This window comes from Phascolarctos cinereus, unplaced genomic scaffold (assembly GCF_003287225.1).
Source record: "Phascolarctos cinereus isolate Bilbo 61053 unplaced genomic scaffold, phaCin_HiC Scaffold_726;HRSCAF=1367, whole genome shotgun sequence".
NCBI classification, from domain to species: Eukaryota; Metazoa; Chordata; class Mammalia; order Diprotodontia; family Phascolarctidae; genus Phascolarctos; species Phascolarctos cinereus.
In genome coordinates, this window is record NW_027556098.1 from 79,249,947 (window position 1) to 79,322,035 (window position 72,089).

At 38.6% G+C, this 72,089-nt stretch overlaps 1 non-coding gene across 1 annotated transcript; it reads left to right on the plus strand.

Moving 5' to 3' along the window:
- Nucleotides 1-28,400: 28,400 nt before the first annotated feature.
- LOC144454580 (U6 spliceosomal RNA) lies at nucleotides 28,401-28,507 on the plus strand. The gene has a single exon (XR_013483101.1). It is a non-coding gene; the product is annotated as a U6 spliceosomal RNA (small nuclear RNA).
- The last annotated feature ends 43,582 nt before the right edge of the window (nucleotides 28,508-72,089 follow it).

Sequence of the window (72,089 nt, forward strand, 5' to 3'; positions counted from 1 at the left end):
ACTCTGCTGCTCTGGAAATCCCCTTCTTTCTCTAGAAGGTTCAACTTCCGTACTCTTGAGTTTGGGAGTAATTAGGTGGGGCAATGGATAGAGCACTGGCCCTGGAGTCAGGAAGACCTGAGTTCAAATCTGGCCTAAGACACTTATTAATTCTGGGACCTAGAGCAAATCACTTAACTTCTCTTTGCCTTAATTTCTCATCTGTAAAATGAGGATAATAACAATGCCAACCTCTGAGAGTTGTTTTGAGGATCAAATGAGATCATTGTAAAATACTTAGCAGAGTGCCTGGCACATAGTAAGTGTTATATAAATGTTAGCTATTATTATTTGGGGTTATTCCTAAGGCAACCTCTAATGCTGATGCTGCCCAAATCACCTTCCTCTTTAGATAGGTAGATTCTAGGATCACTCTTCTTAGGAAATCAAAATTTCCCTTCCTATACATCTAGGAATATTCTCCATGAACTGCCTTCTCCTAGGCTGAAAAAATACTATCAGGCTTCTTACCTGTGTTTGGAAAGGAAATGTGTGCTCCAGTACACAAATTACTTTGTATTTATCTTGTATCTGCTTATACAACAACATACAACCACTGCTGGGCACACGAGACCATAGGTTCTTCCCTGTTCCCTCTCACATAAGTGGCCCCAGCTCTGGACACATGGATTGAGTTCAATCTTGCGGGAACCTGACCACTAAAGAAGAATCAGGCTGTTTCTTTTATACTTTCTGGCTTTTTATGCCCCTGCCCCAGAACCTGGGGAAAAGTCATTTAAAGTTTAGATTCAATTCATGTCTAAGGTCTCATCAAAGGAAAGGAGTAGAAAAGTACTCAATGTGTAATGTAAATCAAGTATAGGACACCTATTTATTTCTTTCACATAAAAATTTGTAAGTTCATAACTGACAAACTTAAATAAGAAGCAATAACTTAAAATTACTATTCTACTCTTCTAAGAGGTTCATACTTTAAAACATCAAACCATGAAGCATTTTGCAGGGCTGTTGATGATTGCTTCAGCCTCAGATGGACTCTCCATTGCATCCTTCCAGCTCTGTATAATCTGGCAATCCTGACCAGGGCTTGGGTTTATCGTCCTGTTCTTGCTCATCTCCATCCTCCTGTCAGTGTACATAGGGGGCACCTCCCAAGCACAGGCAGCACTCCTTGAGAGATGCAGAAGTTCCTGACTTCTAGAACTCACAAGATTGACTCCAAGGCTTGAAATGTTTATCTGAGGATTGCCTGTGCTCTGGGGAGCAAAAGAGGTAGCTGAAGTTTTGCAAAACAATCTCAAGCTCATGTAGGCCTACATATATGTTGGCTGTCCTATGTGAACACATTTTGAGGGAAGTTTAAAGAAAGAACTAAATAATGCAGGAAACAAGAGGGGAAGGAAGAGAAAGGGGAGAGGGAGGAGGAGAGAGGGGGAAGGGAAAGGAAAAAAAGACTAGAAAAGGAGCAACAATTTCTCTTTTCAACCTGATGTAGTTTTCTTCCTTGTGGGAGTAGACCAAGAGGCTGTCTAGGTTTTCATCATCATTCCAAAAAATCAAGCTCTTCAGCACTGAGTCGTACCTGTCCTTGGAAATGCCAAGGAAGCTCAGTTGATAGAATAGCCCCTGCAGGCTTATCCCTGCACATGCTCCATGAGGTGTGCACTCCAAACCAAGTCCTACTACACTTATATGATTACATGTCACCCCCTCAAAAAAAGGTAAGTTCCTTGATGATAGAGATTAGTTCATTTGATGTGTGTCCCTAGTGCCTACCACAGTGCCTAACACATGTTTGTTGATTGATTAATCTTTAGGCTAATTATGACAAAATGTCCATTATAGGAATTTAAATATATATTATGGCTTAGTTGTTTAAAGGACCAATTACAAGTTCAGAAAAGACTGTCTATGAGTTCAGCCACAAGTACGCTTGTCAATGAGTCCTCCCGAATCTCCACGGCCAGTTGTGAAGCAAGTCCTTGCTGATAAATGTCAGAACTAGAGCTTCTTTCTCGATGTAAGCAATAGCGGCGGTCTCAAATCACATGCTGCCAAAGATCTATTCTGTTGAAGGTGCCTGCTGCTGAAGAGCATTCTTTGGAAAGGGACTGATGCCAAGGAACTGCTCATTCTCCACAGAAATGACAGGTGATGATGAGACGTAATGACTGCTCCCTGACCCGGGATTCCTCCAGTCAGAAGCAGTAACATTTACAGAAAGTACCATTTTGGCCCCATATTGACTATGCTGCTTCTACCAACAAAACCCACTTGGATGTGTAAATTATGGGATGGGTTTTGCCTCCACTCTTCAGAGGCACAATGGCAATGTTGTTGTTCAGTCATTTTCAGTCGTGTCTGACTCTGTGAGCCCTTTTAGGGTTTTCTTGGCAAAGATTCTGGAGTGATTGGCCATTTTCTTCTCTAGCTCATTTTACAAATGAGGAAACTGAGGCAAACAGGGTTAAGTGACTTGCCCAGGGTCACACAGCTAATAAGGGTCTGAGGCCCAATTAGAATTCAGGTTTTCCTGACTCCAAGCCTGGCACTGAGGCACCTAGCTGCCCACAAAGGCAATGCTTGCCACAAAACCATCTATTAAGCAAATTTTGAGGAGGCGGCTAGGTGGTGCAGTGGATAGAGCACTGGCCCTGGATTCAGGAGGAGCTGATTTCATATCTGGCCTCAGACACATAACACTTACTAGCTGTGTGGCCCTGGGCAGGTCACTTAACCCCAACTGCCTAAAGGAAAAAAAAATCCTCTTTCAAAAATGTCGAAGAGCTGATATAGCTTCCTTTGATAAGCCCTAGTATTACCAGGAAATTATCCTTGAATTTCTTATCTTATTCACTTTAGTCGCTATTGTACATGATGCTTTCGTCAACTTCAATATATTTAGATAACCTTCAAATGTTGTCCAATCTATCGTTTCCCTTTTCACTCCAATTCCTTTACTTCCCAAATATCCATATGTGGCCTAGAAACCAAATAATAATATAATGATGATACCTAATATTTATATTGTGCTTACTATGTACCAGGCACTGTGAGAAATATTTTAGAGTTATTATGTTCTTTGGTTCTCACAAGAACCCTAAGAGGTAGGTGCAATTATTACGCCTATTTTACACATTAGGAATCTGAGGCAAACAGAGGTTAAGTGATTTGCCCAGGGTCACAGAGCTAGTAAATGTGTGAGGCTGGATTTAAACTTAGGCCTTCCTGATTCTAGCTGCAAATGAGGTCCTCCTCATCCCAAAATATGAGTTTTTAAGTAAACAATTTATTTTTACCAGATCATGTCATTTTTACGAGATAAAGGTTGGCATGAATATCAAATTTACAGGTGCCACAAAGCTGGGAAGGAGTGCCAACACACTGAATGATCAACTCAGGATCTAAAAAGACCTGAAAAAGCTAGAGCATTGGGCTGGATCTAATAGATAAAATTTAACAAAGATAAATATAATCACATCTTACACTGGAATTCAAAAATCAATTTCATAAGTACAAGATTAAGAAGGCATAATCAGACTGTAATGTTTTTGAACATGTGGATTTCAGTGGCCTGGAAGCTCAAAATGAGTCAGCAATGTGAAATGGGTAGATAAAAAAATTGATGCAATCTTGGGTTACATTGAGAGAGCCTTAGCTTCAGAGAATAGGGAGGGGTGGCAGCCTCTTTGTCCTCTGCTCTTATCAGACTTCTTCTGGCCTAAGGTGTTCTATTCTGGACAGCACAGTTTAAGGATAACATTGATAATTGTGGTTAGTGTCTAAAGGAGGGCAGACAGGATGGTGAAGGGCCTGAGAGTATCAGTTGGAGGAAATGGAGATGTTTAGCCTGGAGGAAAGAAGACTCAGGTTGGCAGGTGATAGCTGTCTTCAAATGTTTGGAGAACTGTCAAGTGTAGAAGGGATTAGACTTTTTCTGTTGGTCCCCATAAGGCAAAAACCAGAAGCAGTGGGTGGAAGTTAACACAGAGGCAAATTTAGGCTTGTCATAAAAAAACACCGAACAACCGGAGCTGCCTAAAGGTGGAATGAATGGACTACCGTGAGAAGTGGTGGGTTCTCCCACTTTAGAGGTCTTTAAATTGCGACCCGATGACCAATTGTCAGATATATTGCAGCATGGTTTCCTTTGTGGGGATGGGTTGAACTAGATTGTTGGTGAGGTCCCTTGCAGCTCTCAAAGGTCTGAAATTTAATAATTCTGTGAATAAGCATACATAAATTAGTAGGCCTGGAGGGGCCAACCAGCTGAAATCTTTGGCTGTGCGGCAATGTTTGCATCTAGTTGGTTCTGTATTCCTTGTTAAAACCTCTCAAATCCAAGCAGAAATAAACCCACTGATGCAAGAGATAAAACCAAGATGTGACCTGACTGAATACAGTCCATAGTTAATGTCATAAGATCATAGATCTATAACTGGAAGAGATCAAAAGATCAAAGTTTTAGAGTTAGAAGAAGCAGTAGAGTCCAACTGGCTCATTTTGCAGATGAGGAAACTGGGACCCAAAAAGTTAAGTGACTTGTCCAAGGTCACACAGCTAATAAGTATATCAAGCAAGATTTGAACTCTGGCTCGATTTTCTCATGCCTAAGTTCTTTTTACTGTGTTCTTGAAATTTGTTCAGTTTGTCAAAGGCTAGCATTCTCAATGACACAACTCATTTGAGTTAGAGATGCCTAAGGGATATCCAGGTGAAGAGGCCTAGCAGTTGTTAGCTGTTTGTTATACAAGACTGGAGCTCAGAAGAGAGCAGACTCTGTAATTAGAAATTTGGGAGTGGGGTTGGGGTGGACATGGGAAAACAACTCTACTATGTGTCAGCTTCTTAATTTAAGGGTTTTTTTACTAGATGTTAAGCTCTGTTGTTTTTATGTTGCTAGACTGCAGGTCCTATTAGTGTCCTCCAAATTCCCTAAATTCTAACTTTGCCCCTATTGGGAGAAAGCCCCACTTGAGGGCTAGATATATAGGTTTTACAGTCATCTGCATAGAGATGACCATTGAACCTATGGATGTTGACAGGTTCATTGAGAGAGGATTCAAGAAGAGAAGGGACCTGGGACAAGACTTTGGGGAATACCCACAGTTAAGGGACAGGGCCAAGATGATGATCTCACAAAAGAGGATGAGGAGGAGAAGTCAGACAAGTAGGATGATTATAGAAGGGACTTCAGAAGGGAGTGAGTCCAACTCCCTCATTTTGTAAATGAGTCCCTTGGAGGTTACGACCCTTGCCCAAGTTCGCACCAATCTTCAATAGCAGAGCCCTGCCTGGAACCCAAGTCCTTGGACTCCAAACCCTGTACTTTCCCATCCCGTTAGATTAGGAGAAGTCAAAGGCATTATCTTGTGTGGCCAATGCTGTCAAAAGAGGCACAAAGGCCAAAAAGAATTTGAACTAATAAAAGACCAAAAAAAAAAGCAATTAAGAGATTCCTGATAATCTTGGAGACAGGAGTTTCAACTGAACTGTGAGATAGAAGCTAAATTGTAAAGTATTTGAAAAGTGGAAGACAGGCAAGTGGAGGCAGGAAATAGCTAGTTTTTGTTTTGCTTTTTCTAGGAGGTTGGCCGTGAAGAGAAGGACCATAGCTTGAGGGTAATGTCCATTCTTTTTTCTAAATTTTTTTTTTAAAGGATGGTGGTGGTGATCAGGGCAAGTTACAAGGCAGCAGGGCTGGAACTAGTAAATAAGGAGAGATAAAAAAATGAGTCTCAGAATTAGAACACTACCAAAGGAAGGAAAGAAGAATTAATTAAGCGCCTAATATGTGACAAACACTGTGCTATTGTTGTTCAGTTGTTTTTCAGTCCTATCTGACTCTGTGACCCCATTTGGGGTTTTCCTGATAAAGATACTGGAATGGTTTGCATTTCCTTCTCCAGCTCATTTTACAGATGAGGAACTGAGGCAAACAGAATTAAATGACTTGCCCAGGGTCATACAGCAACTAAGGGTCTGAGGCCGGATTTGAACTTACAAAGATGAGTCTTCCTGACTCCAGGCAGAGCTCTATCCACTGTGCCACCCAGCCGCCCCTAAAACCCTGTGCTAAGCACTTTACAAGTATTATCTCATTTAAACCTCACCTTGGGAGGTAGGGTCTTATTATTCCCATTTTACAGTCAAGGAAACAGAGGTAGACAGAGTTTAAGTGACTTGCCTAAGGTAACACAGTAAGTATCTGAGTCCAAATTGAACTCAGGTCTTCCTGACTCCAGGCCCTAGGCCTCCAAAGGCAGGGAATAGCCCAGGATAAGGAGTATGAATTGAAAATAAATTCTACCATTTCCATAATGTTGCCTAGGAGCCAGTCCTAGCCTACGTAAAAGAGAAGATCTAAGCAGCTCTTGTAAAAAACCACCAAAATCCATAAACCTGCCTCTGGCCTCACTGCAACAGGAGCCTGGTTAAATCCAAAGGAGTAGCATGACTGAGAGCAGAACTGATTTGTTATTGTTTCCTTGTCATGTGTATCATGGCTTATATAGTACATACTGACACATTCTGTGCCTGCTTCCTGGAACTTTGAGGTCCTGCAAGACTCATTGCTGAAAATCTCCTATTTGGCTTCTGAGCTGGAAGAGCTAAAGACTCAGAGTAGCTTTTAAAAGATGACATAATTTCTGTCTAGCCATGTCTGGATTATAGCTCTCTAGGCAGGAAGACATAACTTCAGGGAGGGGTGAGGAAGGACAGGGTCCCTTCTCCATCTCTGCACAACAATGATACCACTCATATGGAGTCTAGTGCCCAGGGATTTAACCAGGAGAACTCGCATGTGAATCCCTAGCTGCCTTTGCTTTTCTGTTGTTTCTTTTCCTTTTAGTTAGGCGAGCATATGGGTCTTGAAAGGTCTGTGAATGATGGCAACGGTGTTTATGAGAAGGGTTGTTATGGCAGCAGCAGAGTCAGCGGCAGGAATTATCTGGCAAGAAGAGAAATATCTGCATGGAAGAGAGCAAGCGGCACCAGGAAGCTTCTACCTGGAGTTGATCAGAAAGTGCCCAGAGGAGATGAAATGTGAAATGCTTAATGAACAGCTTTTTAAAAACTGGTTCATGTCTCACTGAGGCTTAACTATTAGCCTCCCAGGAGATTGTACCAGTACCAGTATCATAAGACATTATTTAATTTTGCCCTATTCATTCAGTTCATGAGTCTTATGAATATTTTACTTTATCATGTAAGCTCTGATCTCACTCTCCCAGAGCAAGGACAGCTATACATACTCCCCCTCTGGGGATTACTGGGAGATGGTTATCTCTTCTCAGCTCAGCAACTAGGTGAATAGAGTATGAAACTTGAGTCTGGAAAAACCTGAGTTCAAACCTTGCCTCAGACACTAGCTGTGTGACTTCTGTGTGTCATGTGACCCATGTGGTCATATCATCTAACCTCTCACTCCCTCAGTTTTCTTATTGTAAAATGGGGATGATAATAACACCTACTTCTTTTACTTATATAAAGTGTTACATAAATGCCAGCTATTATTGTTATTAATATTATTCTCTAATGCCTTTAGCTTAGCTCCCACTCCCAGGTTCTCCCCCACTGTTAGGTGTCAATGACTGATTAGTTCCAGTTAATCACTTAACACCAATTAGCTTTTAAAAAGGGATATATATCCCTATATAGATATATATATATATACATATATATATATATATCTTGAGATGTGCGTGTGTGCTACAGCAAGAACAAAAGTACATTTTTTTATAATCTCTATACCATTTTGGTTTCTGATGAGAGTGGGCTCATATCTAACACAATTTTTAACATAGCATTAGTCCCACCAAGTTCACATCCAGATGTTGCATCTCCTACTTTTGGGGTAGGTCTCAAAGAAGCCTCAATCCTCCATTCTGGATTGACTGTAAAACTCAGACTGAATTCTTCTCCCTGACTCCCCAGAGCTCAATCTCTTGACCTTTCAAAACTCATAAGTTCATCGTTTCCAATCATTTCACCTAAAGCAAAACAAAACAAAAAACAGGAGGGAAAAAAAAAGGAGCTGAATCAAAGGACTTAGGCCCGTTTTGGTGGGGCTGCATGCTAGTCTTGGAGGAGAGGGCACAAGACCTCTCTTTTATGGCATTGTCTCTCACCAGACCCCTTCAGTGGAGGAAGTAAACCAATAATAGAGACCCAGGGAGGGAAAAGCTATGGCCCAGGTTCTTATTGTCTGGTACCTTTTGAAGACACGTCCAGGTCCCACTACACAGATAATCAAAGAGACTACCATTCACCAAGTGATTAGCAGACCAAGACCAGTTTTAAAATGGCTACAAATGCTCCCAAGTTTCTCAAGAGCTTTTCCATTACCTGTCACCAGACTCTCCTGAGAGCTTGCTTCCTAGCCTCTTGCTTATAGGAAGTACAATCAGAGGCACTCAATGCATGTGCTGTTTCTTTGTTACATTATGTTTATTGTTGTCAGTCAGTCAACAAGTATCTATTAGCACTCCTGTGTGCCAGGCCCTTTGCTAAGCAATGAGAATAAAAAAAAAAACAGTCCCTACTCTCTCGATGTACTCTCAGTCTAATGGAGAAGATCTCATGCAAGCAATTGTACAAACAAGACAGACAGACAGAGACAGAAAGACAGACAGAGAGAAACAGAGGGAGAGAGAGAGTAGGAGGGAACTTATCTGTCTTTATAGATATAACCTCTCTGTCTGTCTATCTATCTTTCTATCTATCAATCTCTCTAGAATAAATTGAAGATAATCAACAAAGAGAAGGCACTAGCATTAAGGAGGATCAAGACAGGCTTCTTGTGGAAGGTAGGGCTTGAAAGGAGGCAATAGTTCAAGTCCAGGAGAAGGAGATGAAGAGGGAGAGGATTCTAGGTGTAAAGATATCTAGTGAAAATACCCAGAGTCAGGAGATAGTGTCTTGTGTGAGGAACAGAAAAGAGGGCAACGTCATTAAATTTCAGAGTACATGGTAAGGAATAAGGTGTAAGAAGAGTGGGAAGGTACAGGTTTTGAAGGGCTTTAAAAATCAAACAGAGGATTTTATATTTTATCCTGGAGGTGATAGGGAGCCACTGGAATTTACTAAATGGGAGGGGGAAGGTGATATATGGTCAGAATTGTACTTTAGGAAGATCCATTTGGCAGCTGAATGGAGGATAGACTGGAGTAGGAAGAGACTTGAGGAAGGAAAGTCAACCAGCAGGCTACTGCACATGTCCAAGTGCAAGGTGATAAGTGCCTAGACAAGGGTGGTAGCAATATCGGAGAAGAGAAGGAGGTCTATATGAGAGATGTTCTGAAGGTAGACTTAACAAAACTTGGCAACTGATTGGATATGGGAGTGGTGAGAAAAAGGAAGTCACCTAGGATGACATCTAGGTTTCAAGCCAGGTGACTATGAGGATGGTAGGTACAGTAAAGTTAGAGAGGAAAAGTATTGGGGAGGGGGGAAGACTGTGAGTTTCATTTTGGATATAGCAAGTTTAAGACATATCTAGGACATCCAGTTCCAGATGTTCAATGGACAATTAGAGATGCAAGATGACAGGTTAGGAGACAGTTTAGGGCTACATAAATAGATATGAGAATCATCACCATAGAGATGATAATTGAATATAGGGGGGCTGATGAAATTGTAAGACAATCATATAGAGGGAGAAGAGATGAGAGCCCAGGACAGAGCCTTGGGGGACATTCCTGGTTTGCCAAGGAATAATATGGACAAAAAAAACCAGTAAAGAGACTGAGAAGACAGGTAGGACAAAAACCAGCAGAGAGTAGTGTACCAAAAACCTAGAGAGAAAAGCGTATCAAGAAGAGGATGAATGATAGTGTCTAAAGGCTTCAGAGAGGTCAAGAAGGATAAAGATTGATAAAAGGTCAATAGGTTTGGCCATTAAAAGACACTGAGCAGAGTCTCTATGCTCTAAGCTAGATATAGATGAGGTGGCTAGGGCAGAGATATTAGGTCATTTGATCAAGGGCACAGAGCTAGTAGAACAGCTAGATGGTACAGTGGATACAGCATTGGGCCTGAGAGTTCAATTCAAATCCAGCCTCGGCCACTAGCTGTGTGACCCTGGGCAAGTCACTTAACCCTGTTTGATGCGGTTTCCTTTCCTGCAAAATGAGTTGGAGTAGGAAATGACAAATCACTCCAGTATTTTTTCCAAGAAAATCCCAAATGGGGTCACGAAGAGTCAGACATGACTGAAACAACTGAACAACAACAACAATACAGAGCCAGCAAGTGGTGGTAGAGGAGGGACTAGATTTCTTGCACTTTGTGTATCACAACCTAAATGCACAAATTTACCACTAACTAATGGCACCAAGTATTATTGTCACACTGACCACATTTCAACCCAAAGCAAACTTCACATAATCATGGGAAGTGAGAAAAGACAAGACTCTTTTACTGGTCACTTCCAGCTTTTCCACTCATTCTGTGATCCTAACAATACACTCTACTACTCCAACAGGCCGACACAGAGGCGGCAGGATATAACCTTCACCGAGTTCTTTGGCATCTGCAATGTGCATCAGATTGTAATTGAAATGTACAGTGTAGAATTAGCTCCTTCTCTTTAGACGGGAGTTGTGAAGGCGTGAAGGGTTGGTAGCAAAGAGGCAGCTGCCTAATGTGTGAGCAATGTGACAGGGTATCTCAGTATGGGAAGGAAAAGGTACCCATTTTCTCCGAGTCTTTTTGGCTCACTCAAAGCCATTATTTCCCATTCACAGATCCACTCAGCTTCCTAATAATTAAGCAAACCCATGTCGAGACAGTTTAATACTTTATAACCAGTTAAAGCCACTTTCTCTGGGCAACCAAATCAAAAGAATGATGTACTTCTTTTCAAGTTGGGACACTGACTTGAAATGAAGGTGATTTCTTTTTGTGTCATATTTATTAAACATCACTGGAAAGTCAGTTTAACATCTGTAGGTACAAATCCAAATCCAATATTGCACAATAAGCAATGGAAAAAAAGCTATCTTTTTCAGGTTTTGGAGTTCTATGTAATTCATATTATCAACCTATAACAGTGACTGTCAGACTTTTCCAAAGTAGTAGGATCCTCCTCTACTTATCTAGCCCTGACCTTTCTATTCCAATCTAGCATTTCTAGCTGCCCACTGGACATCAAACTGGATATCCCATAGACATCTTAAACTCAACATGTCCCAGATAGAACCCATTATCTTTCCCCTCAATATTTGGGTTAAATATTCTCACATACACTCAAACATGTATGTCATCCTTTCTATAGGCCAGATGACCAGAGAAATTAAAGAAAATAGCTCTTAATTCATGGCTCCACAAATTGTAGAAGCCAGGCTGCCATAATGCTTGGCAATTTCTTTTTTAATGATACCTAGAACCACTAGGGAAAATAATACCCCAAACTTCAAAAGTGAACTTTGTCCCTCCCACTCAGGTTTAATGCCTCTTTTGCTCTCTTACCCTTCCTGGCTAGGGAGTGGGAAGGAAGAGGAAGAGGAAAAAGAGGAAAGGGAGGAAGGAAGAGGAGGAAGTGAAAAGAGATCTAGCTCAGGGGCAAAGGTGCTCCCAGGCAAGGGCAGAGAGGGAAAAAAGGGAGGCAGTGGTAATGGCACTCCTTAGAAGCCAGGGCTGACTCACCCCATTCAAGGGTAGGCTGGCTGAGGCCAGAAGCAGAGAGGTCTCTGCCTGCAATAGGACATTTGAGAATAGGAAAAGCACCAACTATCATGAGTTCTAGATTGTATTAGCTTCCTAGTTCCATATCCCTAGTCTGAGTTGAGATGTCAAGTCCAAAGTTTGTGTAGTTAACTAAAGACTAGCTCTGCTGGATGCATAATTTGAACATCCCATGAAAATTTTCTTATATCCTTTGCCCACGTGAAAAAGGACTCAAAATATGTCTTTCCCAGCACTTTGGGGGTTAGACTGTGATTCTGCATGTGTCTTTGTGGAAGGTAGGATTTGCCTGAGGAGACCTTTCCCCACCTCCACAGGAAAAGGAATGCTTGATCTTCCTCACCTGTGCCTTTCTCCTCCAACTGTGCTGGCCTTGGGCATACCCGTCCTTTCAGACATGGCTGCACTCTCACTCTCAGAGGCTGGAGATTTTTCTTGGGGCTCCCATGTTTAAAGTATCCGTGTTTGCTGGAGACAAAAAAAAACTAGTGGTTTTTAGTCTAAAGGCCAGCTAGCCCCTAGATCCACAAGGCTTCCTTTCTCTGCAATTTTAGAGGGCTTAAAAATATGGTCTATTAATAAAATTATTGCTATAAGGGTTTTTTATAGATACATAACTTATCAGGCTCTTAGATCAGTAATAATATTTGATGACTAGGACAGGATTGAATCCATGCACCTATTTTTGTTTTGTGTATTCAAATTAGCCACTGCCATTTCCCCAATTAGCACTCCCTCTATTCAATTTTCAAATATACATCAAAACCCCTTTGATTAAGATTAATCTTATCTTTATCTAGAGCAGGAGTTCTTAACTGGGGTGGGATACATGAACTTATTTCTTAAAAGAAATATTTTGATAACTATATTTCAATATAATTGATTAGCTTTGTAATATTGTATATTTTATTTTATGCATTTAAAACATTATTCTGAGAGGGAGTCCACAGGCTTCATCAGACTACCAAAGGGGTCCATGATACAAAAATAATAAGAATCCCTGATCTAAAGAAAGCCACTTTTGGGATGTAATGCAATCAATGAACAGCTTAAAAAAATCTAGGATTTAAACATCCATCTTCTGGGTAGAAAGGAAAGAAAGAGAAAGGAGAAAAGCATTTCCTTAGTTGTCTGAATTCTTGGCCAGGGGAAAGTTCGCTAATATATCTCACAATCACTTGGTCAATGTTTTATCATACGTTGATTTCTTGTTATTATATATAGTTCATCACTTTGATTGTTGCTAAGCTAAGAGTGCACACTATATATATTATCTAAGCATGTTTGTTTGCTTCTGTGGACAGAAGCTTCCTTTATGCTAAGGTTCAGTTGAAATATACCCAGTTCAAGAATGAGGCAAGGTTTGCCAGAACAATGGAGGCTCAAGAACTGTTCTGACTGGGCAAATCCACAAGTCCACAGACTTCTTCATAACTACCTGGCACTGGCCTGAAAAAAAGAGAGCTGGAAGATAGAAATCCTGCACTGCCTTTTTGGGAACAAAAAAAGAGATGGTTCTCAATAGAGATTAATAAATATTTCTGCCCAGTACAATGTAAACATCTAGCCACCAGGATGAGCATGGGCTCAGATCTTTTCTTGTTAGAAGTATCAAATGAGTGATTATCAATGCCACCTTGTGGCTTAAGTTGTATTTTAGTGTAACAACAGCTGGAAAAGAAGGCCCACAGCACTGGACAGGGATTTGGGGCTTTTCAACATCCAGCTCATGCCTTGGGCAGATAGATGGTACAGTGGATAGAACACCAGGCCAGGGGTCAGGAAAACTTGAGTTCAAATCCAGCTCAAATACTTACTTAGCTGTGCAACCCTGGGCAGGTCACCTTAGGAATTCAAGAAAGTATAAATATATCTAAAAATTCAGACTGAGGGGAGTGATAACTAATCAAATCTATATAGTGTTTAATAATATGTTTTTATTTACTTGAGTATATTGAGCTCTAGAGTTTGAGGGGAGGAATATAACTCTTAGAAGGAAGAAATCTCGACTCTGGCACTTATTAATTGTAGAGAATTCAGTTCCACAAGCATTTACCTAATGGATCATAGGATCAGGGATTTAGATCTAAAAGGTACCTTCAAGGTTCCTGAGTTCAATCCTCTCTTTTTACAGATGAGGGAACTGAAACTTAGAGAGAATGAGAGACATACTCATGGTCACACAGCTAGGAGGCATCTAAGTTAAGCTTTGAACTCAGGGCTTCCTGCCTGCAGATCGGTGCTCTATCTACCATGTCACCTAGCTAAATGAAATGCCTATTATGTACCTGGCACCATGATAGGATATGGGGTTACGAAGACAAAAATGAAACAATCTCTGCCCTCAAGGAGCTCATATACGACTGGAGGGAAACACCATGTGTAAAGATTAAAAAGTATCCTCATCTAGGGGGGAAAGGAAGGTAACAAGCATTTATTAAACACCTACTATATTCCATGCACATAGTAGCATATGTTAAGTGCTTTACAAATATTATTGCATTTGATGTCTTCTATAAAATCAGTCTAATAATTCTTACTCGACTTACCCCTTTGGGCAAGTGTAAGGAAAGCAATTTGTAAATCCTAAAGCACTGTACAAATGGGGGTTATTAATAAGAGTAATAATGCATGGTAGGCAGTGTTCAGTAAATGTCTGTGGGTAGCACTTTTGCCATTGCTGCTGCCACTGCTGCTGACGATGATGAATTGAACCTGTCAGTTAAAGAAGAGAAATTTTAAGAAAAAGAATTATTTTTGTAGATGATAACCACAGTTCTAATCATTTGCTTTTGAAACCTTTTTTGGATGATTTTCTTCTTCTAAATGAGCTATTGAAAAGCCAAAGGATTTACCAGAAAGTCTGATAAGCACCTCACTTACATCTATAGCACATTTTCAACAAAATGGATGAACATCTTGAGACTGCATCGTTTGTGCAAGATATCACGGAAGGAAACTTATCCATGGTTTCTAACAGTTTTTGCCCAGAGGTATCTCATAAGAAGAGCTTGGACTTTATTTCCCCATAAACAGCCTTAACTTCCTGGAGGTACTGAGGCCTCATTGACACAATAAAAACCACTAGAACTCAACACAGCTTATCCAGCACTGGGATCTTGCTTAATGACTGAATTAGGTTGAATGTAAGACTTGTATGATCAGTGACATAAAAATTAGTCCTTAAGATGAATGAATGCAGATATAGGAATTTGACTCACAAAAAGACTCTAGAGCAGGGGTAGGGAGCCTGTGACCTCGAGGCCACACATGGCCCTCTAGGTCCTAAAGTGTGGCCCTTTGACTGAGTCCAAGTTTTACAGAACAAATCCTTTTTATTAAGGGGATTTGTTCTGTGAAATTTGGACTCAGTTAAAGGGCTACATTTGAGGACCTAGAAGGCCACGTGTGGCCTCAAGTTTGCAGGCTGCCCACCCCTGCTCTAGATGATTCCTGTTTCCAAAAAAGGAGTCAGTATCATGACCTTAACAACATTATGTACTTCACGTTATTCTAACATTCAGGGATCCCCACTTTTCCTCATCTGAATTTGCCGAAATAAACAAGTGGGGGTGATAGATGCTATTGACGCTTTCTTCATTTTCACTCAGCTGAAAAATAGGTGAGCCAGTGTCCACATCTGTGTAACAAATCCATTGGTTGAGGGGTGCTGGGGCAACCTCTTCCACCAAGGGACTCTCACTTGGAGCTCACATGGACTGGGCTCAATCCCGAGGGATCTTGGACTCTAATGAAAAGGGTCAGTCTTTTTTTCTTATTGTCTCTGGCTTATTACACCCCTACCCCACAGTAATTATCTGGGGACAACCAGTTACATAATGCTTAGGTCTGGCTCATATCTAGGGACTCCTCAAAAGAGCTGAACAGGTTTCCTTCTCAAAAGAAAGGTATTCAATATTCAAAGTAGATTAGATATGGGGTAACTATTTATTCCCCCTGCCACAAAATAAATGCTTGAAACACAAAAGCCCCATAAGCATGCACTAACAAATACTGAAAGTACAATACATTAACCTATAACTCCTATTATATTTTCCTGGGAGATTAATGCTTAAAACATTAAAACATAAAACATTTCATTTTTGCTTTGCTGCACAGAACTGATAGTAGAAGGCAAGGGGTTAAAGTTCCTTTTCTTTCCAAGGTAAGGAATGGCTAATGAGTTAGAGACTCTGTCTTAGCTACCCGTTATTCTGCTGCTTTGAGTTCCATTAAATAGATGCCCTTTCTGGGGACAAAATTCTTGTACTTCTGGCAGAGTTGTTGTTAAGCTTAAATGAGCTAGATAGTATATGGAGACTATTTTGAAAAACTGTAAAGTGATGCATAAATATGGGATGTTTCTAGCAGGATATATTCAAAGGCTCATAACTATGACATCTTTGTGGTTACAGAGATGTAATTAGGAATTCTGGAAAGTGGGGCAATTCCAATTGAGTGGAGGAGGAGAGGAGAAAGTGGGGGAGACCCAGAGATTCCAGTATATCCTAAAGCCAGTGTGGGACACCATCACCATTGATCCTGGATATCTCACATGGTAAAAGCCTCCAGACATTTGAAGAAAGTTGGACTGCTTGGTACTGGGGCATTTTGAGAGAAGAGAAGGGCATTTTGGTGATGGAACTATCAGGGAGAGGAGAAGAAATGGCTCAGGTCAAGGCAAGGGAGGTTAAGCCATGTTTCAGGGGTACCCAGGAGGACAACAAATCACAGAGACTGCTGTGGAGACCTCCTACTCATGTTGGTCATCTGAAGAAACCCAACTGCCCAGTCATAGTTATGGCTTTGATCTATAATGATCCAGTATCCTGCCCTGCTGAGTTTTCAGAAACGAGAAGAAAACAATAGAGAGTGAATTATTTCATTTCTTCTCCTCTGCCCTTAAACTTTTTTAAAATGTTACTTAGTTTTTCAATGAGCCTATTGTTGTATGGCTCAAGTGAGTCAGAGTAGACATTTCTAGGTCATTCTCCTCCCATCCTTCTCCAAGGGTTTCATTTCATTGCCCTTCCAGGAGGGAAAGCAGGAGGCTGGGACCTGAAGCCACTCTGCTCTCCTCAGAGAGGGAGTACCAGGCTCCCTTGAAGATTGTTAGTCTAGGGGATATGATAAGGTTCCATCTAACTTCTGATTGCTTTGTCGTTTCTGGGGGTAAGGGAGATCCCAAGCTCTATGTCCAAGACTTGACCCCTTTCCCACCTAATACCTGTTCCACAATGAATGCACATAGCAAATAACAAAGAAACCTATTTATCCAAATCATAACAAAACAGAAATTAGAGAAGGTTTACATAAGAGAATATATATGAGATAATTCAGAATGAAGGAACTCTCCCATTGGGATTGAGGTAACTCAGTTCAACCAAGAAAGAGTGTCCTTGATCTCACCAAAGGGAAAACTCTCTGCAGTCTCTTAGTAGAGCACACTGGGAATAGGGCCATAATGAAGACTACCTGCTCCTCTCATGTCTTCCTAGAATCTTTTTTCCTTCAGCACCTGAAGTGGGGTTGGCCTCTCCCATCTACTCTCTCAAAGCTAAAAACCAGGCGTGCCTGAAAAAGATATAAAGCTTGACCAGTCCCATTGGGTCTGAAGAATCTTGAAGGGGATTGTCTCTTAGAAAGTTCCAAAAGGGATTGGTAAAGGCTGGAGCTCTCTCCTGCCTCTTGCCAACTCTACCCACACCTCACATAGGGTTAAGCCTGCAGCCCCACCAATTAGGAGAGAGTTTTATGCAAATGGCCTACGGCATAGAGGTATCATGTGCATAGTCAGGCAAAACAAATTCCCACATTGTCCATATCCAAGAATGCAAGTCTCATTTTGAATCTTCTTTTTCTTACCTCTTTATCAGGAAGTGGGTATTATAGACTTCCTCAAACTTTCCCTCTATCTCAGAGGTGCCACTGCCTCTTTAATACACCTCAAATGAGAGAATTTGCCTGTTTTATTTTTAGAGCTGCAGTTCCAACAAACTCTTGACAGTGAAATATGTAATGATCCGGGTAAGAAAGACCTGCCAGAACTGCAAAGTAACCCAAAGTGAAATAATGGAAATTGGTAGTATACATAAATAGCTGGGCCAGCTTTCCTCTTGTTTGAAATCCTATTTTATTTGCTAGCAATTTTCTTCTGCCTCACACTCTCTCATTATATATCCTTTCATTCAAATGTTAGTTCTCAATCTTCTTGTAATACAAGAACCATCCACTAATCATTTCTAGGACGGAAACACATATTCCTAAGTGGAATCTTTTGTGGAGATGAATTAAACAGACACTGGGTTTGTTTCTCAAATTTCTTGTCTAATGGTTAGTGGAATTGCCAACAAAGGAATTTTTTATGGCTTAAAAATTACCCAAGACAAATGCTTGACAAATGTAGCTATTCTGTGTGAACTAAACTTTTTTTGGTCATGCACAAGTTTAAATTTCAGGAAATAAAAGGGTAACATCTGAACCAAACATCTCTTTTATGGATTCTCTTCTGTCCACACATACCCCACCCTCCTCAGTCCATCACCTCTTGTTTGGTCCATTATAATAGCCTTCTAACTGATTTCCCTGCCTTTCTTCAATTATATTCTATGTAACTGCCAAAAAAAAAATCATCTTGTATTGTGGACTCAGCCTAAATTTGGCTTAGTCCAACAGGCTTACTTTTTTTTTCATAAATGTAACAGGCACTTGTTAAACACAAAATACAATTAAAAACTGCTTTAACATAAACAATAAAATCACACAGCCTGAGAATTCAAAGGATACCCAAGTATAACTTTCATTCTCAGTCACCAATCAAGAACTCAAGGAAAATGCAGTAGCCAATGGAAACTTAGAAAAAGGCTTCTGACTACCTTCCTCCTCCCTATCTCCAATTCTTTCTTCTTTTTTTTTTTTTTGGCTAGGTAATGGGGTTAAGTGACTGGCCCAGGGTCATGAAGCTAGTAAGTGTCGAGTGTCTGAGGCCAAATTTGAACTCAGGTGCTCCTGATTCCAGGGTCAGTGCTCTATCCACTGTGCTACCTAGCTACCCCCTCAATCCTTTTTTAATTTAAATCACTGTGTGTAAAAAGTAGTATGTTGGCAAATGTTTAACATCTGGCTCTCCAGAGGGAGGCAGAGAACAAGTATTCTTGCACGTTTTAAAGCTTAATTTGAATTATTGATATATTGATATGATTCTCCATCGCTTTCCAAAATCTAAACAAACTTCAGAACAAATCAAACCCTAATTTTAGCATTTGCTCATTTCTAGGGTGTACACTTTCATAATGAAAATTTAACAATCAGTTGCCATTATGAGCCACCTTCAAGAAAACGCTATGTAAACCACCTGCTAAGAGGCAAAGCTACAACATATTTCTCCACATCGATCACATTCTTAACTTTCTATGATACAATAAAAATCCATTCACTGGGGCAGCTAGGTGGCACAGTGGATAGAGCACGGGCCCTGGATTCAGGAGGACCTGAGTTCAAATCTGGCCTCAGACACATAACACTTACTAGCTGTGTGACCCTGGGCAAGTCACTTAACCCCATTGCCTAGCCAAAAAAAAAAAATCCATTCAGTTCAGATACCACAACTAGTTTAGCCACTCCCCAGTTGGTGGACAGCTATTTTGTTTCCAATTCTTTGACACATTAAAAAGCATTGCAATAAATATTCTTGGGAATGGGAGCACCTAGGTGGTGCAGTAGATAGAATACTGGGCTGAGAATCAGGAAAACTCATCATCCTGAGTTCAAATCCAGTCTTAGACACTTAACTGCCTGTGTGACTCTGGACAAGTCACTTAACCCTGTTTACCTCAGTTTCCTCATCTGTAAAATGAGCTGGAGAAGGAAATGGCAAACTACTCCAGTATCTTTGCCAAAAAAAAAAAAAACTCCAGATGAGGTCTCAAAGAGTCAGACACAACTGGACAACAACAAATAAATATTACTATACATGACAGTCCATTCCCTGTCTAATAAGTGTGTATGGTTTAGTTATCTTTTTGAGTGTAGTACCAAAATGTTCTCCAGGATGGTTGAACAAATTCACAGCTCTAGCAACAGTGCATTCTGTGTGCTTGTTTTCCTACACCCCTCTAGTAATAACTATTTTCCACTTTTGTCATCTTTGCCAATTTTATGGGCATGAGGTGGAACCTCAGAGCTGTTTTCATCTGTATTGCTCTTACTATTAGTAACTTGAAGCATTTTTTTATGTGATTGTTGATAGCTTGCATAGCTTCATTTGAGAACTGCCTCTTCAATAGACCAAATAAATTTTTAAAAAAACAGTAAAAAATCACATGATTAAAACAATAGATCAGAGAAGGCTTTTGGCAAAATACTCATTTCTGTTAAAAACACACAAGAAGCACAAGGATAAGCAAAATTTCCCTCAATATGGTAAATAATACCTATCTAAAATCAAGAGCCAGCATCACATGTAATAATGACAAACAAGAAATCTTTCCGATAAGTTCAGTAATGGTGATCATAACCACCAATATTATTTCATATAGTGCTAGAAATACTAGCTATAGTAATTAGACAAGAAAATAAATAGAAAGAATGAACATAGGCAAATAGGAAACTAAATAATCACTTTTTTAGATGATACGATGGTCTATTTAGAGAACCCCAGGGAGTTAACTAAAAAGAAATTAAAGCAATTAGTTGAGCAAAGTAGTGGGATGTAAAATAAATCTACAGAGATCATTAGCCTAACAAAACCCAGCAAGAAGAGACAGGAAAAAAAATTTCATTCAAAATAACTATAGACTGCGTAGAATACTGGCAAGCTTCCTTACCAAAGAACAAACTTAACTATTGGAATACAATTACAAAACACTCTTTAAAGGAAGAGATTTGAATAATTAGAGAGATATTAATTGTTCATGATCAGATCAAGCCAATATAATAAAAATGAAAATGTTGCCTGAGTTACTTCTTTATTCAGTTCCATACCAATCAAACTACCAAATCATTACTTTATAAAAATAACAAAATTTATTTGAAAGAGCAAAAGGTCAAGAATCTCAAGCAAAATAATGAAAAAAGGGGCAGCTAGGTGGCACAGTGGATAGAGCACCGGCCCTAAAGTCAGGAGTACCTGAGTTCAAATCTGGCCTCAGACCAAACACTTGACACTTACTAGCTGTGTGACTCTGGGCAAGTCACTTAACCCCAATTGCCTAAAAAGAAAAAAAAAAAGAAATAATGAAAAAAAAGGTTGCCTAGCAGTACTAGATTTCAAACTGTACTACAAAGCAGTAATTATCAAAATTATTTGGTTGAAAGAAAAAAGAAAAGGTCAATCAGAGAAACGAACCAGGTACGGAACCTATAGAAGCAGACAGACATAGTAGAATAGTATTTGATAAACTGAAAGATCCCAGCTATTAGAGTAAAGACTTCTGGGAAAACTGGACAGCAAGCTAGCAGAAATTAGGCTTACACCAACACCTCACATCATACACCCAGGTAAATCACAAATGGAATCATGACCTTGATATAAAAAGTAGAGAAGTAAGGAAGAATTTACCTTTTGGCTTCATAAATGGGGGAAGTATTCACGATCAAACAAATTACAGAGAGTATCACACAAGATAGAATGGACTGTTTTGATTATATAAAATTAAAGAGCTGTTGCACAAACAAATCTAATATAGTAAAAATTAAGAGGGAAACAGCTAATTTTTTGGGAAAAAAACCTCTTTGCCACAAGTATCTCTGATAAAGGTCTCATATCCAAGATATGTAAGGAACTAACTCCAAGTTATAAGAATTAGAGCCATTCCCCAAGTGACAAATGGTCAAAGGATATGAACAGGCAGTTAACTTTCAAGGGAAGAAATCCAAGCTATTTACAGTCATACGAAAAAATTCTCCAAATCACAAATAGAGAAATGCAAAGTACCTTTAAGGTTCTACCTCATACCTTTCAGACTGGCAGTTGGGTGGTGCAGTGGATAGAGTGCTATCCCTGGAGCCAGGAAAATCTGAGTTCAAATTCAGTCTCAGGCACTTACTAGCTGTGTGACCCTGGGCAAGTCATTTAATCTCTGCCTCAGTTTCCTCAACTGTAAAATGGGAATAATAATAGCATCTGCGTCTCATTTGAGGTCAAAGGAGAGAATATTTGTAAACAGCTAAGAGTGCCTAGCACACAGTAGGTGCCAGTGCTAGAAATGCTTATTCTCTTCCCCTTCCTCCCCTCTTTGACAAAAGATGCCAAAAGAGGAAAACGACAAATGTTGGAGGGACTATGGGCTATTCTGGAAAGCAATTTTGTAACTGCCCCAAAAGTTACCAAACTGTGTATACCTGTTGAAACCCAGTGATATGAATAAGAAACCTATGCCCTGAAGAGATCAAAGAAAGAGGAAAGGAACCCATATGTCAATCAAAAATGTTTATGACTGCTCTCTTTGTGATGGCCAAGAACTGTAAACTGAGGGGGTACCCATCAATTAAGGAGTGGCTAAAAAAGTATTGTATATGTATGCAATGGAATACTATTATGCTGTAAGAAATGATAAAGGGGCTGTTTACAGAAAGACCTGGGGAAGACTTGAATGAAATGTTGCAGGGTAGAATAAGTAGAACAAGGAGAACAATTTATATGACAACAACCCTTTGTTAAGAAAAACAACTTTGAAAAAATTAAGAACTCAAAAAAACACAATAATCAATCAAAATTCCATAGGACCCTTTATGAGATATATTACTTAGCTCCTGATGGAGGTAATGGAGTCAAGGCACAGATTGAGACATTTGCTTTTTGGAGAATGTGGAGATGGTTTTACTAAGCAAATTTGTATGAGGATTTTGTTTTTCTTTTTCTTTTCAATGAGAGAGGGGATGGGATGGAAGTAAGATGGAAGTGAGGACAGATTTTTGTTAATTGAAAAAAAATTTTGAAAGAAACTAGGGACACTAATTAATTGGGGAATGGCTGAACAAATTATAGTATATGCATGTAATAACAACACTATTTGTTCTGTAAGAAATGATGAATGGTTTCAGAGAAACCTAGAGAGGATTTTATAAAGTGAGCAGAACCAGAATAACAATTTACACAATAACAATATTGTAAAAATAAGCACTTTTGAAAGACTTAAGAAATCTGATCAACACAATGACCAACCACAATTCCAGAAGACATTTGACAAACCATGCTACCCAACTCTGAGAGGTGATGAACTGAAGGTGATGAATGTAGTGTACCTTATTGGACACAGTCAATGTGGATTTGACTATGTATATTTATTACAAGGGTTTTATTTTTATTTCTTGCCATTGTAAATGGGGGGGTGAGGAGTTCAAGAAAAAGATGGCGGCTAGAGATATGACTACCAAAAACTAAAAATTTTAAATTTAGAGAGTCATTGAGGCTTCTAGAATACAACAGCATGAAAGTTAATGGGAAACACAGGTAAGCTCAATAACATTAAAAATATTACGTTGAATATATTGTATATGTAACTCAGGCTTCAAGCCTGGACCATTTGCATTTCCTCATTGATGGAAAGAATGATGACTCAATGCTGTGTGCCTTTGTAAGGGGTGGAATTTAGGAGAAGTGCTTTGGAAAGGAAAGACAGTCTTCATTCTTGCTTGGAGAAAGGATACATACAATTCTAGACTCTCTTCAAGGCAAGACCTATGGACTTGGGAAGGCTGGCATGTAGTGAAAGACTGTCTCCTCAACACGGTTCTGATTTCTAGCTTGCCTCACTGTTTCTTATAGGCTTTTTGGTGTTCCGATGTGTGTATGGAAATATTAAATTTTTAATGTTTAAGTTCAGAATTTTTTGAAAAGTTTAAAAATAAAATCCACTTCTATTGACCTAAGCAAAGCAAAATAGTTTTAGGAAAAGATAAACTATAATTTTGAAATAAGGAGTTCAATGTTATATATAAACAAACGAAATCCATAGTGTCTTTCTCAACTCTCTCAATCAATGACCATCAAAAGAAGAAAGGACCCTGGATCCAAAAATCCTATGAGATAGTATCGTTTATGATCTACTCTTCCAGTAAGCGGTAGAGTATGAGCAAAGGCAGCAAGTTTATTTGACTTTTCCATGAACAGAGAATTTCATTGTGATATAACATTGAAGAAGACAGGAGATTTTCTTGAGTTACTTCTCCCCTGCCATGATCAACATGCCCTCCTCTTTAGCTTTAAGGAATGGTTTAATCAAAACGAATTATTTATGGGTTCAGGGGAATATCCAGAGTCAAAGAAACCCATTCACAATTTCTAGGGTAGAGTTAAACCAGTTAATATTTTCCTAACTTTGAAGTGGGAAAGTAGATAGGCAGCTTGGATCTAAATTCTACATAATTTATGAATTTGAAACAGAATCTGCTGGCTAGACAATTGTCCTTACTGGGATCAACTCCATCTTCTAATATTGGGTTGTTGGGCTTGTTTGTTTTTTTTTAACTGTATTAGGAGTGTTTTCTCAGAACTCAAATCCTCCCCCTACATCATTTCTCCTCCCCCTACTGTACCTCTTCTAAAAAAACAAGCGCATAGATATCACAATTTGTTTGTCCTCTAATTATTTTAAATCTCCAAGAACAATTACTTTTTCATTGGACCAATTGGGTAAGGAAAGGAAAGAAATCAGAGATGCTCATAGGATAACACTATTAGATTCGTATACTTGACAGCAAGTGTCAGAAATTACTCCTATTTTAAATTTTAATATGTTGTTTAAATGAGTAGGATCAAAGGTCTAGAAAGAGAAAAGGTCTCAAAATCCATCTAATCCAAACCCTGTTCTCATTTTACAGATGAAGAAATTGAGATCTAAATGACTTGTCCAAAGTCACACAGTTAGTAAGTATCAGTAGTGGGATTTGAACTCAGGTCCTCAAACTCCAAGTCCAGGCTCTTTCCACTGGTATTCAACCATATAATTTATCAGGAATATTTCTTCCCAATCTGGGTTCAAGATATTAGAGAAAGGGAAGAAGTTTGTGCAGTGCTTGGCCAACTTTCTGAGGACTTTTTGAAAACTTGGGGCAAGTATGAACCTTGACTTTCTCACTGTGATGAAGCCATTCTCCTTTTAAAATTAAATTTCATTGTAACTGGAAATATCCAGCTGATTAAACCTCTCTTTTATAATTTTCTTTTCTTTTTTTGGCATCTTTCATTTGGCTCTGCACTCAAGCTATGGATTTTATTCAAAGCACAAAGAATTAGTGTGCTTTTTTTTTTAAAGCTGTTGAGAAATGAAGGCTGCTTTTTTATTTGTCTTCTGAATCAGCTCCCAGACAGCTGGTGATTGCTCTTTCTTGGTTACATCCTCTTATTTCAGGGAATGATGGCAGCAGCACCTTCTGCTTTTGGTTCTGCTAAAGGAATTTTTTTAAAGGAAGTTTATGTACTGCTTTGCTATTTAATAACTTATTTCCTCAATCAGGAAATTTCATAGCTCAGAAGCAGCCGGTTTTCCATTAACATTTTTACCTACATCATTATTAGGAACACCAGGCTATAAAAATGATTTGTTTTGCATTTGTTACTAAGAACTGAGCTAGATCAGGGGTTAGTTACCATATTGTCCAGTGGGGAAGAAAGTTAGTAGATCTACCTACTCTTTGGGATACATCCATCTAAGCAATCATTTGAGAAGTGATTAACTTAGTCAATCAACTGGCTGCTTTGGCACCAACAAAGCCCTTTGATTGATCTTTTCTTCCACTGAAATTTCCACATATTTAAATGAATTAGCTAGAATTCAAGGGTGGGGCCACATGTGGCTTTCTAGGTCCTTGGGTGCAGCCTTTTGACTGAATCCAAGTTTCACAGAACAAATCCTTTCATTAAGGGGATTTGTTCTGTGAAGTTTGGATTCAGTCAAAGGGCTGCACTTGAGGACCTAGAGGGCCACTTGAGGCCTTGAGGCTGCAGGTTCTCCAGCCCTGAAATGGCTCCACTCTGTTTAGTTTTTCTTTCTGTGTACTGAGCATAGAACATTCATCACCTCAGTGTTCCCAGAAAAGGTTTGTAAAAATGCTGAGGAAGTATCAGGGTAAAAAATTTCCCTATCAGTAAAACCAATTCATTTCACGGAGCTGTTATAGTTGGCTAGGCCTTATACTTAATATTTGTATAGTGCTTTAAGGTTTGCAGAGTGCTTTATAAATGTTATCTCATGTTTATCCTCACAACAGGTGCTATTATTATGCCCATTTTACAGATGCAGAAAACAGAGGCAAATTGAGGTTAAGTGACTTGTCTAGGGTCCTATGGTATGTCTCAGAGGCCAGATTTAAACTCTGGTCTTTGGTTTTTAGTTTGTGTTTGAGAGTAATGAAACATTTCAGAGACAAATTCTTGTTTCTTGTTGCAGGACTTCTTAATAATAATAATTAACATTTATATAATGTTCATTATGTGCCAGGTACTGTGCTAAATGCTTTGCACTTATTATCTTGTTTGATCCTCTCAACAACTCTGGAAGGTGGGAACTGTTATTATTCCCATTTTATAGACGAGAAACTGAGGTAAACAGGGGTGATTTGCCCAGGGTCATGCAGCTAGTAAGTCTCAGATCACATTTGAATTCAGGTCTTTCTGACTCCAGGCACAGTGCTCTATCTACTGTGCCACCCATCCATCCATCTTTGGAGGGAGAAGGGGAAGGGAAGACAGCTTGCTAGAAAGAGTACTGACTTAGAAAGTAGAAGATTTTAGGGTGGGGGTCAAATCTCACTCTACTACTTGCTCCTTGTGTGATAAATCCTGGGGGCCTCAATCTAGTATGACCCCTTAAAACACCTGCAACTTTCAACATGCCTTTCAACTACCCTGAAAACAGATTTCCCCCCTCATGTCATGTAGTTCAATTTACTCTATTTTTGTCTGCTTTCTAAGCAATATTTGTCTTCCTTTCCACTTACAGATAATCCCAGAAAGGTGATCAATGGAGGAAACTCTCTTTAATCAGTTTTTAAATCAAAGTAAATGGGCTATTAGTGCTGTGAAAAATGATTTCTCTTTGTAATCTGTGTTTTGGAGACTCAGAGCTCCACCCTGCCAGCCTTCAGTCCAAAGTTGTTCTAAAGGATTTCTCTGATAATGAGATTCCATTGAATCTTCTTATCTTGGTCAAACTCTAACCCAGGCCAGAACTGATTTTATCATACTAAGGTTTGGGTGGAGACAGACCTCCAAGATTGGTGGTGGCATTTCTTTTGATGGTGGACCATATCAGCCCCTCTGGACTGAATGATCTAAGGAACACCTACCTCTTAATATGTTGACCAATCATGGTTAATTGGCACCCCTTGGGAACACCTACTCTTCATAGGGCATATAACACTGTACCCCAAAATCTCAAACCAAGCCAGCTTTGAACTGGCCCCATAAGGGGGGCCTAGTTTTGGACTGAACTCCCTTGTAATGCATGTCAAGCCACTTTGAGAAATTAAACCGTGGACTCATGTACCCCAATTGCATTTGTCTCTTTCTTAGAGAAGACTCTGCTTCAAATTGGGGTTCATGGGGTTCATGAGGTGTGAGGTTCACAGTGTTAAATCTATCAATGATAAAAAAATCTCAGGGAACTTCATCTGTAACACTAGCTTATGGGGTAATAGAGTTCCTATGTTCAGGAAATGGTGAAGAGGAGTCGGATGGGATAGATTCAAATTTCTCTTACCTGTGTGACCTTGGGCAAGTCAGTTTCCTTTGCTGGATCTCAGTGTCCTTGATGAGGTTTAGGGGTTCAGGGGTCGTGGGACACCAAAATCACAACACCTGAGTCCTGCCTGCAAGAATTCAACCAAAGCCTTCTTTCAGTCAAAGAAGGGAATAAGTAAGCCTCAGGGAACCAAAAAGCAACTGCAGTTTTCTGGGTCAAATTCTTTCAGGTAGGACTTGCGCATTGTGATTTTGGGGTCCCAGGACCTCTGAACCCCTAAGCCGCATCATTTTTGTGGCCTGTATGGGGAAACTGCCTAACCCTAAGTTCTTCCCCAGCCAAGACTGGAAGGTATATAAGCCCCCCACCCCCCTTTCTTGCTCTGCAGTTGGGGTTGCTCTCCAAGCACCAAGGCTCTTGGTCCACTGGGTCAGTTTGAGGCTATGGACCTGGGTACACCTTCCGCAGCATAGAGGACAAGGAATGATATCATATCTGGAAGTGTATGCCCAATTCTGTCAGTTCTCTCAGCACTAGAGAACTGAGGAAAACTGCAGTTTCTTTTTGGTTGCATGAGGCTTACTTACTCCCTTCCCTCTGCACCTATGAATCCTCCTTCTTGGAGGTTACAGGGAAAGTTAGAACAGCTAAAAATATGACAGATGTTCTAATAAACCTTGTCTTTGACTGAAAGAAGGTTTGGGTTGAATTCTTCTGGACAGGACCCGCATGTTGTGATGTTGGGGTCCCAGAAACCCTGAACCCCTAAACTGCATCATCCTTATCTATAAAATGTGTTTTAATAAAATGATCCCTAAAGTCCCTTCCAGGTTTAAATGTTGTGAAAGCTGAAATTCTTTTTTTTTTTTTGTAAATAATATTTTTTTTTCCAATTACATGTAAAGATAGTTTTCAACATTCATTTTTATAAGACTTTAAGTTCTCCCTCCCCCATTTCCCTCTCCCCTCCCCAAGATGGCAGGCAATCTGATGTAGGTTATACATGTGTAGTCAAGAAAACATATTTCTGTGCTTGCTTTGGCAGCACATATACCAAAATTGGAACTATACAGAGAAGATTAGCATGGCCCCTGCGCAAGGATGACATGCAAATTCATGCAGCATTCCATATTTTTTTTTAAAAATGGATTTCTGCATTAGTCACATCATAAAATGAGAAACAGAACAAAAGGGGAAAATCACACACAAAAAAGTGAAAATAATATACTTCAATCTGCATTCAGAGTCCATAGTTCTTTCTCTGGATGAGGATAGAATTTTCTGTCATGAATATTTTGGAATGGTCTTGGGTCACTGAATGCTGAGAAGAGCTAAGTCTATCAAAGTGGGTCATCGTGATGAGATTTAGGGATTTAGGGCTGCTGGGACCCCAAAATCACAACCCGTGGGTCCTGATCAAAAGAATTCTACCCAAGCCTTCTTTCAGCCAGAGACAAGGTTTGCTAAAGATTCACCATATTGCCAGGCTCTTGAGGAATCTGAGAGTCTGTGAGGGATTGGCTAGATTCTAAGACTCTAAGGAATGACTAGATTATAAGAATCTAAGCATCTTAATGGAGACAAAATGGACCTTATATAAAGAAAGACTGTAGGAGTTGCTAAGTAGTTTGGGGTGACTGGAGGAGGGTCTAAAGAGGATCTGGATGGGATCCAGTAAACTGGGATGAACAGAAAACCTGGGACCTGGACCACATGGCCAAGGGAGAATGGAGCCTACCTAGGATTAAGGGTGGGAAATGGCCTGGGGCCATAGGGAGGTAAAACAATGGAGAGTTAGGCTAGATTAAGGGTAACAGAATTGGGAGATTGGGTATAGCCACAATGAAATGCCAGTTGATGGGATCATAGCGTAAGGCAAATGTTAGATACTTGGCCATGTGGGAAAGTCCAGGGTTTTTCCTTTCTGGGGTCCAGATCCCAAGCACATCAATCGCACAGTATTACTGTTACTGTGTACAATGAATGTTCTCCTGCTTCTGCTCAATTCACTCAAAAGCTGAACATTCTTGACTACCTATAGCAAGAGGGGATGGAGATAGTATGGATAACAAAAACTCTAGCCATTACTTTTTTTTCCCCTTTTCCTCCTTTTGTCCATCTCCCCTTTCCTACTCCTCCTGCCTTGTTTCTCTATCCTCTTCTCCAAATTCTTCTGCAGTATTTGTTGGCTAATTCTTTTTGCCTAAAACCTAAATGAATCTTCTGCTTGGGCTGATGGTCAGTGGCTTCTGAGTCCAGAGGCTTTCTGGGCAAACTATTATGTAGCCATCACTTTTGACTTCCTTCCCCACACAAATCTCTTCTTAGAATTGCTAGTATATTCCTCTAAATTGATTGAGTTTCATTTCTCTTCCCACCCTCTGGCAGAGGTGGTGGGAGTCAGTGAAAGAGTGGCTAGTGGACTGGCAATGGGAGGGAAGAAGACCAGAGGCCATGGACCTAGATAGTCTTTACGTTAAAACTGCTGACATTAATGACATGACACTTACATAGTGTTTTAAAATTTCTACAGCCTTGCAATAGCACTGTAAGGTAGGTTACCCCATTTTATAGGTGAGGAGTCTGTATGCCTGTATTTACAGCCTCAGAGTGTTCAAATGGTTTGCCCATAGTCACTCAGATAAAGTGTTGGAATTAGAACTCAGCTGTAGGCTCCTAATTCCAAGTCCAATGTTCTATATCATGCTGCCAAACTGCCAAAGGATTATTAGCTTTTTTGTATGTTGAGCCTGATGTGTTCGTCACTACTGGTGGTACATCTATTATCCTGATCTTTCCATGAATGCATGTTAATTCCCAGGGAATATATTCCACCTCAAATCCTCTTTGATGCCTTTCCCTGGCTTTTCACTTGCAGCTATGTTTAATATCCAGGAGTATGCCAGTATTAATATTAATTCTACAATTGCTAGTGGTTGCTAGGTGTTCAATTGCTACTGACTGGGAGAAAAAAAAGGAGGCATAGAAATAGTTTTATGACACAAAAGGGGAGGTTTTGATTAAGGAGAGAATGAGTGTATATTAGACTTCAAAGGTTGAAAGATCATTTTCAGGTTTAGTTACCTTAAAGCCATTTTTCTAACAAGATGACTTAATCACTAAATGATCTGAAAAGTAACTCTTTTGTTAACATATTCACTTTATCATTACTATGGAAAGTAAAGTCAAGTCAACAAGCATTTATTAAGCCCTGACTATATGCCAGTCACTGTATTAAGCATTGGGCATACAAAGAAAGGCAAAAATGGTCCTTGCTCTCAACGAGAACTAACAGAAGGACGATATACAAATGGCCATATACAAACTACACAAATATCCATGTATGTGTGTATATATATGTATACATATATGTACATATGTATATGTGCTAAATTAGAGATAATTCCAGAGAGAGAGCACTAGAATTGGGGGGATTGAGTAAGGCTTCTTGCAGAAGGTAGAATTTTAGCTTAGACATCAAAAGACCAGGCAACCAATATCATTTTGATCCCTAATAGACTATAAGTTCCGTGAAGGCAAGTATACGCTGTCATCGGGTCTCCCTTAGCACCTAGCACACTGTTCTATTGCTAAATTCACTTAATGAATATCTATTTAATTTATTTGTTCTTCAAAATAGGATGAAAAGTTGTTCTGGAAACTATACACCAGTGAACTTGATATTAATTTCCAGCACTAAGAATAAGTACTGGTTCACTAAGAAAACAATGCCAATTTAACCCAATTTCCATTATTTTACCGGTTCCTACTCTGCTAGAGTAGGAAAATGTCACAGATAGGACATATTCATTTTAGCAAGGCATTTTACAAAGTTTTTCGTGGTATCTTTATGAATGAGATAGAAAAATGTGGTTTGTACAGATAGGTGGATTTATAGCTGATTGAATGATTTTACCTAACACCAAAAGCAGCCTCAGACAGGTAAGCTGAGTGGGGATCAGCTGGGTCTCAGATAGCTATGGGCAGCCTCTAGCAAGTTAATTGGGATAAGAATCTTATTGTCTTGCTTTTAATAATAACTCTTAAATACCAGAGGTGAGAAAACTATGCAATTTGTGATAATGCATCCTTAGGCTAATGGAGCATTGGTGTTCCAGATTTATGCAGCTTAGAGCCATATAGATCTCAGAGAAACATTAGCCTCCAAAGTGAATGGCAGGCATGAACCAAAGGTTATGCTCCTAGCCACCTGATGGGAAGAGGAAGGTGTGATCTGGGAAAAGGGGGAAGGAAGGGATTGGCTGAAATTGTAATGGTGGGAAGGAGAGGAGAGAATGAGCGCCTTTCTTTCACTTTCCACCTAAACTTCCAAATCTTGCTGGATGGTGACACCTGCTGGTTATAAATGCTGTGGCTAGGCAAGGGTTGGAGCAGCTGATCTCTTTGGTCACTTGAGATTCTGACTTCCACTGAAGTTTCTTCCAACTCTACATTCTCTGACCCTACTCTTACAACAAACGTCTGGTTCCTATTTTATTTTGTACTGACTTCTGACATTATCATTCAACTGAAGCTGTCTTTTCCCTATTTCCCAGTGATCTGGATGGTCTCTTCTCAGTGTTCATCCTTATAGACTTGTCTAAAGAATTTTATATCTCTGGGCCTCAGTTTCTTCAACTTTAAGATGAGATTATATGGCTTTGAAAGTCCCTTCCATCTCTAAATGTTTCTATGGCAATGATTCAACATGGAATCCCAGCAAAACCAAAAATTTCCCGTGGCCTCTGGGGGTCAGCAGGGAAATTCATAGCCTTACCCCTGTTCTTGAAGATCCTAGGTTCATAGGCCCACAGCTGTGTCACTGGCCCCTTTAAGTGTGTGTATGTGTGTTGAGGGGTGGGTCTCAGCCTTTCTACTCTGGAGCCTTGTAAGAGGTATCCCCTATAAAGATTCCTTTGCCCCCTCGCCTGGATCTACCCTCAGTTGTTGCACTAAGTCCCAGGGAATTCTGTCCCCTGGTCTGCCCCGAAGGAAGAAAACTCCAGTGAATCTGAATTGGGGGCCTGCTATTTCTGATGTCCCCTAGTCACAGGTGCCAGCTACAAAGACTCTAGGAACCCAGGAGAAAGCCCCCATCCTCATCCATGACCTCACCCAAGAGGCAGAGGCTGAGCCACAGAAGACTGGGGTGTTCTAAGGATTGAGCTCCAGCCTCCATACCTCACGCCCTTCTTGTGCTTTTCCAGAGAGGCAGAATAATGGAAAAGAAGCGGGGGGGGGAAGCCCTAGATTAGAAAGATTCAAATAAACAGCCACTCATGTGACCACCCCCAAAAAAAAGAATTTTATACTTTGGATAGCCTTCTCTTGGATGCTCTCTTTTCTCTAGATTTTCATGACATTATTCTCTCCCAGTTCTCCTATCTATCTGACTGCTTCTTCTCAGCATACTTTTCTGGTTCTTCATCTAGGTCACAACCACTAAATATGGGTATCCCCCAAAGTTCTGCCTTGAGCCCTCTTTCAACTCTAGACTATTCTATTTGGTGATCTCAGATCATCTATCTTTATGCAAATGATTCAGGTATATACACATATACATTGACATACAAATAAGTATGTGTGTATATGTATATATGTGTATGTGTATGTATCTATATAGAGAGGTATATATACCTCCCCAGCTGCAGTCATGCATCACCAAATTGCTTTTGGACATCTTAGACTAGATGTCTTACGGGCATCTCAAACTCTACATGTCCCAAACAGAACTCATTATCCCTACCATCCATACACTGACTTCCCTATAGTTGTGGAAGACACCATCTCCTACTTACCCAGGTTCACAACCTTGGAGTCATCCTCAACCCTTTGTTCTCACTCATGGCATACATCCAATCTGTTGCCAACTCAGGTCATTTCTGCCTCCACAACATCTCTCATGTACAGCTCCTTCTCTCCATTCCTAGAGCCACCACGTTGCTTCAGGTTCTCACCATCCATTCATTACCTGGACTCGACACTCTCCTTGCTCCAATCCCTCCTCTACTTGCTTGCCAAGGTGATTTTTCTAAGCTGTAGATCTGACTTGGTAGTCCCTCACCCAGTAAGCTCCAGGGCCAAATATAAATGCCTCTGTCAGACATAAAGCTCTTCATAGCCTGCCCCACCTACTTTGCTGGTCTTCTTACCTTTGTTCCCTTCCATGCCCTCCATGACCCAGCTACACTGGCCTACTTGTCGTTTCTCAGATGTGAATCTCTGTCTTTCATATCCGTGTCTTTTCACTGGCTGTCCCCCATGCCTGGAATTTTCTGCCCCTCACCTCTACTTCTTAATTCTCCTGCTTTCTTTCAAAACTCGGCTCAAACTTCACCTTGTCCAAGATGACTTTCTTGGTTCTGCTCCACCAACTCCCAAAGTTGTCAGTGCTTTCTGCTCTCAAATAAACTTCCTTCTATTCTGTATGTTGCTTGTATGCACCTAGTAATTCAATGTCTCCCTGGGTACAATGTAAGTTCCTTGAGGGAAGGGAATGTTTTTGTATTCTTTGTATGTCCAGAACTTAGTGCTTAGAGCAAAGAAAGCACCCAATAAATGCCTGTTGATTGAATTATCTTCTAATAGAGGTGGTGTCTCAGGTAGACATCAAAGTCTCAGAGACATTCAAATTGCTGACTCCTCTTATAGAAGACATCAAAGCAAGGGTATGCTGGCAAATATTTAACAACCAGATCTCCAAAAAAAGAAAAAAGCACTCATACCTTCTCAAATTCAATATGCATTACTACCATTTACTCTATCAGTCAAAGCTGTTTGTGATATATCCCTGCCTCCATTCTAACAGTACAAGTGGATCAGACTTCCCAGAGACCCAGATGACTAGATAATCCTGTCCTGAGCCACTGACCACTTCCCTTTGTCTGGGAAAAGAATCAGAGATGTGGAATACGTTGGATGGCATTGATTCTAACCCCTCTCATTTTAAAAATAAGGAAACTGAGGCCCAAAGATGTTAAGTCATTTGCCCAGGATCACATAGGTAATAAGTGTCTGAGCTAAGATTTGAACCCAAGTTTAACATTCTATCTATTAGCTCACTCCACAAGAAAGAAGAGGGAAGTCCCTTATGCTGGTAGAAGTGGCATCCGGACAAATACTCTCTCAGCATGAATTAGCCCAGAGTGACACCAGAAATCTAAATGACCAAACCCTTAGATTGATAAACAGCAATGGGTAAAAATCACTCATCATTTCTTGTGGCTCCTCCTTATAGATAAATGGACAACCATTCCTCTATTTGGTTCTGATAAGGAGAGATATGTAGTCTGCAGTCCCCCCTGGGTGGCCAACAGCAACTTGAGGGCAACAGCAGAGGAAAGCATTTTTAAGTGCCCACTATGTGTCAGGAACTATGCTAAATGAATTATAAATATGATCTCGTTTAATCCGCACAACCATCCTGGTTTTTTTTAATTTTTAAATTGAGGAAACTGAGGCAGACAGGGGTTAAGTGACTTACCAAGGGTCACACAGCTACTAATTGTCTAAGGCCATATTTGAACCTGGGTCTTGGCCCAGTGCTTTATTCACTGTGCCATCTAGCTGCCTGTTGCAGGACAACATTCATACAGCAACAAGATCCAGACTCAGAGAGTACACACAGTCCTGCTAAAGTAACAGTAATAATGATAATAGCATTTATATAGTGCCTACCGTGTGCCAGACAGAGGCAGCTAGGTGGCATAGTGGGTAGAGGGCCAGGCCTGGAGACAGGAAAACTCATTTTCCTGACTTTAAATCAGGGCTCAGACACTTATTAGATATGTAATCCTGGGCAAGTTGTTTGATCTTGTTTGCCTCAGTTTCTTTTTGTCTGTAAAAAATAAAATGGAGAGTGAAATGACAAAACCATCTTTGCTAAGAAAACCCCAAATGGGGTCAGACATGACTGAAAAATGATTTGGCAACAAATGTGCTGGACACTGGGCTAAGTGCTTTATAAATATGATCATTTGATCCTCACAACATTTTACAGTTAAGGAAACTGAAGCAGACAGGTTAAGTGACTTGCCCAGGGTCACACAGCTAGTCAGGGTCTGAGCCCAGACTTGAACTAGAGTCTTCCTCCTGGCCTAGCACTCTATTTACTGTGACACCTATGTGCTAACTGACCAAGTGCCTCTAGGAGTTATTAGCATCCAAGGAGTTGACAAATTATCTGACCCAACAAAAGAATAATGTGTAAGAGAGAATCTGTATATGGTTTTGAATCATCATAGGGCCTAGGGCTAGAAAGGATCCGAGAGGCTCTCTATGCCAACCTCTTCATTTTACCAATGAGGAAACTGAGGCCTTCGGGAGTTAAGTAACTTGACCAAGTTGACACAGGTAGGAAGCATTAGAGATAAGATGTGACCCACTTTCTCTGACCCCAGAGTTGCTGACCTTTCCACTATGCTGAGTCATACAAACTACCTGTTTTCTAGTGTCAAGAAACTTCCCTCGCCCTTCTCAAATGGCTTTCTGGGAATTGTGATGGAGTCTCATCTCAGAGAAACATCACTGTTTGATTACTTAAGCAGGCCCACAAACCATTCAAAACTTATTTCCATTTCATGGGTTTAAATCATTACTGAAGTTATTCAGCTCCTTCCCCTCTCCTTATTTGAAATCTGAGTTCAGTCACCCTGGGAGGCCTCTCTCCAGGAATGGAATGAGTATTTTGACCCACAACAGAAGAAGCTGAGAATCTTTCCCTGTATCTTGAGTTCATTCTTATCACAGGGTTATTTTCTATCATCACCAACCATGGCATCCTGCTGCCTTTTCCTATTTTTTCCCCAAATGTTAAAAAAATAAAAATGAAAAGCTCAGCTCTGTGAATCTGAGCATATTCATCTCACTGTGCAACTTTCACAAGTCATTCAACTGACATAAGTAGTATTACTTCTTGTAAATGTGTCTCCAATTTATAAAGGCAGCGATAAAAATTGTGATGTGTCTCAAAAATTCTCATTTCAATAATTTCATTGTCATTTAAATTCACATTATATTGTGCTATAACTCATGTTTACATAGCATTTTCAAGTGCACAAAGCACTTTGCTTATTTTAATCCTCTGAGGCAAATAGTACAAGTGTTATTAGCCCACTTTCCAGAGGAAAAAAACTGAGGCTTGGCAAGGAGAGGTGATTTGCTCATGCTCACATAGCTGCAAGTGCCAGAGCTGAGATTCACCCTTACTAGGCCCCTACTAAAAGTTCAATATACCTTTCACTATACCACTACAAACATATGTGTGTTTATCTTATTTCCCAAATTACATTGTAACCTACCTGAGGACAAGAACTCTTAGATTTGCATTCCTCCAATTCTATTTCCAGCTCTTTAAAATTGGCAGAAGTTGGTTCATTGTGCAAGGGGAGAGAATGGTCAATCACACCAATTCATTTAATAACTACTTAATGAATATACCACTGTGGGTGAGGGAGGACACTTCACTTTTTTTTCCCTCTGTGGGTGTATAAAGAAGGAAATACATGGTCCCTGCCCTCAGGAAACTAGCAGTTTCCTTGGGTAGTCTGGAAGAGTGGGTAGAGGACTGAACCTGTAAGAAGACCTGAGTTCAAATTCTCCCTCAGAAACTTTTTTGCTGTGTCCTAGTCAAGTCACTTAACTTCTCTTCCACACAAAATGGGAATAATTAAAACTATAGAATTTAAATCTCAGGCTTGTTGGGAGGATAAAACGAGGTCAAATAAAATACAAACTGTAAAAGGCTATGTAAATGCCAGTTGTTGTTACAATCTAGTTGAAGAAATCACATTAAGTAAAACCAAATGATTAGTCCCATTAAGGGTTACCTTCCAAATCCTCTAATATAGTGGTATCAGACTCAGATAGAAATGGGGGCCACTAAACCAGGCATAAGGATCCTCGTAGATATGTATTGACTTGAAAAACACATATTGACTTGAAAAGCATGTATTAACACCACCTGTGTTTTATTGCATTTTTATTTATTTTGTTGAAGATTTCCCAATTACATTTTAATCTGGTTCCTGAGGTACTCAGGAATGTTGTGGGCTATGTGTTTGAGCCCTCTGCTCTGGTGTTTCCTGCCAACTCCTCTTTATATCTCACTCCAAATTTGTTCTGTTCAGTTAGGTGATAATGCTTTATTCTTTCAATGTCCTGCTGGTGAAGTAAAGATTGTAAGGATGGGTAAATAACTCAGAGGAAGACTCTTAGACAAAAGACAGATCTGTAAAGTCTGGAACCAGTCTTCATCAATAGCAATTGTTTCTGACCAACTGAGACTTATTCACTAGTTCCTTCCATTTATTAATTCAATATTTCTGTCTTCCAATATGAGATACTCCTCTTGGGAATCAGATCCAAAAGGGCTGGTTGTGGGGCAGCTAGGTGGTGCAGTGGATGGAGGGCCTGAGTTCAAATCCAGCCTCAGACACTTGACACTTACTAGCTGTGTGACCCTGGGCAAGTCACTTAACCCCATTGCCTAGCAAAAAACAAACAGGCTCGTTCTCTGGGGATAATATTGATCATGAATGAGCAGAACTTTCCAACCTGTCACTTTAGAGGTCCCTAGTTCATCCAGCAGTACAATTATTCCTCTTGCTGAGTCCATGAATTCCTTAAGGTTAAAAAGAGCACCTCGGGAAGGAAGGGAAGGCTATAAAAAAGTTTTTTCTTGTGCTCCAACTGATAGTTGGTTCTTTCCCTTGATTCCTGACTCAATGAGTACAGAAGATATTTTATATCCTTTTTATTTTCATATTAGGTGTTTTTAAATGTTCAATTATTAATGTAGATTTAATTGGATTTTATGGATCATAAATGTCTGATGCATTTACTTAAAAGGGGGAAAAAACCCTTGCATGTTCTAGAATAAGACAAATATAGGCACAATACTCTTAAAGGGCAGGGACTGGTTTATTTTTATTTTATATTCCCCCAGAGTGTCTTGTACTTAGTAGGCACTTAATAAATGCCCGAAGACTTCAATTAAATAACAACTTGCCCTCTGATAACCAGTAAAAAGGACTAGGTCAGATCACCAGTCAAGATCTTTTACCTCAAATTCATATTTATTGGTTGTTGGCTTAAGATCTGGGCTTGGCAACTGTATGACTAATATTTCCTATCTCTCATCTTACCAGCTGCTTCATGCTTTCCTTTTGCTCTTGTTCCTGAATGAAAGGTGGAGCCTTTCCCCTTCATGTTCATGGCCTCCTTTTGCTCTCAGGTTCTGTTTACTGTAATTTCACGAAGGGCATGGTTTTCCCAATTCGACATCAATTCTGTTTCCCCCGTCAAACAGTTGTCTGATTGTATTACAGTGTGTAACAGCTAAGCATTGTTGACAACTCTTCATAAAATCACACAATTTTTGGAGTTAGAAGGGACCTCAGAGACCATTTCAGGCAACCATACCCCCAAAAGAATCTCTACTGTGACATACCTGACAAGTGATTCCCTAACGTCTGCTTGAAGACTTCCAATAAGGGATAACCCACTTTCTCTCTAGTTAGCTCATTCCATTTTTCAATAGCTGGAATAAATAGAAAATTTTTCTGGAAATCTAGTCAAAATATGGCTCTTGCGAACTTCCTCCCATTTCTCCTGGTTCTTCCTTCTGGGGGCAAGCTGAATGAGTTTCATCCAGGGTTTGCTAGAGTCAGCTTATATCAACTGGCCTTTTAGCCAATTGCTAAAATCTTAGTGTGGACATTTATACCTCAGAAATCTTCAAATACTACAAATCAGGGCTCTACTTATTGTTTTAATTGTTGAGATTTAAGAAAGTGATGGAGGAAATGCTAATGAAGCAACTTAAAAGAATATAGGGTTGGGATTGGGGGGGGGTGTTGAGATCCAATAGTTAAACATTTACCAGTAGGCCACTAGTTCAATGCCTCTTCCACTTAATAGCCCTTCAAATACTGGAAGACAGTTACCATGTCCCTACTAAGTCTTCTATTCTCCTGGTTAAACATCTCCTGCTTCTCCAGTTTTTCATATGTTATTGACTTGTGGCCTCTCACCATCCTTATTTCCCAACTCTAGATTCTTTCTAATTTATCAATGCCATCCTGTAAACAGTCCCATCCAGAATGGAACACAGTATTCCCGATGTGGTATGACCAAAGGATAATATAAGGCTATTATCTTTTTATTCCTGGAAGTAATACCTCTCTTCATGAAATACAAGATTGCATTTTTTTCTTTGTCTGTCAAATCACATTTCTTATTCATATTGAACTTATGGTTCACAAAAATCCTCAAATCTTTTTCAGAACTTTTGCCTAACCATGCTTCTCCCATACTGTGCTCATCAAGTTGATTTTTGCTGCCATGTGTATGACTTTAATATTCATCCCTGTTGAACTTCATCTTATTAGAGTCAACTCAATGAACTCATCTGTCAAGATGTTTTGGGGTACTGACTGTCATCTAGTGTGTTAGTTACCCTCCCAGGCTGGTGTCATCAGTATATTGGATGAGCATGCCATCTTTGCTTTTATCTAGGTGACTGATAAAATGTTATATAGCACAGAGCCTATCACAGCTCTTTGGATCCGTGGGAAATTTTCTGCCATGTTGACATCAAGCCATCAATGACTATTCTTTTCATGTATCCATTCAACCAGTACTAAATTCATCTAACCACATTATCATCTGGTTCACATCTCATCTTGTCTAAAGAGTAGTATCTTCTTTTCTAAAGTCTAACTATATCCATAGCATTCCCTTAGACTACTGGTTGTTTCAAAAAATTAGTCTGGAATGATTTTTCCTGGTAAAACCAAGCTGGCTCTTGGAATGGTGGACAATGCCGGATGCGGATTCAGGAAGGCCTGTATTAGAATCCCACCCCAATTGCCTGCTGACTGATTCTGGGCAAATTATTTAGCCATTCTCATTTTCAACCTTATTTGTAAAATTGTGCACACACCTAACAGGGTTGTTGTAAGCATCAAAAGAGATAACATAAATAAAGCACTCTTTGGGTGTTCAAGTACTATCCTAATGTTAGCCATTATCATTATTTCACTTTTTTTCTAGATACTCATTAACCATCTCTTTAGTAGTCTGTTCTAGAACTTCCCTAAGAATTGAAATCAAATTTGCTGACCTATAGTTTTCTGTTCACTTCTCTTTCTTGAAAACTGTAACAGTCTTTGTCTTTCTCCAGTTCTTTGGTAACTATTCCATCTTCCATAATCTTTCAAATATTTTCATTCACATCTGCAAATTCTTTTAGAACCCAGGTTTACAGTTCATCTAGGCTACATTTACCTACCCTGGATATCAACATCTTGTTATCCATTTTTGTTCCTTTATTTCCAGTGCTGTTGTTCAGTCATTTTCAGTTACATCTGACTGTTCATGACCCCATTTGGGATTTTCTTTGCAGAGATACTGGAGTGGTTTTGCCATTTCCTTCTCCAGCAAATTTTACAGATGAGGAAACAGAGGCAAACAGGGTTAAGTGACTTACCCAGGGTTACATAGCTAGTAAGTACCTGAGTCCAGATTTGAACTCAGGAAGATGGGTCTTCCAAGCCTGGAACTCTACCTACTGCAACCTAGCTTCCCCATTATTTCCATTAGTAAGGTCATTCTTGCCAGAGTAAACAGAAGCAAAATAAAAATGAGCAGTTATCAATGTTAGTTATCAATACCCCATCCAGGCAGCAGTCCTGTCCCTCCTTTGAGCTTTCTCTTTGCCCTAAAAAAATTCCCTTTATTTTTTCCTTAACTTCACTTAGCCTCAACTCATTCTGAGCTTTTGTACTCCTGATGATATTTTTAAAGAAATACCACACTCTTATATTATCCTCTGTTGCTTGTCCTTATTTTCATCTTCTGTAAATGTTTTTAACTGGTTGACCCTGTGCATTAGCATCAGTTTCTTCAAATAACTCCTTTTAAATTATTCATTTGAATTATTTCCCTTTGTGTCTTCCAAAATTCATTCTTTCAAGTTTTCAATCCTATGAGGCTAACTCCTTATCCATCATCTGAAAGATTTTAAGTCCATTTCTCCCAAATATAGGGTGCACATCAGACATGCTTAGCTATTTCCTCTAATGCAAACCCTAGAATGGATGGTGACTTCCTCCACCCCCACTATCTATCATTTCCACTCCAGCAACCAGTTCCTCCCTGTTAGTGAGAATCAGATCCAGAATAGAATTTCCCCTTGTTGGTTCTTCTACCTTTTGAAGGATTGGATTGTCATAAAAATAAATCTAAAAATTAACAGATATGCTTTTGGCAGAGAAAATGTACCAACAGATACCTGGATTATTGAAGTCTTCTGTACCCACTACATCATGACTCTGCACCAGGCTTGTGATCTGTTGCCCAAACTTTTTATGTGTTTCCTCTTTCTGCCAGTGGTATACTCTGACATAATCACTTCTGTTCCTTCTATCACTGGTCTTTACCCTAGTGTTGTCCACCATACTCCCTCCTTCTAATTCCTGGATTTCTTCATATGAGTATACCTTCTTAATATGCCAAGTTATCTTTCTCTACCCTTTTCCTTTTTATCTATTCTGTTTTTTTTTAATAAGGCATAGCTATCCAGAGCCACATTCTAGTCATGAATTTTATACTACCAAATTTCAGCGATACCTGTGAGGTTAAAGATAGCTCCTAGAGATTAGAACCTCTAGCTAGGGCTTGCTACCTAAACTTGGGGCATTAGTGGGCATGGATTTTACTATTGCTTCCTTTTAGTCAGTGAATTTTTGTCTCTTATGAACTTTTGGGTACATTAGATGCTATTCTTTCTTTATTATAGCTACTCTATAGTATCTAATTTGATAGAAAAAAGCATAAACAAAAAAGAAAAAAGCATATACAGCTTTCTTCTTCCCCCACCCCTGCCCTCTTGATTAGATTTGCAAAATAGCAGGAAAATGCTTTCTTCCAAGTCCTAATTAGATACACTCCATGCTGTTGGGAAAGATTGAAGGCAAAAGGAAAAGGGGATGGCAGAGGATGAGATGGATAAATGGTATCATGGAAACAAAGAACATGAACTTAGACAGACTTTGAGAGACAGTGGAAGACAGAAGGGCCTGGAATGCTATGGTCCATGGGGTCATGAAGAGTTGGACACAACCAAACGACTGAACAACAACAACAAAACCCCTGACCAGGAATTTGTCATTCCTGTAGTATTCTAAACTGTGGCAGAGAAACCCAAATTCCATCCTCAGGCTCCACCTTCTTGGCCAACCACTCACTTTCCGGATCAAATTTTTTTTCTGTGTTTCTTGCCTGAAATGGATAACAGTGAGAAAAACACTCCTTTCTCTGTTGAAAGACTTTGTCATCTTTGGTAATACTTTCTAGGTTCCTTCTGATAGTATTGTTTATGCTCCACCCCTCCTTTCATTCCCTCACACCCCTGCCAGCCATAAGTAGTCGTGGGTATTAGTCATTGTTTTATTGAGTTTTTGGATGTTCTGTCATGTCCTAGATACATTCTCCAGGAAGACACAACAGGCCTTTTTATTGCTTTAAGCTGATAGTTTTGTTTAGCCCTTCTCACGTGCCCTCTGTTGTAGTTTCCTCATTTATAAAATTGGGATAATTGCATCTACTTTCTAGGGTAGCTGTGAAGATCAAATGAGATAATGTATGCAAAGTGCTTCATAAACCTTAAAATACTATATATGTATATGTGTATTATTACTATTTACATTGTTCCTATTTGCTTTGTGGATTATTCTGTTTGTTATTTTTTTTTATTGTTGTTTTAGGCAATTGGGGTTAAGTGACTTGCCCAGGGTCACACAGCTAGTAAGTGTCAAGTGTTTGGTCTGAGGCCAGATTTGAGGTCAGGTCCTCCTGACTTCAGGGCCAGCACTCTATCCACTGTGCCACCTAGCTGCCCGTTTGTGGATTATTCTGTAGAAAGTCTCCCATCTCAACATCATTGCCTCCGTAAGTTTAAAGGTGACTTTCCACCCCATTTTCCAGCTCCCAAACCAACAGGGTCTTCCTTCTACTTTTAGCTATCCTGATAAATACGAGTATCTGCTATATTAGTAGAAAGAATAGGACTGAATTTCGATCCCAGACACTAGCATATTATTCTTCTAAAGGCTGGTTATGAATCGATCTTCCTTCTCCAAAGCTGTAAGATGTGGAGTGCTTTGAAGTTAGAATTGTAATTGTGTAGGCATAAAAAAGTTGTATCTATAGCCATCACATAGACACTTATCTCAAGATGCCCATCTCAGAGTCCTTCAGAGCAACAACTATAACAATTGCGAATGGATCAGAAGCAGCATCGATGTCTTGACTCATTTACTCCTAGTAAGTTTAATACACTTCAGTGAAAGTCTATTGCTCATGACATAACATATGCTCAGAAAAGCTGGAAAAAGGTTCAAGACCATTAAAATAAAATGCCAACTATTGCTGCTGCTCAAATATTCTCCTACTTCTAATTTCAAGCACAAACACCTAAGATTGTAATTGTGTTATTCTCTCTGATAGCTAGTCTATCTAAGCAAAATGCCTAGGTATTATGGACCATTTGAGCTAAGGGAGGCCGGAAGATAAATGAGCCACATAAAACATGTCATTTTTTTTTTACTGGCACATTCAATATTTGCACTCCAGCTATCGCTTAAGATGTTAAAATTTATTCAAAGACGAAGGCAACTGAAATGTCTTCCCTGTGCTGGATTGAACAAGAGGTTGGGGAAAAGCATAAATCTGATCTGAATTTAGGAATTAGAAATAGAGAGGGAAATCATCATATCTATTCCCTTGGAATTGTTTTCATCTTAAATATTATATCAGAGTGGTCATTTAACTTCTTTTTAAAATCAGGAGATGATAATAGCTTTAGAGCAGGGAGAAGCCTTAGAGGTCACCGAGTCCAGTTGCCTCTTTTTACAGGGAGACTTGGAGAAAGTAACCTGCTGTTTTCACAGAAGTAGCAAGTGGCAGGGATCAGACTCAAATGCAGGTCATAGGATTATAAAATCACAGTGTTGGGTCTTCTGATCCTAAATCCCAGATACTAAATCAGAAAGTTACAAAGACATACATGACACCCAACCTAGACCTAACTGTCTTATAAAAACCCTTGTGAAAAAAGAATCCTTATTACCACGTCCTAACTATAGAATATGTAATTTATTCAAATTACAAATCTGAAGAGACCCATATTGGATCATTCAAGTTCTAAGCAGTTTATGCAGGTTAATTTGAGAGCCACAGATTGATTAAAAAAAAAAAAGTAGGACAAGCCCCAGCTATTTAATGTAAGGGAAAAGACCAAACAGTCAGTGGTTTCAGCATGCAGGTATTTTTGCTAAGGCAGGAAAAATGCCAGTAGAATTTCTCTTTTTAGCTGATTTAAGCTAAAATAGTTAGGTTTTTCCTTATCTGCGGGAGTTCACACATTCTATAGTCCAGCCACACTGGTCTTCTGTTCCCCTACATGAAATATAATCTACTGTCTCTTTGGCTGTCCCCCGCATTTCTGTATCTTAGAATTCCTAATTTCCTTTCAAAGTTCAGCTAAAATGCCATTTTCTGCACGTGGCCTATTCTTACGGTCTCAGTTGGAAGCTCCTTCAACCCCTAAAATTATGTTGCATTTATTTGGCATATATTTTTAATCTACTTGTATGTGTGCTTGTTTGTTTCCTCTGATAAAATGTAAGGTCTATGAGGGCAAAGACAGTCTTGGTATCTCTAGCTCCTAGCATGATACTTGACCTGTAAAAAGTGATTAAGAAATGCTTGTTGATTAATTGATAGTCTTAAAAGGTGCCCAACGAGCCACTCATAACCTTTCAGATTTCAGTTAAGTCACGTAGTTGTTCCATTGATAAATGCCAGAAAATGAATTGTTAATCCTCTAAGTACCACCCTACCAGCACTGGGTGCCTGAGGTTCTGCCCCTTCCCCAACCCCAACTATCCTCACTCCAGGTCCTTCCGAGTTGTTGACCACTCACAAGTGACACAACTGACTGACCTCTCTCAAGGAAAAACTGGAATGCCAACAACTCCCCCTTTCTTCTTATCCACTCCATTTCATGTCCTGCTTCAACCTAAGTCAGACCTTATTAGTTTTTAGTACAAACCTTTGCCTATTTACTGGGCTTCTAAAACAACCGCCCAGTAGTAAAAATAAGTATTAAAGTTCTGAATAACGTTTGTTTGTTTTCGCTTAGGCAATCAGGGTTAAGTGACTTGACCAGGGTCACACAGCTAGTAAGTGTCAAGTGCCTGAGGCTGGATTTGAACCCAGGTCCTCCTGACTCCAAGGTCAAAGCTATATCCACTGCGCCTCCTAGCTACCCCTAAATTTCTGAGTAATGAAAGGCAATATCTAAGTTGTTAAATTCTAGAAACAAAATAAATTTTCATAAAAATCAGCTCTAAGATCTCAATAACAAAGTTTCCTTAGCAATCCAAAACCCTGCCAAACGAAAACAGAGACCACATGCAAGAAAATCCTGGTGACGCAGGGAAGGGGACTTCTATGGATTTTAGAAAATGACAGTGTGGGCAGGGATGGCTAGCTGATGTTAGGTGCAGGAATGCTAGTGGGAAGGGGAGTTGGTGGCGGCTGGAGTGGGGGAGGAGTGGGAGCAGGGATCTTGCTTTGTAAGATCCCCAGCAGCACATCCAACTGTCTGACTCTACTGTAGCAGCAATTCAAACTGTCACACAGTATGAAAAAAAAAATCCCAATCAAGTTCCATTCTTTAATAGAAAGCAATACTGTAGTTTAAATTAGCAAGGCACTGCTGAACCACTATTTAAAATTTTGTGTTTGCACTGACATCCCAAGAAAAGGGGAAAAGAATTTTTTTTTGTTTAATAGCATTGTCAGTGTAGAACGCTTTCACTTAAACCCATTCTGAGTTCGACCTTTTAATAGAAAGTGACAATTTAAATGGCAATGATAACGGTAAATGGTGCTTAAAGTCACTACTAAACTGATGTCGCAGTTGGCTCCAGACCAGTTTGTTAAAGCAAAAGAAAAGGTGTTTTGGGGGAAGGGAGGAAAGAAACTAAGTGGTGAATCATTAATTCCTTTGATGTACATGGTAATAACATTAAGCTGTGAGAAATTCATCTGGCGCTGCAATAGATGTAATGTGAAATTCTCTTGCAATTCACAATGCCATGGTAGCTTTGCACTAATTAACATCTACTGGGAACAGTTTATTGCACTGATTCCTCTACAGATACTTTGTTGTCTGCAGCTCACTACTTAGGCTTGAAGACATGATGTATTTATGCAGTTTGTGTGTTTAAGTTCAGTGGCATAGGTGCTGGGTTCATTTATGACTTTCCTTATTCTTTGTTTCAAAGAAGCTAAATTCTTTCGGTTCCTCCAATCCAATTTCCACTGGATTTCACTAAGACTTTTCACAAGGGCCACTCCAGAGAAAACAGTTGCCCATGTGAGAAGCATTCTGAATTTGGATAAAGTCACTCCTGTCACTTGACAGATGAATTCAAGAGAGGGGAATTCAAGGTCACATGTTTAGTAGGTGACAGAGGCTGGATTTGGAACCAGAAGACTGCATTCAAATCCAAGCTGCGCCACTTAAGACGTGGGTGTGATCTTGAACTCCCTCTCTGGAACCATTTCCTTATCCATAAAACGACAGAGGTCAGTCTAGATGGCCTCTAGATGGTCCTTCTCAGCTCTAAAACTAATTTTATGAACCTGTCACCCACACAAGCCTGACACAATCGTGGAACCCTTCAGGACAATCCCCTCCCCCAACCCACTTTATGGGCAAAGTCTTCCAGGAATGGGTATCCTAGGTTCAAGGTACTCTGTACTTTTAAAATCATACTTCACAAACCTCAATTCATCTGTTTACCTCTTAATAGTTAGCAAGAGGACAAAATTAGGCCAGAGTAAATGTATTTACTGGGATAGAATAGTAAAATTTATAATAGAACCTTCACACACATACACACACACACACACACACACACACACACACACACACACACACACACACACTACACAGCCCATCATGGAGGAAAGTAAACATGTACACCAAATACATGAAGGGAACACAGGCAGCTTACATCTATGATGCTGCACAGCCCCTGTATATCTTTTCCATGGGCAAGATACTTTGACTAAATGTATTGCTCTTCTTGCCTCACTGGGTGTGCTCTCTGCAGGGCACATTGCTCTGTCAGGTGGTCACGGTTTCTAAAGCCTCAGAATTCTGTTTAAGATGAAATTCTTAGCCAGTTCATCACTAGACTGTTTCAGAAAGAACTGAAGTCTTTTCCCTGGGACCAGTGGGAACCTACCCCGGACTTGCTCCTTTGATGTCTCAGTATGGAGGCCGACTTCCAGAATAACATAGCCTTGTTCCAGATACCAAATTTTCTCTCCTCAAGCCTCTTTCTAAACAGGAGGTAAATGTTGAGGAAGTGATCCTCTTGAAATCTCCTAAAGGTGTGTAAATGCCTCCTGCTACCATGGACTTCTCCTGCAAGCTGCTACTGTTGTTGGAGAAGGACAGGGGAGAAAAGAAATTAGTTCCTTCCCGATAGTAAATGATAGTGTGGGCAGGGGGAGATAGGGTATTGAAGTCTAGGAGCAAAATAAATTTAACATGAAAACTAATTCTGGGATCTCAACAATAATTCCTTTGTAATTTAGCAGAAAGGCAGGAAAACACTGAGATCACATTTTGATAAAGGCTTAAGAGACCAAGGAAGGGTATGGGCTGCTAGAAGTATTCCTTGGAGTTAATCAATAGAACATTACTGTGCTCTTTGACTGTCTAAAACCAAACCCAACCCCAAATTCCCATTTGTCATATGGGATGGATTTCAGGGATGGGTAGAGATACATGTAATATAAGAAATAGAAAGCATCAATTTAAAAAAAAATATTGAAAAAAATTCTCTGTATTCTATCAGTTGTTTTCATCTAATAGCCAACAGCTTATAGCCTGTCAAGTTAAGGAACTTCTTTGGTTTGATCAGCACCAACAATGGCACCCACTCTATTATGTTATCAAATTGTTCAGGAAAATTTCCCATTTGATTAGAGATTTCCACCGACAGAACAGGATAGGGCCATGGTTGAAAAACTACAGTTTAAACTTAGATTGAGTACTTAGCTTTCCATTAATAAATATTTATTAAGTATTTACCACATGCAAAAGGCTCTCAAGGGGGTTAAATCTTAGTTTATCATATTAATAAAATTGAACTAATTCAGCAAACATGCATTAAGTGAGAACTATAAAGACAGCATGCAGTAGTGATTGGAAATAGGAAATCTTCATTTGTGGTTTTCTATTTCCTTCTCCAACTCATTTTACAGATGAGGAAACAGAGGCAAACAAGGTTAAGTGACTTGTTAAGTGTCTGAGGTCAGATTTGTACTCAGGACAAGAAATCTTCCTGACTCCAGACCAGGGATTCTATCTACTCCACCATCTAGCCGGCTACCTACTAGAGGTAGGAAAACCAGACTTGAAAACAAATCTTACCTCTGAAGCGAGCTGTGTATTCCTGGGCAAGTGATTTAACCTCTATGTGCCTCAGGCAACTCCTTAGGATTTATCTACTAAATCATAAAGAGATCACTGATCTTAAGCTAGAAAGGACCTAGGAGGTCATTTAGTCTAACTCCCATGAGAAAACAGACCCAGGAAAGTGAAGTAATATTTCCAAAGTCACACAGGTAGTAAGGGGTAAAAGCAGGATTTGAATCTAGGTCTTCTCATTCTAGAGCTAGTGTTCTTTCCAACATAGATCTGTGCATTAGGAATATTAATATACCTTATATTATTTCTTTCTCTGCTTAGAGACTTTCCTAGTTATAAAAACTTGTGCTTGCCCAAGGATATGATATCAACATGCTTCTATTGCATTTGGTACTTACAAATGAGATCAGTATCTACTGCTCCCAACCACACACCTTTCCTTACACCTTGGCCACTGAATTGGGGATTTGTCTCCTATCTTTCTACAAAGATACAAACCTCTTCCCAAAATCCTACCCGCTGTCATCATTAACCATACTAGAAAGGAGTTAGTGGACACTAGACTTTCTTTTTTAATAAAAAGGAAATAGGTTCATAAGCAATAATCATAAGAGTAGGCAGTTGGGAAACAAATCATGTGAAAGAGAAAGCTGCCTGAGATGTCTGTGATGGACACTAGCTCAACCTTCTCCAGAAGAGAGAAGCAGTCCACAAGTTTAATAGAAATAGGAGCTTTGAGTTAATATCTCTTCAAAAGGTAAGAGGAGAGGAGAAAAGAAAAGCTCCCCTCCATTACTCTGCAATCTCACCAGAATGCTCCATTAGTCTATGACCAGAGCTCACAGGTTCACTGAAGTAGGGGAGGGGAGATGCCATCTGTAAGGCATTACACTCTGTCTCTGTACTGCCTCCCATGTGGTAGCAACAAGATGGATGACAAACTCCTTTTCTTCTATCATTTCTCTCCTAGAAATCTACAAAAATAGTTCCAGAAGGATAAGTTTTAAAATGTTATCAAACTGTTAACTCTAGAATAATGTTTGCTTGAGACCCACATCTCCATAGAAGAATTTACAATTCAGTTGCTACCAAAAAAAGTGAATTTGTGGACCCAGTAAGTTCAGTTTCAGAATTTCCTCTGGCAGTGTTAAACAGCTCAGAAGTAGAAACATAAGAGTTGACTCAGGGTTGAGGCTTAGCTGAGAATAAAGAGCAGAGCAGGGAGAATGGTGTATAGGTGTGGGTGTGTGTAGGTGTGGGTAACAATTCAAGAGTGGAGAATGGTGCCCTGCAAAGGATACAACACAAAGGTGCTACATTTTGATGTGGAAAACATGGCGGTGAACAGCTCCAGTGAGTCTGGAGAAGGAAAAGAAGGCAAGATTACATTAATGAGGCACAACGAGTGAATTCATGGGCACAGGGAGATGTTTGGGGTTGGGAGATGGTGGCAAAATAGTGCCAAAGTGGGAAGAGAGAAAGCAAAGAAGACAAACTGCATACTTCACTATTTGGATTAAAACTACCTTTAGTAGACAGCTCTCAAGATTTCCACAGGCAGATAGATGGTGGAACTTTGAAGTTAGTTTGAAATAGAAAGTGGTCTTGGACCATTAAGCTCTTCCTTGAACCTCTTAAGAGACAAATGTATTTTTCAGCGATTACTGTGGGATACATCCCAGGACAAAATATAATACATTGAATCAACTAGGGACGTGTTTTGAGTGCCATCCATCTTTTTCATTTAATTTTCAATTTAAATATAGCTTTCTGTTCAACAACAAAAAGTAGGAAAGAAATTCAATTAAACATTTAAGTTCTTAGTATTTTGCATGAGATCCAGATCAGTCTGACAAAGATGAAAACATTTCATCAAAATGTTCCATCAAACCACTTATTTTCATACGGAGGATTCAGTATTAAAAAAAAATGCATTAGCAGCTCTGAAATACTGTTAGCATCTCTACCTATTAATTAGTGCCTCCCAATGAATCTCACTGCTTTCAATCTCTCCACTCTCTAATACATCCTTCTTTGCATCTTCCTAATATTTCACCCCACTGCTAAAAACAAACAAAACCAAAAAAAATCCCTTTAGAAGCTACCTCTTGAATTCATGGTATAATGCCAATTCCTAGACTTCATATTCAAGGCCCTTCTGTATCTGATTCCAATCTTTCTTTCCAGCCTTCTTTTACGTCACTCCCCTTCATAACTCTATATGCCAGCTAAACTGGACTACTAGTCATTCCCTGAACAAAATATGCCATCTTCTACCCTTCAAATTCTTATCTTCCTTCAAGTCTCAGTTCAGGGATTACCTCCCATGCATAGACTTCCCTTCACAGTATACTGCTTTTTTCCCCCAATCTTACTAAAAGTGTTCTCTCCCTTCTGCTAAAGCAGTCTGAATTTCTCCTTTTCCCTTATTTCTTTATGTTGTATTGTACTTTACTGTGTCTCTATAGGATCCCAAATGTCTCCCACCTTATCTCACTAAAATTTAATATCATTGAAGGGAATCACTATTTTGTTTTTGTCTCTTCCTGATAACTTACATTAATAAATGCATATTAAATGATGGATTGAATTGACATTTTAAGGGAATAGTGAATAATCTGGTTTGGCTGGAATAGAACATATGGAGGAGAATATCAGATATTGATAAGATGTGAGTTTCTTGAGGGCAGAGACAATTTCATTTTTGTTTTTGTGTTTACAACATCTAGCACTGTGCCTGGTACATAGTAGGGGCTTAATAAATGCTTATTGAATCACTACGAAATCTGTATCCCAAAAGAGATAAAAACCAAAAAGGAAAAGGACCTATATGTACAAAAATATTTGTAGCAGCTCTTTTCTGGGGGTGAAGAATTAGAAGTTGAAGGGATGTCCATCAGTTGGAGAATGGCTGAATAAGTTGTAGTATATAATTATGATGAAATACTATTGTGCTATAAGAAATGATGAGCAGAAAACTCTCTCAGAAAAACCTGAAAAGACTGGCATGGGCTGATACAAAGTGAAATGTACTATGTACAAAGTAACAGCAATATTGTTAAGATGATTAGCCATGGATGACTTAGCTATCCTCAGCAATACAATGAACCATGGCAACTCTGAAGGACTTAATGATGAAAAATGCTATCCATCCCCAGAGAAAGAGCTGTTGGTGTCTGAATACAGATTGGAGCATACTTTTTTTTTTACTTTATTTTTCTTGAGTTTTTTTTTTCTTGTTTATGTTTTCTTTTACAACATGGCTATTCTAAGTGTTTTGCATGACTACACAAGTATAACTTATATGGAATTGCTTGCTTTCTCGATGAGGCAGTGGTAGTGGAGAGAAAGGAAAGTAGAGAATTTGGAACTCAAAGTTTTAAAAACGAATGTTAAAAATTGTTTTTACATGTAACTAGAGAAAAATAAAATACTAAATAATTAAAAGAAAGAAATGCTTGTTGAATTGGTATATATAACTAATTGCACTGAAAAAAATAAGGTGAATGAAAAAATGCACATGACATTATCAGTCAATAATCATGATGGAAAAAAAGAGCTTAGACATAATATTTTTTAAAACTGTAAAGGAAAACTGCCTACATACTTTAGAACCAAAGGGCAAAGAGAAATTGAAAGAATCTACTGTTCAACTCCTGAATGAAATCCCAAAATGAAAACTCCCAGGAATGATGTAGCCAAAATCCAAATCTACCAGGTTGAAGAGAAAATGCTGCAAGCAGCCAGAAAAAAAATAATTCGAATACCATGGAGCCACATTCAGGATCACACAAACAAACAAACAAAACTAGTTATAACCAAGAATAACCTACCCAACAAAACTTCTCTTATAGAGAAGAAAATGGATAAATAATAAAATAGAGGACTTTTAAGCATTCCCGATGAAAAGACAAGTGCTAAATATAAAATTTGCCATTCAAATACAAGACTCAAGAGAAGCACAAAAAGTAAATATGAAAAAGAAAACACAAGGGACTTAATAAGGTTAAACTGTTGACAATCCTGTATGGAAAGATAATATATGTAACCCCTAAGAACTTTATCATTAGGACAGATAAGAGTGACTCTACTTAGGCAAAAGGCAAGAGTATGAGCATATTAGAAGAATTGAAGGGTGAGAAAGAGATACTGGGAGAAAGGGGAAGGGAAAGGAAGAATGGTGAGAATTCGCTCATGTAAATGAGGCATACAAGGAAGAATTTGGAGGGGAAAAGAGGGAAAGCAGACAATGCTTGAATCTCACTCTTATCTGAACTGGCTCAAGGAGTGAAGATTATATACACATACAGTTGGGTATAGAAATTCTTCTGACCCTCAGGAAAGTAGGAGGAAAAATAGCTAAGTGGGAGAGTGGTAACGAGGGAGGGTAAATTAACAGAGGCAATGGTCAGAAACAAAACAAATCTTTAAGAAGACAGTGTAAAGAGAAGAGTAAATACAAGAGGATATGATAAAGAGAAATACACAGTTAGCAATCATAACTGTGAATGTGAATGAGAGAAATTCACCCATAAAATGGAAGACAATAGCCAAATGGATTAGAAGCCATATTGTTTACCAGGAACACACTTGAAATAGAAAGATACTCACAGAATTAAAACAAAGAGTTGTAGCAGAATCTATTATGCTTCAGCAGACATAAAAACAAAACAAAACATAGGTACTCATCATTATATCAGGCAAAGTAAAAGCAAAAATAGACCTCATTAAAAGAGACAATCAAGGAAAGTGCATTTTGCTAAAAGGTACCAAATATAATGAATTAATATCAATATGAACATATATGTACCAAGTGGAATAGCATTCAAATTCTTGAAGGAAAAGCTAAATGAGTTACAAGAGAAAATAGTGAAACTATACTAGTGGGGGACCTCAATTTATCTCTCTCAGAACTAGATAAATCTAACCATAAAATAAATCAGAAGTTAAGGAAATGAATAGAATTTTTTAAAAATTAGATATACCAGACCAATGGAGAATATTGAATAGGAATAGAAAGGAGAATACCTATTTTTCAGCTGTGTATGGTACCTTCTCTCTCTCTCTCTCTCTCTCTCTTTATTTCTCTCACACACACACACACAACTATATTAGGACATAAAAACTTCACAAATGCTGAAAAGCTGAAATATTAAATTCATCTTTTCTGACCATAATAAAATAAAAAATTACATTCAATGAAGAGCCTTGGAAGTGTAGATTAAAAAATAATTGGAAAAAATTAATTGGGAAGTAAAGGATGTAATCTTAAAGAATGAAGGTCAAAGAAAAAATCATTGAAACAACCAATTTTGTTAAAGACAATCACAATAATGAGACAACACACCTAAATTTTGTAGGATATAGCCAAAGCAGTACTTAGGAGAAAATTTATATCTCTAAATGCTTACATCAGTAAAAGAGAGAAAGAGCAAATCAACAAATTGAGTGTGTGCCTAAAAAAACCCTAGAAAGGAAACAAAATTTTAAGACCCCAAGTAAATGCAAAAAAAAAAAAATTCTGAAAACAAAAGGAGAGATTAATAAAATTGAAAGTAAAAATAAATTCTTTAAACTAATAAATAAAACTAGGAGCTAGCTTTATGAAAAAAATAGATAAGCAATTGGCTGATTTGATTTTTAAAGAAGAAAACCAAATTGCCAGTATCAAAAATGAAGAAGGTGAATTCATAACCAATGAAGGTGAAATTAAAGTGATTATTAGGAGCTATTTTGCCAAACCATGTGCCAATAAAACTGACAACCTTAATAAAATGAACATTTACAAAAAAAATAATAAGTTGCCCAGAATAACAAGAGGAAATAGAATACTTAACCCTATCGTAGAAATGAAATTGAACAAGCTATAAAAGGAAAGCTATGGGGGGGAGGGGGAGAAACATGCCCAAATGGATTTCCAAGCAAATTCTTCTAAACATTTAAAGAGCAATTAATTCCAACTCCATATAAACTATTTGAAAAAAAAATAGGTAAAGGAGTCCTACCAAATTCCTTCTATGACACAAATGTGGTTTTGATACCTTAACCAGGGAGAGCAAAAACAGAGAAAGAAAACTATAGACAAATTTCCCTAATGATTATTGATGCAAAAATTTTAAATAAAATACTAGTAAGGTGTCTACAACAATATGTCACAAAGATCATACACTATGATTAGTCAGGATTTAAACCAGGAATGTAGGGCTGCTTCAATATTAGGAAAATTATAGTTATAATTGGCCATATCCTAACAGAAACAACAAAAAATATCATATTATTATGTCAGTAGATGCAGGAATAGCTTTTAACAAAATACAATGCCCATTCCTATTTTTTTAAAAACCATTAGAAAGCATAGGAACAAATAGAGTTCTTCGTAAAATGATAAGTAGTATCTATTTAAAGTCAAAAGCAAGACCTATATGTGATGGGACTAAACTAATAATTGTAATAGCTAACATTTATATAATGGCTTACTATGTGCCAGGCACTGTGCTAAGTACCTTATAATAATTCTCATTTGATCCTCATAACAAGTCTAGGAGGTAGGTGTTATTATGATCCCCATCTTACAGATGAGGAAACTGAGGCAGACTTGGCCAGGGACACAGAGTTACTAAGTGTGCGAGACTAGATTTTGACTCAAGTCTTCCTGTCTTGAGGCCCAGCACTCTATCCACTAAACCACCTAGCTGCCTCTAAACAAGAAGTCTTTCCAGTAACACCCAGGGTGAAGCAAGGATGTCCATTATCACCATTATTATTCAATGTTGTATTATAAATGCTAGTTATAGCAATAAGATGATAAAAATTGAAAGAATAAACATAGGAAATGAGAGGGAAAAAAACCTATTACTTTTACCATTGATATAATGGCTTACTTAGAGAACCCTAGAGTTAACTAAAAAACTCATTGAAATAATTAGCAACTTCAGCAAAACTGTAGCATATAAGATTAAGTCACACAAATCATCAGTGTTTCTATAGATTACCAACAAAACTCAGCAGGAGAAGATAGAAACAGAAATTTCCTTTAAAATAACTGAAGACAGTATACAATACTTGAGAGTCTACCTGCCAAGACACACACACACACACACACACACACACACACACCACACACACACACATACACACACGAACTATATGAACACAATTACAGAACACTCTTCATACAGGTAAAGATAGATCTAAATAATGGAGAAATATTAATATCTCATGGGCAGGTTGAGCCATATAACAAAAATCACAGTACCACCTAAATTATTTTGCTTATTCAGTGCCATATCAATCAAACTACCAAGAATTACTAAATAGAACTAGGCAAAAAAATAATTCATCTGGAGGCACAAAATATCAGGAATATCAAGGGAATTAATGAAAAAAAAAAAAAGGAAAGGAAAGAAGCCTAGCAGTACCAGATCTTAATCTATACTACAAAGCTGTAATCATCAAAACAATTTGATACTGGATAAGAAACAGAGCGCTTGATGAACAGGAATGATTAAGTACACAACATACAGAGGCAAATGAGTACAGTGGCCTAGTATTTGATAAATCCCCAAATCCCAGCTTTTGTGGCAAAAACTGACTATTTGACAAAAACTACTGTGAAAACTAGAAACTAGTCTGGCAGAAACTAGGCATAGACCATCATCTCACATGATATACCAAGATAAATTAAAAATGACTACTTGATTTAGAAATGAAACTTTATATAAGCAAATTAGTGGAAACTGGAAGAAATTACCTGTCAGATCTATGGATATGGAAAGAGTTCACGACCAAACAAGAGATAGAAAAGTTCACAAGAGGTAAAATGGATAATTTCACATTGCATAATTATTGCATAAAATAAAAATATTTACATAAAATTGTATTTAACATAAAATTAAAATTAAATTACATAAAATTAAAATATTTTCCCATAAACAAAATCAATGCAGCCAAAGTTAGAAGAAAACAAGAAGGGGGTGAAGCTTTGTAGCAAAACTCTCAAAAACAAGTCTGATTTCTCAAATAGGGAACTGAATCAAATTTATGAGAATAAGAGCCATTCCCAATTGATAAATGGTCAAGTTTTTAGAGAAAGAAATCAAAGCTATCAGTAGTCACATGAAAAGGCACTCTAAATCACTAAAAATTAGAAAAATGTGAATGAAAACTAGTCTGAGGTACCATTTCACATATATCGGATTGGCTAAAATGACAGAAAAGGAAAATGACAAATGTTGGAAGGAATATAGGAAAATAGATACACTAATGAATTGTTGGTGGAACTGTGAACTAGTCCATTTATTCTGGAACCATGCCCAAAGGGCTATAAAACTGTGCATACCCTTTGACCCAACAATACCACTAGTAGGTCTATATGTCAAAGAGATCAAAGGGAAGGGAAAAGGACCCATATATATGCAAAAACATTCATAGTAGCTCTTTTTGCGGTGCCAAAGAATGGGAAATTGAGGAGACATAATCAATTTGGGAATGGTTGAACAAATTATTTTATATAAATGATGAAGGGGATGATGTCAGAAAAACCTGGGAAGACTTAGATAAACCAATGCAAAAGGAAGTGAGTAGAACCAGGAAAACCATTTACACCGTAACAGCAATGTTGTAAAGATAATCAACTGTGAAACACTTAGTAACTGTGATCAAAACAATAATCCACTACAATTCCAAAGGACTTATGAAAAAAAAAAATGCTGTCTACCTCCAGATAGAGAACTGATGGGCTCAGGGTGCAGACTGAAGTATTTTTCCCCTTTTCTTTTTTCAGAACATGTCTCATGCAAAATTGTTTGTATGACTTCATATGTGCAATGAGTATTATGTTTCTTCCTTTCTCAATAGGTTGGAGGAGTGCTAGGAGGAAGAGAATTTGAAACTAAAAAAAAAAATTAATTAATTAAAAACAAAACCAAGATAAAAAGAAAATGGAAAGAGAACCAGAAACAGAAAAAAAATTGGGAAATATTTCCAGAAATTATTGTAATAAACTGTTTTGTCCGTCAAGGACAGTGGAACCACTGCACTAGGATGCTCACATTGTAGTACTGGTTATCCTTAGGGAAAAAAAGGCCCAGGGACAGCGAGGTGGTGCAGTGGATAGAGCACTGGCCCTGGATTCAGGAGGACCTGAGTTCAAATCTGGCCTCAGACACATAACACTTACTAGCTGTGTGATACTGGGCAAGTCACTTAACCCCACTGCTTAGCCAAAAAACAAACAAACAAAAAGAAAAGCACTACAGAGGACAAAGGATGGACCAAGTACACATAGAAAAGATTTATTCTGGAGGCAGAACAATTGTGACAGCATTTTTAAAAAATCTTTTACTTCATTTATCCTAGATATTTATGTAGTTCTTTTGGAAAATTTCTCTTTGAGTTGCTGGTTGTCGCAGAGTTACTCATTATTTAGGAGATCTCTAGTTCTACAATAAGTTGTTATATTGGTCAATATGTTCTTTTATTCATCTCTGCTACTTTAGTTCCTGAATTGTGGCTTTGTGCCAAGGCTCTGCTGTGCTTTTGGGTTGACCTTGGTATTGCTCTGGAATACCTGGGAACTTGCTCTTACTTTTACCTTCTGGAGTTAGACTGTCTTGAATCTTTGAGGTCTTGAAGGACCTCTATGGCATTTCAAGATAGACAGCTTGGGAGCCCCTAAGCCTGCAGTGCATTGGCTATTATCTGCTTGTTGTGCTACTCCCCAGGGCCTCTAGTGTCTCCACTCTGAACCTTCCAAGGTTCCTATGCTAGGGTTTTGTCAAGGGATTGCCTCCCTACTGCTGCCTCCAGGCAGAACCCTTCAGGGTACATGTGGCCCAGTACCTTCCTGGTCTTTAGCTGCAGTAGAAGGCTACCCTACTTTGGTGCTGGCTTTGCTGATGGCCTGCTTTCCTGATGGATGCCCTCAGGCCTCTAGCTGACCTCTTGTGCACTTCTGGGATGGAAGAAGTCATTCACTATAGTTTCTTATTGAATTTCTTGGTCATTATTCAGTCTGACGCAAATTTCAGGTTTTTGCTGGAGTAAATGTATGGGAGTTATACTTTCTGCCTTAGTTCAAGCAGCCATCTGGGCAAGAAGTCTGCTAAACTTCTTGAAAAAGTTGCCTGTAGCCAATACCTTCTTTTTCTTGATTACCCACCTTCTCCTTAACACCTTCCTGTTCACCTTCTGCCCTCATTTCTTTCCTTAAATTACTTAAAAGAGATCGTCAATGACCTCCTAATCACCGAATTCAAAAGTATTTTTGGGGAGACTATTCACAATTTACTTCTATGCAGGTATTGTCATCATTGAACATCCTCTCTTTAAAAAGAAAAGTTTTATTTTTTTACCCAATTATATATGAAGACAATTTTAGCATACATTTTAAAACAATATTTTATTCTCCCCACCCCAATTACATGTAAAAATAATTTTTGTCATTTGGGTTTTTTTAAGTTTTGAGTTCCAAATTCTATTATTCCCTTCCTTCCTCTCCTTTCCATTCCCAGATTTGGTAAGCAATCCAATATAGGTTATACGTGTGCAATCATGTAAAACATTTCCATATTGTTCATTTTGTACAAGAAGACTCCAACAAAAAAAGTGAAAAATAGTATGTCTCTGAGGTATCATCACCTTATACCTATCAGGTTGGCTAATATGACAAAAAAGGAAAATGATAAATGTTAACATTCATTTTTTAACAATTTTGAGTTCTAAATTTTCTCCCTCCCTCACATCCTCCTTACCTGAGACAGTAAGCAATTTGATATAAGTTATACATGTGTAATCACACAAAAGCATATTTCCTTATTAATCACGTGAAAGAAGACACAGACCCTTATCTAATTCAACCTTTATACCTCTGACAAAATAATGTTTTATTTGGCTAGGACACTCCTCTGCTCAAGAGTCTCCAAAGGCTCCTTATTGCCTACTGAGCAAAATTAAAACGCGAAAAGCCCTCTACAGTTTGCAACCACCCTTCCTTTCTATCCTTATCTCATACTGTGTTCCTCTCTACACTCTGTGCTCCAACCAAATCATATTACTTCTTGCCTTTTGAACAGATTAATGTTTTAAAAATAGATATACAACTATTACCACATCATCACAATTTCCATCAGAATTTTCCTTCCAAATAAATAGATTTGCTGTTGTTGTTCTTTGTGACCACATTTGGGGTTTTCTTAGCAAAGACACTGGAATGGTTTGCCATTTCCTCCTCCAGCTCATTTTTCAGATGAGGAAACCGAGGCAAATAGAGTGAAGTGATTTGCCCAGGGTCACACAGCCAGAAAGTGTCTGAGGCCAGATTTGAACTTGGGAAGATGAGTCTTCCTGACTCTAGGACAGGCATTCTACCCATTGTGCCACCTAGCTGCCTGAATAAACGGGTAATACTAAAAAAAAAAAATAACTTAAAATCCATACACACATATAAAGTAAATATCTGTCTCCATAAAAATAAAAACAATTAAAGCAATACAATAATACCATATAAGGAAAATGGATACTCATTTCTTAGAAGTTTCTCACTTTTCCCCTTATGCCCTGTAAAAAAGATATTTATCGTCTTACATTTATGTTCATTCCATACACTTTCTCATATTAGTAATATGCCCAATATTACTATACTCTTATCTCTGTGGCTTTGCTAACACAATTCCTTATACTTACAATGCCTCTACTTTGATTTTTTAAACTGTTGAGTGCCTACCAATCATTTAAGACCCAACTCAAATATCCCTTTTCCCCACAGCCTTCCCTTGCATCAGTAAGGGCCTTTCCCTCAAGACCTGATGTAGTCCATCATTTCACAATTGTCCAATGAACTTGTCATGCAATTTTGTACATGATTATCTATGTTTGTAGCCTATCCTTGTAATAAATTATGGATTCCTGAAGTCTGGGATCTTATCTATATTTGGTATCTCCCCAATGCCTAGCACAAGTAGGTTCCATATTTGTTGCATTGTGTTGCTTTATCTTGTCAAGTTCTTTACAAAATGCCTTTGCTGCTTCACTTTCTGTAACACAGTGGTACAACTATAGGGTGTTGTGGGAGGGAATAATAATAATAATAGCTGACATTTAACCATAATGCCTGGCACATAGTAAATGCTTAACACATTTTTTCCATTCATTTATATATAGCACATTATGATTTTTGAAGTCCCTACAAATATTTGGTTTGAAACTCACAGAAACCCAATATAATAATACAAATATTATTATTCCCATTTTATAGAGGTTAAAACTGAAGCTTAGGAAGATTAAGTGAATTATCTATGGTTAGCTAGCAAGTCTTGGGGCAGGATTGGAACTCAAGTCTTCCTGACTCACATTTCCATATTCTAGCCACTGTGATTAGAATCTGAGCTCCTCATCTATAAAATGAGGATATTAAACACTTGTCTTACTTACCTCAAAAGCATATTGCATGAAAAGTATTCTAAATCTTGGATCACAATGTAACTATGAACTGTTATTATATAAGGGCTTTATGACATACTTTTCTCACAATAACCTTGTGAGATGGGTAATATCAATATTATCCTGTTTTAGAGGTGAGAAAACTGAGATTCAGAGAACATAAGTGATTTGTCCATGCTGACACAGCAAATTAGAAGGGAAAAACCTGCAAGATTCAGACAGGCTAACCTAGAAGTATAGGTCAACAGCAAGGAAGGAGACAAAAAACAAACCAAAACAATGTACTGTCAAGCATAATATTATATTCATAGTTATGATCCTGCACAGTCCAAAAAGGATTAAATTCCGTATTGTCTGTGTGATTGTAGAGAGAAGTCTGTGTGAGAGTGTTGTGTGCGTGTGTGTGTGTGTGTGATGTTGTGAAGGTAAAAACAAGGTTTGGGGGCAGCTAGGTGGTGCAGTGGATAGAGCACTGGCCCTGAAGTCAGGAGGACCTGAGTTCAAATCTGGCCTCAGACCAAACACTTGACACTTACTAGCTCTGTGACCCTGGGCAAGTCACTTAACCCCAATTGCCAACAAACAAATGAACAAAAAAAAAAAACCAAGGTTTGACAACACATTGGATATGTTGATGGGATGTGAATGAGGAGATGAGGTTGAAAGTCTGGGTGACTGGGAGGATAGTGGTACTCTCAAAAATAATTTTTAAAAAGCTAGGAAGGTTTGGAGGAAAAGAAAAATAATTCTGTTTGGGGCATGTTGAGTTTGACATGCCTATGGGACACCTAGTTCAAGATATCCAAAAGGCAGTTTGCCAGACTAGAACAGGAGAGAACTTAGAGCTGGATGCATAGCTGTGAGATGCATCTCCATAGAGATGATGATAGAACCTACGGGAACTGATGAGATTGCCAACTGAGATGACATTGACAAAAAAGAAGAAGACCAAGGAGAGAACATTAGACCACACCTACGATTGGTAAGTGTGATAGATAAACATCTAGCAAAGGACACTAAGAAGGAGTGATCAAACGGATAGGAGGAGAACTAGGAAATACCAATAGAGAATAGAAAATCTAAGGGGCAGCTAGGTGGTGCAGTGGATAGAGCACCGGCCCTGAAGTTGGGAGGACCTGAGTTCAAATCTGGCCTCAGACCAAACACTCTTGACACTTACTAGCTGTGTGACCCTGGGCAAGTCACTTAACCCCAATTGCCTTAAAAAAAGAATAGAGAATCTAAGAGGAGTGGGTGGTTAACAGTGTCAGTGACTGCAGAGAAATTATTCTTGACTTCTTGATGAAGACTGAGAAAAGATAACTATATTTGGTTACTAAGAGGTGATTGGTAACTTTGGAGAGCACAGTTTTAATTCAAGGATGAGGTCAGAAGCCAGACTGCAGAGAGTTTAAAAGCATGACAGGAGAAGTCAAGTCACCTGATGTAGACAACCTTCCAAAGATGTTTAGTATAGAAGGAGAGGGAGGGATATTGGATGGTAGTTTGCAAGAATGATAGGATCAAGCACAGGTTTTTGAGGTTAGTAGAGATATGGCTGTATTTGTATGCAGTTGGGAAGGAGCCAACAGTTAACTAGAGAATGAAAGTTATCTAGAGAGTGGGAATGACACTGCTGAAGAAGATGGGAGAGAATGGAATTAAAGGATGCATGTAAGAAACCATGAATCTGATTAATAGAGAGAAGCAAGAGGTACAGAAAATGTCCTAAGCAACAAACTCCTTGAAAATTAGAATGAATCAAATAAAATCCAATGTCTCCATGAGATAACAAGAAATATTAAAACAAAATCAAAACCCTGAAAAAATGGAAGAAAATATAAAGTATCTAACAGCAAAAACAACTGAACTAAAAAACATATCAAAAAAATTAAGAATCATTAGACTATCTGAATGCTATGATCCCCTCCCCAAAAAAAGAGCCTAGATATCACATTTCAAGAAATCTTAAAAGAAAACTGCCCAAATCTCTTAGAACCAGAGGACATAGGAGAACTAGAAAGCATCCACCAGTCACCTTCTGAAAGAAACCCCAAAATGAAAATTCTCAGAGACATTGTAGCCAAAATCCAGAGCTTCCAAGTCAAAGAAAAAAATACTGTAGGTAGCCAAAAAGAAATAATACAAGTTTTGAGGAGCCACAGTCAGGATCACACATAATATAGCAGCTACCACTGTGAAGGAGAATAAAACTGTTAACATTCCTGAAGACAAAGGATATGAGCTTATAGCGAAGAACAACACAGCCAGAAAAACTGAATATAATGCGACAGAGGAATAAATGGATCTTTAATGAAATAGAAGACTTTCAAGCATTCTTGAAGAGATTATGGTGACATAGAAATTTTGAAATTCAAACATAGAAATGAAGAAAAACATTAAAAGGTAAACATGAATGAGCAACAATGAAGGACTAAACTAGGTAAATAGCTTGTATTCTAATATGGAGAGATAATACATGTGCCCTCTGAACTCTTTCATCATCTGGATTCATAGAGGGAGTTCAATTAGACAACACCTGGATATGATTCTATTATGTCTTGATTATCTTAAAAAAAGAAAAAAAAGAATGGAAAGGGAGAGGGTTTGGAGGAGGGAAAGGGAAAAAAAGGTTAGGGAAAATTATGTCACATAATCAAGGTATATAAATATTCATATAAACAAACAAGGAAGTGGGGTGGGGGAATAGCTGCCACTTGAACTTCACTTTCATCTGAACTGATCAAAAAGAAGGAAGAATATACACACACAGAGCTGGATACAGAAATGTGTCTCACTCAAAGGGAAATAGGGGAGGCAAAAAAAAAGGCAGGGCAGGGAGAGTTTAAAGGAGGGTAGAATAGGGTAGAGATTAGTGTTAAAACAAACCCTAAGGATAAGCAAATCTTTACAGCCTTGTCTGAAGTAGCAAAGAATGGGAATCTGAAGGAGTGCCCATAAATTGGAGAATGGATGAACAAGTTATGGTAAATAAATGTGAAGGAATACCATTTTGGTGATATCTTAATAGTGTAATGACCAGCCAGGGTTACAGAAGACTAATAATGAAGTGTGCTACCTATCTTCTAATAGAGAAGTGAATGATTGAGAGTGCAGAACGAGATACATATTTTTGGACATGGCTAATATAGAAATTTGTTTTGATTGTCTATATATGTTTGTAATGGGTTTTGTTTTTCTTGCATTCTCATTTGGAGAGGGTTGTGGTGGGAGGGTAACAGATGGAGCTTGGCTGATTAAAACCAAAAAAAAAGTTTTTAATTATTAAGAAAACTGGATAGCAATGTGGCAGAAATTAGGGTTAGACCAATATGGTACCACATACCACGATAAGCTCCAAATGGATACATGACAAAGCTGGGGGGAAGAGAGGGAGGAGAATAAGCATTTGTATCTTACCTACTATGTTCTGAGCACTGTGCTAAGCACTTTACATATACCTTATTTTATCATAGCTATAAATGGTCATGTCATAAATAATTTGCAGAAGGATTGAAGGAAATACTTTTCACAGTTAAGGATAAGAAAAGACTTCTTGACCAAAGTATAGAGAGGATCGCAAGAGATAAAATGAACAGTTTTAATGACATAAAATTGAAAAGCTTTTCCACAAAGTCCATTCATTTGCAATCAGTTAAACAGTTAACTAGGGAAAAATCTTTAGAGTAAGTTTCTCTGATAAAGATCTGATATTGAAGATATATAAGGGATTGACTTAAATATAAGAACAAGAGCCACCCTTGACAGATCTCAAAAGGAAAAAATGAAGACTATTAACAACCATATGAAAAAATGTCTCAAATCACTAATAATAAGAGAAATTAATCTGTTCTCTATATTTCTTGGATATCAGACCTTTATCAGAGAACTTTGCTACAATGATTCCTGCCACACCCCAAACCCCAGCTAACCATTGCCCTTCCATACTTAATTTTTCATGTACATTTATCTGGTCTCCAAAATAAAACTTTCAGCTTAAAAACTGTGCCGTACCAACTCTATTGCAGACCTATGCATGTAATTGGGAGAAAATAAAATATTATTTTTAAAAACACAGAATAATTGGCTCAGCACCATTCTTACTAGCTACTGGATTAATTTGCTGTGATTATTTTTCATCAGTTGCATTTCTAATCACAGCAACATTAGCAGGTTTTTATACTTCTGGGTTGAACACCAAGCATCTAGAAATTTCACCTTCTATGAATATCCCAACTGCCTTTAACTGGTCTTCATACAGCAAGGTCTCTAGAGACCACCACAGGGCAGACCAGCATGACATCCCTTTGCCTCCCTACCATTGCACTTGTGACCCCTTCCTGCCTAGAAGGAAAGATGCCTCCTTCCCAGGAGGGTCCCTCAAAGACCCCTGGGTCTGCAATGAAACTTTCTCAGGTGAGTTGTCTCCTCCAGTTAGGATGTGAGCTCTTCAACAGCAAGGACTGTCTCACTTTTCTCTTCATATTCCCAGCTCTTAACACAGTGCATGACACATAAAAAATCACTAAATTCCTGCTTTTCCATTCCTTTGTAGCTCTTAACCTAGGAACTGTGAGCTATATATGGTGTTTTCTATAGGAGAGAAAGTTAGGCAGACCTCTACCATTCTCCATAGTCTAGGATATTATTAAAGGTTCTCTTTACCACTGTTGATAGTAGGAACTTTCAGACCCAAGATCAGATTGGTGAACAGGCTCAACTTTACAGATGGGGGAGTCAGTAAAGAATTACATTTGATGATTGTAGGGTTCTCAGGAAAGATTCCCACCCCACCCGACCCCAATTTCTAAAAACTATGTTTCTTGGATACTGTTTAGCAATGCTTAAAATTCCTGTAAGAGAAGACATAATAATGCTCCTGGGCTAAGCTAATGTAGTGGCCTAACTTGAGTGAGATAAAAGGTCTGATTTTAGATCCTTATTTGAGAACAGTTTTCCCTGGAGAGAGAACAGAGGAGGAAACACAAGATACTTGAAAGGGAGTGAGGAGGTACAGCGGAGTAAGTAGAGTGGGGAGAAAAGCCCAGAAAATGGAGAAAGAGGGGTTGAAGACATGCATCCTGTTGTTCAGTTTTGCCCAAGACTGGTGCTAGATGTGATATCAGTCCTTGTTTTCAAACAGCACTAGTCATCACTGGTCATGTCTACCCATCCGAAGAATTTGGCTAAGAGAGCAAGGATGAGTTGGCTGGTAGATGAGAAGGACTTTGGTTTATAGTGTGCTTGCCCTCATGTTCTGGCTGAAAGCACAATTAGACAAAAAGAGCACTGAATTGCTGACCAGACATGTCACTACCTAGCCATATACCATCTCAGCTTTATGGGCCTCAGTTTTCTCATCTTTCAAATGGGAAGATGGGTGGCTTACAACCTCTAAGGTCCGATTCACCTCTAATAGTCTGTGAGCTTAAAGCAGAGGAGCCATAGAATTCCAAGTACTGCACGTAAACTTTAGCTTGCCTTTTTGTTTTGTTCTCTTTTTTTGTGAGCAGTGCTGTCCATTTCTGATATGGAGACTAGAATTGCTGGTTAAGAAAACTTTCCTGCCCACCAAACAACTTGATGTGTTTGGTTTCTTGCGGTACTTTTAACTGTTCTTATGCAGTACTGCCACCTAGTGGGCAAGATTTTCTGAAAGCAGAAAAAGAATAAATCCATACCACAGTATTGTATTTGAAAGGCCTGTATCTGGAATGTCTTCTTGTTCTTTTCCTGGACATGCAAATTTGAGAGAAGTAGCTGATTTTAAGAGCTTTGCTGATATCTACGCTTATATATTACAGAATATAAATGCCAGGAAAAAAATTCCAACCTCATCACTTCTCTAGGAAAAAAAGCTGTCTAATCTAATCTATCCATCAGTCAAACAAATATTTCTTCCTTTTTTTTATTTTCTGACCATTCTATGTATTTATTTTTAATATTTTCTTTTTCCCCCAATTACATGTAAAAACAATTTTATATTCATTTAAAAAAAATTTTAAATTTCAAATTCTTTCCTTCCCTCCTTTCCCTCTTCCCCACCTCATTGAGAAGGCAAGCAACTTGATATAGGTTATACATATGCAGTCATGCAAAACACATTTCCATGTTAGTAACAAACAAATATTTGTTAAATTCTAACTATATGCAAAGCACTGATCCATAATGAAAACCGCTAATTACTTCCATTTTCCTACCTCCCACTCATTTCTCATCCCCTTTCAATCTCTAAATTTCACCAAAACTACTCTTTCAAAGGTTATCAACATCTCAGCTGTTAAAATCCAATTGTGTCTTCTCAGTCCTCATCGTCCTTAATCTCTTTGCAGCTTTTGACATGTTGACCTTCCATTCCCACCTTGATACTCTCTCCTCTCTAGGTTTCTATGACATTGCCATCTCTGGGTTCTCCTGCTACCTAGCTGACCATTCCTTTAGCAAAGTATCCTTTGCCAGAGCATCATCTTTCTCCAGCCCATGAAGTGAGGGCATCCCTAAGGTTCTCTCTGCTCTTCTCTTTCTACATTCTTTCCCCTGAATTCCAGTGGATTCCATTATCATCTCTGTTCACATGGCTCTCAAATCTTTGGATGCAGTCCTAACTTCTCTGCTTCTTTCCTGTACTCCACTCTCTTGTCATCAACAGGCAACTGGACATTTCTGTTTGGACTCCCAAGGGATGTCTTAAATTCAACAAGTAGAGGGAAAAAAAGAAACAAGTATTTGTTAAGCACCTACTATGTTCCAGGACTGCACTAAGTGCTTTATAGCTGTTATCTCATTTGATCCTCACAACCATTGTGGGAGGTGGGTGCTATTACTATCCCCATTTTATAGATGAGGCAGACAGGAGTGATTTGCCCAAGGTCACCCAGCTGAGAAGGATCTGAGGCCAGATTTTAACTTTGGTCTTCCTGACAGCAAGCTAGGTAGTCTATCCACTGTACCACCTAGCTGCCTTTAAGTAAGAGACAAACTCGTTATACTTTTACCTAAAACTATCCCTCCTCCAAACTTCCCTATTTCTCTTAAGGACACCATCAGCCTTCCAGTCATAGGTTTGCTACTAGGAGATATCCTTGACTCTTTCTTCTCTCTTGCCTCTCGTATCCAATAACTTGCCAAAATCTTGTCAATTCTACCTCCATAACATATCTTGAATCAATCTCTTTTTGCCTGCTCATTCAGTCTCCACCTCAGTTCAGGCCCTCATCTTAGTGATTGCAATTACCTTTTAAAAAAAAGTTTTTATTGGATATTTTCTGTTTCTTATATCACCATAGTTATCCTAAGTATCTTTCCTCCCGCCCCCTCCCAGAGAGTCATCCAATATGAGAAATAGTATTTTCTTTTTAAGAGAAAAAAAAGTTAACACAACTTATTGATATATTGAAAACATGTGCAGTGTGTAACACCAATGGACCTCTCACCCCATGAAAGAATAGGTTGGGGTGTCTTCTCAGTGGCACAATGGATAGAGTACTAGTCCTGTAGTCAGGAAGACCTGAGTCCAAATCCAGTCTCAGATACTTATTAGCTATATGACCCTAGACAAGCCACTTAACCCTTGTTTACCTCATTTTCCTCATCTGTAAAATGGATGTAATAATAGCACCTACCTCCCAGAGTTGTTGCAAAGACAAAATGAGATAATAATTATAAAGCACTTAGCACAGTGCCCAGCATATGGTAAGTACTATATAAATATTAGCTATTATTACCTTTGTATTCGAGTCTTGCTTGATCTTTATATGTTCATTAGATTTACTTTTGATTTTTTGATGTAGAATTGTTCTCTCCATTTACATTGTTGTAGTTACTGTGTATGTTGTTTTCTTGCTTCTGCTTATTTCACTCTGCATCAGTTCATGTATATCTTTCCATGCTTCTCTGTATTCAACACACATATCTTTTTTTTACAACACAGTAATATTATATTACATTCATGTACCATACATTGTTGTCATTCCCTTTTGATGGGCATCTACTTTGTTTCCATTTCTTAGCAATTACAAAGAGTAATGCTATAAATGCTCTAGAATATATGGGAACTTTGCTTTTATCAAAGGCTTCCAAGGGGTACAAGCCCAGTAACGGAGACTCTGGTTCAAAGAGTGTGGACATTTTAATCACTTTATCTGCATAATTCCAAATTATTTTCCATAATGGTTGTACCAGAGTCAATATTGTGTTAATAGTTAATATTAATAGATTTCTTGTTTTTCAGTTTCTTCTCCAATTCATTCTCCATACAGGTGCTGAATCAATATTCTTGAAATAAAGATCTGATGATACCACTCCCTTCATATACACCTGCCCCCAGCCCTTAAAAGTCTTCAATGGCTCCTTATTGCCTTTAGGAAAAAAAAAACTTTTAACCTTTCACAATGTAACTCCAGCCTCCTCTCATGGATATATCAATTGTTCCTTTCATTCATTCTGCATTCTGGTCAAACCCTCCTATTTGTTGTTCTCCAAACTTAACTTCCTGGGTTCAGATCCGGACTCAGACACCTACTAGCTGTGTAACCCTGAGCAAGTCACTTAACCCTGTTTGCCTCAGTGTCCTCATCTGTAAAATGAGTTAAGGAAAGAAATGGAAAATTAGTCTAGTACCTTTGCCAAGAAAACCCAAATGGGGTCATGAAGAGTCAGACATGACTGAAAGGAACAAACAACATTTCTATGGTACGTTAAGGTTTGAAAGGTGCTTTACATCCATTATCTCATTTAAGACTCACTAACAGCCCTACTCTTACTCTTATAATTATTCTGCTGACTTTGTATACACTTTGTATTTACTTACGTAGTGTTCTTTGTGGACTATTCTCCCCAACTCAAATTCGTGGTTTCTTTACTTCAAGGGATGGCTATCACAAATTCAAGGTACTCCGTGTGTCTGCCCTTCTAAAACGATAACTCACAACCCCCCCCCGAGTTCATAATAATAATAGCGATGATAATAATAATAGCTAATATTTATATAACATTTAATATGTACCAAGCACTGTGCTAAGTGTTTTACAGCTGTTATCTCATTTGGTCCTCACAACAACCCTGGGAAGGAGATGTTATTATTATAATACCCATCTTATAGATGAAGAAACTAAGGCCAATTGAGGTTAAGTGACTTGCCCAGGTCACACAACTAATAAATGTCTGAGGCTGTGTTTGAGCTCAAGTCGTCTTGATCCCAGACCAGGTGCTCTATCCACTGTGCCACCTATCTACCTTTAATAATAACCAGTTGATGCTATCAACTCAAATGAAATGCATTTACTGAAATAACATACCTTGAAGACCAGTAACAAAACATTTACCCCACAAGTCTGAGTACACTGTACCAAAAATACGCAGGGTCAATTGGAAGTGTTCACCAGTTCACAAGTAGGTTGGTATACAAATAAAAAAACAGGTGAGGCCAAAGCAGTTCTCTGGCACTGAAGGGTTCCAGTGTTTTGTTTTGCTTTGTTTTTTCCCCATGCTGCTCCCTCTTGGCACAATGGGCCATGCTCCCTGGGCATGTCACTCCATTGATGTCTGTGGGCTTGCTCTCCACTGGGTACACTATCTCCTGCTGGGTTAGTGACTGCTACAAAACACCATTGTAGACGGGAAGGTGGAGGAAAAAGAAATTCTCTGTCCCTGTACTTTGGAAGGGTATAAGGCAAAAGGGTGAAGAGCAATTCCCTCTAAAGAGCTAGTTCCTCCCCCATAGCTGGCTCTCTTTTCAGCTGCCAAGGACAACTGCTTTAACTGGTAGAGCCCTTCTTATCTTTTTTGTTTTCAGTTGTATCATAGCCATTTTAAAAAAACTAGTGGGCTATTAGAAAAATAATTTTTGTATATAACTTTGTTCATTCTGCTAATAAGCCTGTTTTTCTGGACTTGCCTGTTATCAACATCTCTACTTTCCATAAAAATATATAGTCTTTTTTCTTTATTCTACCCTATGCAGAAAATAATTTGACAAGCTACCAGAAATTGTTGGGAACTTTGAAATTTTCTGGTTTATTACATTATGACATTGGGGAAATAACTCTTCTTTTCTGCACCTTAGTTTTCTCATCTGTGAAATGAAGGGCTTGGACTGTCCTTCTGACTCTAAATCCACAGCTTATAAGCACGATTGTCACAGATTAAGGCTTTCACGAAACTCTATTGACCAAGAGATTTTGCAATAAGGGGATATCGATCAAAGCAATTCACTATTTCTTGATTTTGTCATAACTCTATTTGTAAATCAAACCATGCACAGATTTTATCTTTGGATAAACTCAAGCAATACATGATCTGACAGTCCTCAACATGATAACATGTTAAGGTTAAGAAATGTGTCACTGAAAATTTGGCAGAGATACAGAAGCTGTAACATCTCAAGTAAGATATATATATATATATTTTTTTTAAGATAGGTAAAACTTGAGCTGGCTTGCCAAGACAGTGGGAAGGGAATCAGCTGGAGAGGAAACAATGTAAAATACAGGATAAGGATGTGACCAAAAAGATGGCACAGTATTTTCTTTAAGTAATCCTTAGCAACTAAAAAAAAAAACTCAGGAAAATGAATTATATGCCAAATAATCAGTATATAATTAAAGTTGAATTTACAAGCTAAGACAGAAACACTGAATAAGAGAAAGCTCTCATTAAATAACATCAGAGGTCTTTAATACTTAGGAATCCTATTGATTCCCCATCCTACTCCATACCTAAAGCAATGAGCATAAGCAAACTCAGAGGCTTATGATTCAGAATCT